The following is a 72089-nucleotide window of genomic DNA, read 5'->3' on the forward strand; positions in this document are numbered from 1 at the left end:
GTTGTTACACCGGCGACGCATGCAGTAATCTAGTTGGATTTTCAATTTGGGGAAAAACGATTTTACTTGGGATAGTAGTTAGATTTGTTCTTTGAGGAATATTAGTTGTGAAAGAGGAAGATTAATTGGTAAAAGGTTCTTGTGGGATGAGTTCAGAATCATAGATTCGAGCCAAAGATGAGAGATTTGAAGGTTATAATGAACAGTTTCAGAAGCAAGAAATGAAAGATTATCTTGTTGAACACTGCCCATAACTTCTTCAAGCTGTTCAACTTTCTGAGCAACTTCAGCCATGTCTGATGCCTTCACTTTGGAACCCAAAATAGCAAGCATCTCATCATCAACTCCTGCATCTTGCTCTGCTTCCTCCCACATCTTTCTTTCTAGGTGTCCACCCGCGACGGAGGTACAACCACCGGAAAATGAATTATCCAGTTGCTGATACGACATCGTTTGATTAATGTAAATGTCTGATGCCATAAAAAAGGCTGGGTTAATGTTAATATTTTGACCCAAGTAACAAACCCAAGATACATTAATGGGTTAGAAATAAGACTCGTGTTTGATTTTCTGCCGAAAATGCCATGTGTCCCAGTAAAAAAAATGCCACCTCGTTAAATGAAAGGCCCATATATTCTGCCGTTAGACACGAGGGTAATTTTATTAATAAAATTAACGTTGTGTATTTTTTTTTGGACTAATAAATGAACGGAGGGTATTTATAAATCATTTAGCAAATTACAAGGATAGTTTTGACCCTTTTCCGTTCTTAATTTACCACGGCTCAATGGCACTAAACTTTAGCGGATAAACTCTTATCTAGTACCCTCTTAATATGATATCTTACACGATGTTCAAAAGGAATTGAACAAACACATTTTACATCCTTTTGTTTTCCTGATGAACTAACCCTATAATAGGGGGACATTTGGCTAGCTGTATTTCAGATTGTACTTAGAACCGTATTACTAATCCTACGTCAGGGGCGTACGCAGAACTTTCAGTAAGCGGTGTCACAACTAATTGATGGCCGATAACCCAAAGGAGTTCAGGGAGATGACGAGATTAAGTAGCTGAGTACAGTAATAGCAAGCTAGCACAAATAAATATTACAAATTCATGAAGTAATTATTCTGAATTGAGCGTTTAAAATGTGTTAAATAAAATTATTATTGTTGTTCTACTTTGGTTTGTACTCCTTATTTGATCGGGGAGGTCAGACCGTCAGAGGTTTGCAACCCCAGCCCTTCTATTTTAGAGAGGCAAGCTCAGAAAAACAAAAGGTAACGTATGCAGGAATCGATTCCCGGACCTTTACTACCTTAACCAAAGGCTTAACCACACCTAAATGTTTGTCAAGTGGTGTCACTTTAGACAATATGTACAAATTTACTGTTCACATGCCATTTACAGCGACAGTTTTAATCAAAATTTCCGACGAAGCGGTGTCACGTGACACCGCTTCGATGTACGTACATCCGCCCCTGTCCTACATTTGATTATACTTTTAGATTTCCATACTGTTAAGTCATACGGAGTAAACTATACTATTGAATGTGGTATAGATAAATGCACACATAGTAATACAACAATTTAACCGCACTCAGCTTAAAATTTATCCACTGTTATAAATAGAATTTTATTTAAGGTGAATGTCTAAATTTTAGAGAGATTGTAGGTATTTTACTTGGTGGTTAAGTCACTCTTTCCCTATAAATATAAAGGAGTCTTATTCCATTGTAATTCATCCCAAAATCAATAAGAATTCTCTCTCCCTACTTTTCTCCGCAATACTCTTCTTCTTGATTTATAACACGCTATCAGCACGAGGCTCTAATCAATTGAGTAGAAGCTTTGAGATTGAGCATAATGATTGTTAATTATTCCATGAACTTCCTTTATGATTAAATTCTAGATTAAAGGTAAGTATTTTACTTTATTTTTCTCTTTTAAATTCTTGACATTCTATAATTTAATTTTAAATACAAGCAAAGACAATAAATTTTTATTGTAACTCTAATGGAGTTTGAAAGAAATTATAACCATCCAAAGTGGTAAAATTTTATGCCTTGCCATAACCAAATTCATGTATGATCGTGGGCAAAGAATTGAAAACTCGTCCTATTGAATTTGTTTTATTCTCATTCCCTTAAGAAAATGTGATAGCAGTATGTGATAAGTCTGAAAGAAAATAAAATTATTACTATGAATGTATCAATGGATGTGGACGTGGTAAATAGACGAAATTATAATCGTCATCATTGTGGTATTGAGAACAATAAGTATTCTCAAAATAATCTTTATTTTGTGAAAGTAATATATGTCATCGATTTGACATGGGATTTTGTAAATCACATATAGATGACTATGATCCATTCATGATGTGAATGAGACAATGTGTGATTTATGAATACATATTCATTCTTGAAAGAATATGAGCGTTCTAGTGGTATATACCACACTCACCTCTAGAAGGAGGTTTGAGAGGAAATAAGTAATGTCATTATTATGGCATAAAGGGTCATTGGTCACGTACTTATTGCACGCCAAAATATTTTGGCATTGTGATTATTAAAGGACAACATTAATGCAAGAAACATATCTTGCATATAATTTTGACCATAAACATAATAGTATAACTCTCTTTTTAAAAGAGATATTCACTATATGGATGTTGATGAATATGTGGTAGTATCAAATTAAGTGAGAGCTCTGGAAGAGCCAATTATTACTATTTTGGAGGAATAAAATTGATTAATAATAAGACATTGTGTTATAGTTGTGAACACCTAATTTTTGACAACATTTAATTTTTTATCACTTCTTTTATGTAAATATTTTAGGGGGTTTTAACCTACTATTATTTTAGCTTTATTACACTTTTTATTATAGGATAAAAATACCAAAAAAAATTAAAAGGTGAATTATCGCTATTAATATTTTTATATATATATATATATATTTTAATTTCGGGATTGATTTAAAAAATAAGAAAAATGGAAGTATTGAATAAAAAAATATAAAAGTAAAAATATGTGGAATTCTCTTTTAAAAAAGGGAAAAGAATGTAGAAAATTTAAAAAAATAAAAAGTTTTGTGGAAATTTTTAAAAAATTAAAAAGTAAAAGAAGGTTGGAATTAAAAAATAAATATAAAGGTATCTGAAGATTTAAAAAATTTAAAGTAATTGAAAGTAGCATTTTTAAAAGAAAAAGAAAAGATAGTGGTTTGTTTTTTTTAAAGAAAAGTTAAATAAAGTGAGATTCTCTTTTAAAAAAATAAAAAGTGAGATTTTAAATAAGATAAAAGTAATTAAAGTTGGAATTTTAAAAATAAAAGTAAATAAAGGTGGGATTTATTTTTCTAAAAAAATAAAAGCAATTTGTAAGTGGGGTTTCTTTTAATTAAAAAATAAAAAAATAATAAAAAAAACAAATCTGAAAATTTCGAAAATTTTGCTATAAATAGAAGAGAAAATTTAGGAAGAAGGGGGTTAAAAAAAAGAGTAAAAACTAGATAGAGAGAAGAAAAAAAGAGGGGGTAGTGAGAGCGGTATACACTCGATATACACTCTGGATACACTAGATGTACAGGGACAGAATTCATTTTGGAGAGAGTAAAAAAAATAGAACCAAATTTTCTGAAATATTGAGAGCGGAAGAACACCATAGAGAGTTCAAAGCTAGAAAGAAAAAATAAAGAGAGACTTCCGGGCTATTTTTCTTCTCCATTTTTACTGGTTTTCTCCGTGTTGCTGGAATTTCCGGATTGAGGTGTTGAAGCCACTGTATGGGACTTTCCGCTGCTGTATTTTTGTTGTTGCTGCTACTAACTTCCTCCTTCTTCATTGTTGTAACTTTCAGGTACATGTTCTAAAGCTTTTAAATCTATGGAAAGGAAGTAAAGAGTTGTTGGAATGGATTTCTGAATTTCCCCTGTTTCTTTGTGTTTAATTTAATGTATAAGTAGTAGTTCACTTGATATCTCATAGTATGAATTAGGATTATTTTGGAATGCATAAACCGGACTTGAACTGGAAGCCCAGACATATAATATTAATTGATTAGGATTTTTCTTTATTCTTAGAAACAAATAAATAGAAAATCATAGTCGATTTAGGATATCCTTAAATAAAAAATGGGATGAGCCTCACCCAATAAAACGCACAAGTTGCGGGGCCCTCAATAAATGGTTAATAATTGTATAGACTTCGGGATCGGTCGTTTAGCAAATTTCACGGCCTTACCCAAAATAATGATACGCTAGTCGCTTTAGGCGCGCCTTTAACAATTTATTTTCTTAAACTCGGGTGCACATTTATGTGACCCAAATCCAAATCTCAACAGAGTCGAAATATGTCGGTAACCACGGGTACATTGATGTGACGTGGTTCGAGATATATTTTCACGATGTTGCAATTCTCGATAAAAATGGTCTATGATAAAAGTGGTTAAAAGTTAAAATTCGCACATATGTTCAACATGTATTGTATCAGATAATCAAGCCGAATATGATAGTTGAGCGACCGTACTAAAACCACGGAACTCGGGAATGCCTAACACCTTCTCCCGGGTTAACAAAATTCCTTATCCGGATTTCTGGTGCGCAGACTGTTAAACAGAGTCAATATTTTCCTCGATTCGGGATTCAACCGGTGACTTGGGACACCATAAATCTTTCAAGTGGCGACTCTGAAATAAATAAATAAATCCCGTTTCGATTATCCTTTAATTGGAAAAAACTTCCTTCTGCGCCCCTTTTGGGCGGCGCGGGCGAAAAAGGAGGTGTGACAATAGTAAGTCTCAAAGAAACTTAATTGAGTTTCTAAAGTATTCGTGAAAGCGATTGGTTATATTGAGACTATAAATAAATGAAAGATTTAATATCTTCTATTACTACAACTTGTAGCATGGTAATATGTATGTGAAAAGTTACCCGCTTTTTTCTCCAGTTTGTACTACACAAATAAAAGAATACCACAATAAAGTGGATATTTATTGACATAAAAATCCATATCATAATAAACTTGGAGTTTATTGATAATTGCACACGTCATGGTGTAAATCTGAACTTTATCAATATTGATAATTCATCCAGTTGGCATAATCAGTTTAGCCATATCAATTTAAGCATAATGTGCAAAAATAAAAGAGAATTCATATGGGTAAATATTAAAGAACTAGAAAGTTCTTTACGAATTCTCTTATGTTGTTTGTTTTTATTAATTAAGAGACCAACTAAAATTGGGATTGAATCCCATGAGTGCTGGAAATATCAAAAGTGAATATGAGCTCATTCACCTGCCATATATACCACATAAGATCCATCTATGAGATGGTTATATGTGCAATTATTATTAACCCGCAACATGGTGTTTGCGAGGTAACTTTCTCAATAATTTGATTTAGAGCATAATTTTCACATTTTTTATTCAATATAGTTTATCTTGATAAGTTGGTTTACATCACAGTTGATTTACAAAAATAATTTATTGAGTGCCTACACTTAATAGCTAAACAATTGCTTATGAGAACAAAGTTATATATATTAGTTTGATATACGTTATAAACGAAAGTATATTATTTTCTCCCCTCACAAGTGGTTCAGGATCAGGAACCAAATGATTCCATCTTATTATTATTGATGTGCGGTGTATATTTTGATTAACACCATAACACACAAAGATGGGTTCTCAAAGTTAAGGAAACAAGTTAGTTTTTCTAACATAAGGGGAAGACATGATAAACAGTTGAGAAAAAGTTACGTGGAATGAATTATCATTTGTACATCTAGATCCTCGAATAAGATAATATGAACTTGAAGTTCATAAAAAGATAATTCATCTGCAATATATTGCAAAGCATGCTAGACGCATTTGCTGACACAAAGAAAATAACTATATTCTCATTGCAAATGCTCCCATTAGAACAAGTCCTAGAAGGACAAAGTCTATGGTACGCTTAAAGCGTATAGACAAATCGGTTTCAAATAAATTTCTTGATAAAGAAGATGGGAAAATGATCATAATAAAGGAAGCAAGAGATCTAGAAGATCACATGACATAGTACTTCATAAAATCTTAGAAGAGGTTCAGGTACCTGAAAATATGAATGAAGAGATCTCTATGTTATATATAGAGGATCTTATGTCTGGAGAAACAATTCAAGTAGAATTGATTCCATATGAAAGACATGTAGTTCAAAAACTTGAAAGTATAAAGTCAATAGTATGTGCAATCAGTTTTCGATATCTTATTTGTCTAGCATGACATGAAAACTTGATATACATCTAATTAAAGTCTATTATATGACTTAACTTATATGACAATACATGAAGGATTTAAATCGCTTGAAACATGTACAATTCTTGGTCCTGAAGTACCATATGATAAGTGTAATTTGTGCACATATGTATCTTGCTATAACTATAAGCATGATAATATGATAGCGATGATTTTCAAGGTGCAACATATTCATTGGAGTTAATATGGATATTTTATTCATCAAATCTCTGCCGACGTCAATCTTCAAGAAGCTAGTGCACAAGATTGGGATGAGAAGGCTCAAAGATGTGAATTGATGCTCTCATCAGGGGGAGTTAATACGCGTTGTACTCTTTTTTCCTTACAAGATCTTGTCCCATTGAGTTTTCCTTGCAAGGTTTTAACGAGGCAACCAGAAGGCGTATTATTAAGCATGTGTACTCTTTTTTCTTCTCTAAAATTTTTTCCCATTGAGTTTTATTTTAGTTAAGGTTTTAACGAGGCATATTATCTATTGAATAGACATTCAAGAGGAGTGTTATAAATAGAATTCTATTTAAGGTGTTATTTTAGAGAGATTGTAGGAATTTTACTTGATGACTAAGTCACTCTTTTCCTATAAATAGAGGGGTCCTATTCCATTGTTAATTCATCCCAAAATCAATAAGAATTCTTCTTTTATTATTTCATAACATCCTCATATATAATGTGGATACTAATAGTTTAAGGGTTTTAAAGTAAAAAAAAACACTAATATGGTTATTATTTATAAATAGTAAGCAAAGTTGTACTTGGTATTTATGAAAATCTTTGATTTTTAGTTTACTCCAATCCGCTAAAGCTCCAAATTGAGAGCATAGTCCATATGTTTGTACAATTATGACAAATTTCTTCTTTTCATGTCAGCCAATTCGCTAAGGACACTACTCAGGAAGCTTGAGCCCCTCTTCACCCTACCATTTGACTTGCCTACTTCTGCCACTGTCAACCAATCATTCCTCCCCTTCAGCTACCTTTTGAATTCATGTCATTCCCTCGCAGCCCTGAAACGGTTACACGTTCTTGCTTTGACAACTGGTTACCTCGCCAACCTCCAAGTATGTACCAAGTTTGTATCTTTGGCTTGCTCTTTATCGTCCACAATGGACTATGCTCGGAAGCTGTTCGACGAAATGCCTCAAAGAGATGTGTTTGCTTGGAACACCGTAATTCGGGGATATTCCAATCTGGGTCCTTGTCAAGAAGCTATAATCCTTTACAAAGATATGCATTTACAGGGTTTTGTACCTGATAACTATACATTCCCTTTTGTGCTTCGATCTTGCTCGGTGCAGTCGGCTTTGAGAGAAGGTAGAGAAGTACATTGTAATATTATTAAACATGGATTTGAATCTGATGTGTTTGTACAGAGTTGTTTGATTACTCTGTACGCGCAGAGTGGGGAGACTTTGGATTCAGAGTTGGTGTTTGATCAAATGAGAGTGAGGAATATAGTTTCTTGGACTGCTATGATTGCAGGGTACGTGCAAAATGGAATTCCGGAGAAGGGATTAGGACATTTTCTCAAAATGGTCAATTCGGGTACTTTGCCTAATGCTATTACTTTGGTGAGTGTACTTCCCGCCTGTGCACGGTTGGAGAGTTTGGATATGGGAATGTTGATTCATGGCTATAGTATTAAGTTAGGAGTGGAAAAAGATGTTTCACTAGTTAACGCTTTGATTGCATTCTATGGAAAGTGTGGACTTGTTGACGTCGCGAGGTCTTTGTTTGATCAAATGAAGGAGCATAGTCTGGTTTCATGGAATACAATAATTGCTGCTTATGAGCAAAATGATGCCGGTTCTGCTACAATTAATCTATTTCAGAGAATGCTAAACGAAGGGGTAGAGTTTGATTATATTACATTGGTTACTGTTATTTCGGCTTGTGCCAGGTTGGGGGCACTTGGTACTGGAAAATGGGTTCATGAGCTTGTCAAAAGCAAATGTTTGGAATGCAATGTTGCAATCACAAATGCACTTATTGACATGTATGCGAAATGTGGTAGTATAGAATTGGCTAGAGATGTTTTTGACAGGTTGCCTTATAGAAGCGTGGTTTCCTGGACATCAATTATAGGAGCTTGTGCTTCTCATGGTCATGGGAAAGATGCTCTTGAGTTCTTTTCAAGGATGAAAGAAGAAGGAATACAACCTAATAGCTTCACCTTCACTGCTGTATTGACAGCTTGTCGACATTCAGGTCTTGTAGAGGAAGGGAGGAATCACTTTGAGAGCATGACAACAGAATACTCGATAATGCCAGGTGTGGAGCAATGTGCTTGTATGGTGGATCTTCTTGGACGAGCAGGTCAACTTCTTGAGGCTTATGAATTTGTAGAGAACATGCCTATTGAGCCTGATGCAGATGTTTGGGGAGCTTTGCTTGGTGCTTGCAAAATTCATGGCAATCTTGAGCTGGCAGAATCTGTAGCAGATCGACTACTTGATTTAAATCCCCAGACAGTTCCTTTCTACATACTCATGAAAAATATCTATGCTGAAGCTGGGAGGTGGGAGGAAGTAGCAAGATTGAAGTTTTTGTTAGAAGAAGTGGAAGCGGAAAAGATTCCTGGCAAGAGTTCAGTTGAGATAAATCAACGGATTCACACATTTTTGTCTGGGTCAAGGATTTCAAACTTCTCGACAGTTCCACTGCGTGAACATGGTGTTCAACTGAAGCATAAGCAAGCAGCATTTTAAGTTTCTTGTTGTTCTTTAAGCATAGAGTGGTATTATTATCTGTTACAGTCCATTGAAGAATGCTTTTGCGGCTTGGCCATCCTGGACTTGAACCAGAGACCTCGCTGATGAAGTAAATCATCGCACCTATGTCCAACCAATTATGAGATAATATATAGATTCCCTTTCAGGAAATAGCCATCCTTCTGAACGCAGCATAATTGTACTATGCGCTCCAACTATGCTTCTGAAGATTGGGCAAATTTGATGGTTATCCATGGAATATTAACTCGGGTGGGAAGAATGGAAAAGATTGTACTTCTGCTATTTCCATTTCTTGTAAACATGTGTTGGTCCACTATTCGTTGTATCAGCACGTATTTATCAATATTCCATGTATAGCCAAGTGTACTATTTCATTCTTTAAAATCAATTTTTATACTTAACTGCACGGTATACAGAAAGTTTCTTTTATTATCACCTCTTTTCTCTACTTTCTAAAAGTAATGAGAATAGATAATTTCAGGTTCTTCCTAACCATTTTCTTTATTTTATGGTCTGTCTGTAAATCTTATGTATTGATCATGTGCAATAACATGGCTGGAAAGTCATTATAAGCATATTATTTGGGCTTCTCCCGTCCTCCTAGCATGCTCCACCAACGGCACCCGGTGCACTAAGCTCATCTATGCGCGGGGTCCGGGTAAGGGCCGGACCACAAGGGTCATGCAATCTTAACTGTATTTCTGTAAAAGGCTGTTTTCATGACTCGAATCCGTGGCATCTTAATCACATGACAACAACTTTATCGGTTACGCCAAAGCTCCACCAAATTCTAAAATTGAAAAATAGAAAGACACCCAAAACTTAAAGCATTTGAATGTATTAGAGACTGGAAGTTGGCTAGTACAAGTGACTGAATTAAATGGAACATTCTGCATCAAGATAAAGGAAGATGTAACAAGGCTTTTCATGACTCGAATCCGTGGCATCTTAATCACATGACAACAACTTTATCGGTTACGCCAAAGCTCCACCAAATTCTAAAATTGAAAAATAGAAAGACACCCAAAACTTAAAGCATTTGAATGTATTAGAGACTGGAAGTTGGCTAGTACAAGTGACTGAATTAAATGGAACATTCTGCATCAAGATAAAGGAAGATGTAACAAGGCTTTACACAAATAAAATCAATCTCCAAATCCCAAATAGCCACCCAGTAGTGACTCAATAACATCATCATAACAAGTACTACACCTCACAAATGCATACACAAATACCCTCTTAAAATCTTCTTAATTTGTCCCCTTTGAATTTAACCTTCAAAATCAGTTTTAACCCACTGTCCATACTTGTTCTTAATCTTCTCATCCAACTCCTTAGCTTTCATTTCAGAAATCTTGGTTGCATTTGCCATTGACTCTTCTTGAACTTTAGCTATTCTCTGATTCCTCTTCCTTGACCATGCCTCTCTTTCTGCCTCTAAACCTTCATAATCTCTCACCCAACAACTCTGCACTGCACAAGTCAAAACCAAAACTCCCAATTGCATTACAAACATAGCCATTAAAACCCCACATTCCAATCTCACCAAAACTTTTGCTTCTCTAGGGTCTCTTGGCGATTTCAGTATCGAAAGACTCGATTTTTCTTTAGTGAACAAGGCTAAAATGCCGAGTAATTGGCCAATGCACGACGCCAAGAGAAGGGAGATGTGTGTTATGAAGCAACAATGAGTTAGCTGAGAGTAAAAACCAATGAAACAAGAAAGAAGTGAAATGGAAGAAACCATGAGAAAAGCCCAACCAAGTGAAGTTGGTGGTGTTTTGAGTACAACTATTGGAGCTACAGAAGCTGCAGAGAGAATGAAGAGAATGAAATTTAGAAAAGAAAGAAGTAGAATTGGAAAGGAACAAGAATGCCTAAGCTTTGAAGAAGCCATTTCTGAAAATGAATGGAATATTTGTTTTTTCTACTTGGATTGTGATAATATTTGGTGATGCAGGTAGAAATGTTTTAAGTTTCTATATATAGAGAATATGGCCGTTGAGGAAATATGTGGCATAGTGGAATTATAACATTTAACGGCTAAATTTGGACAGACCCCACATTTTCGTCTCGATTGATGTTTCAGAGTTAGAGTTCCCTCCTTTTGGTTTTGAAAGAGTGAGCATTTTGAGGTTTTGTAAACGTTAAAAAAGCCTTTTGATTTCTGTGGATTTCGTCGCTTTTAATGGTAAAAATAGTACGGTCTAGCCGAATAACCAGCATTTATTAAGTCAATAAAAAATAGCCACTATTTTGCTGGAAGAGAGACCGGTCCAGCATAATATACTAGAGTTCGGTGCACCTGTATATGAACTTCCAGCATATTATGCTGGAACTCCAACACGCGGAAAGTTCCAACATAATATACTGGAGATTCGAGCACTTGTGTATGAACTTCCAGCATATTATACTGGACCGATATACTTTGCTGGAACTCCAATATATTATGCTGGAACTCCATCATATTATGCTGGAGCTCCAGCATACTTATCTTGGAACTCCAGTATAATATGCTGGAGTTCAAGTATACTTATGCTGGAACTCCAGCATAATATACTGGCGTATTTTCTTTTAAACAGTATTTTCGCTCAAATTTATCTTTACATGAAAAGTGACTAAATTTCGATTACTTTTGAAACTGGACTATTTTTGAGCAACCCCTTGTAATTTGGCTATTTTTAAATTTCTCCCCTGAAGTTGATTAAAGGGCCCACAAGATGATTCAACCCTCGGAATTCAGATTAATTTACTCCCTCCGTCTTAAATAGTTTCTAAAATAGTTGTTTCAAATTATTTGTCAGTTTAAAAGTTCGACAAAATTAATTATTCTCATTTTACCCTTAATAATAATTATTCTCAAAGATAAAGATCGCATATAAATAGAATAAATATACAATAAAGATAGATTATGTCTTAAGACATAAATACGGGTAAAATAGTTAAAAAGTTCTTCTAATTTATGTTTCTTACGGCCGTGTAAAAGAAAAATATAACTGGTAATTTGAGATGGATGGTGTATTAGATGACTTGCTACAATTACTAAGGTACTGATAAACATGTTTATCATGATTAGGATTATCCCCTCAAGGACACAATCATTCTGATTTTAGAGACAAAAAGACATGAATGAATTTCAAATTTTGAACACAAAAATTGAAACTGTCTTGTATTGCTCTATCAATTATCTGCTCTTTTTGGCTTCAAATGTGAAGCTCTACACTAGGGTAAGAACTTACCTGCATTTGGTGTTTTTATTTACTAATTTTCTGTAAACACTGCAAAGAGAGTCTAGGAATTTTATAGTAAATTTTTTAATCATTGATTCATGTCAAGAAAATCCTCCACGATCCAAAAAAGCCATCATTTCAATTGAGGTTACTTTGAGCATTTTCCACATTGACTGAAGGCATCGTGTACCAAAACTGAATAATGAAAAACAAAATTTACTGATCCTGCTTTGTACATCAAAAACTGCGTAGAAGTGAAATTAAAGAACGCAGAAAATAATAATCTGCACAACAGGATTTGAGATGAGCTGGTATTTTCAACATGATCATCACTTCTCAAAGATATCAGCTCTTGGAACGCACACACTATGAAGTATGCCGTTGGCTATACAACCCACCATGGTTGACCACATATCCATTTTACGCACTGCTATACAACCCACCATTACGCGCTGCTCACTCCTATTTGTTCTTGTGTATGCTTAGTTTACTGCAATTCAGTGAGATACAGTATTGCGTAAATCAAACTTGAATAGATTGGGACAACAAACTCGAATACTCATCATTTTAAGTGTATAAATTAAGCACCCAATTGCTTTTCACAAGCCCATAGAAACAGTTGATGACTGCTACTGCTTGCAACTATGCTAGGGCAGTTACTAAATAGGCCTAAGAGGTTAAGAAAAGAAGCAACTTGGCTTGTTCCTCCTCCAGTTTCCGTTGGATCTTACTAATTGTAAAAGGGATCAGTTTGAAAAAAAGAAGAAGTAATTAGGTGAGAAATGGGATCACTAATTAAAGCTGAAACAACTTGAAAACCTAAAGGATCACCACTGTCTTAAAGAAACAGCGAGGAGTGGTTTTAGCATTACAAATTCTGAACAGAACATCCTAACAGTTAACCAAAGTCCAAAAGTAATTTCATTTAGCACTACCTCCTCCAAAAAAGCACAAAGCAAAAAAGGAAATCTGAAAAAGATGTTTCTACGAGTAAAAGCACATAAATGCAGCACGCTATCTGTGGAAACGAAATTTTCAATTAGCTAGAAGAAATTTGGGTGATAGAACATGATAATTTAATCAAAGGAAATACTATCAAATATCAACTAAGTAAGGTCTATAACAGAAATGACAAGTATAAACAGGTAACCGGGAAAACAGAAAGAGATTGGGGTGTGCCACTCCAAGATAAAGTAGACAGCATAAACAAGTAAGATACCAAGTATTCTTATTGGCTAAAAATGGCCTCCACTCTATCCAGTGATGCTTCTAATCGTCCAGAATTCATATTGAACAATGGTTCACCGGTTCCTACAGCCCTACAAATGGAAAATTCATTACCAGATAATCAATCACTAGATCATAATCGCACCATCAAGTTTCCGTCACTTTTAATTTAAAAGTACACTATCGACAGGCAATGGCCGAGCCGAAATTTTCATGGAGGGGAGTCAAAATATAAGGAAATAATCCCACAAAGAAGCCAAGGGGAGTCAATATATAGTATATATACAGAAAAAAGAATTTTTTACGTAGCTACACAGTGTAATTTTCTGACGAAGGGGTGTGATTTGACACCCCTTAAATACCTCCGCCACTGTTGACAGGGGTACAAAGCACAGTGATCTCTTACAATGAAAAAGGCATATCAAGACAAACAAACTTACCCAGTAATTTCAGGAAGAACATAGTCTGCTCTCCACCCGAAACGAAAATCCACACCGGGACATAATCCAAGTGACGTCTTATTCCGGATCCTGGAGACACCATCTCCACCCAAACAAGTCGTGAGCTTCCATTTCCAGCCTGTTGCATGCATCTGAAAATTATGGCCTATTCCTACCTGCAAAAACTCGATGTTAGAATCAATAAATATAGACAGATAACGGTTGCAAGCAGTAATAGATTAGTATGGGGGGAAGAACAAATAGCTAAACCTGAAGATTCAGAAATTTTGTTACTGGGATCTTTTTCGATAGAAGGCGCACTTCATGATGCAAAGGCTCACATATGAACTTCCATCGCCGTTCAGGGGCTAAAGGCTTTAAAACCAGTTTTGCAAGATATTCATTGCTTGGATTGTTATAAAACTGGTCAAGATTGTCTTCAAGTGGTCAGAACTTGTAAAAAAACTGAAAACACTAATACAGACACAACTTTATAATACCTTGAAAACACTACAGTTAACCACAGTGCTGATGCAGAAAATTCACATCTAACATTTACATTTGACAATTGCTATTTCACTTTTAGCATCCATCCTGAGGAAATGACTGGCAATAATTAGCATATTTGTCACTCAGTGACTATATTGTATTCCGTCGTTCCCATCTTAAGACACTATTTCACAACTGAGCACTAATATAGATGGTTGAACCCTTCACCTTCAACAAAGAGGTGAAGTGTTCGAGTCATCAAGCGGAGCAGTGAGAAAAAACATTGTTGGCCCTCTATCAAATAAAAAGAAACATATGCTTACTATATCCATGAGCGGACCCACATGGTGTCAAGCGGGGTCAGTTGAACCCGCTTCGCTAAAAAATTACACTGCGTATATTAGTAAATTACATTTGAAACAGCAAAAATACGTATAGAAATATAAATTTGAACCCACTTTAACCAAGTGCACTGTCTCTTGAGGTGGTAAAGGGGGTTCAAAATGTATGGAAGGTATTGCGTTCGAATCACACTTGTGGCGCCAGTGTCCAAATAATAGGCCCAGTGTAATCTCACAAGTAGGGTTTGAGGAGGGTAGTACGTACGCAAACCTTATCCCTACCTTCAAGAAGGCAGAGGTTATTTCCCAAAAGACCCTCGGCTTAGTAAAGATAAAAGGAAGGGTAACACCAATCACACCAATTATAAAACCGAAGCAAAAATACAGAGATACAAAACTAAAACTGAGTATTGTAATCAGAACGTCGAAACAAAAGCAACGACAAGTAATCACATAAATCAACAACCCAGTAGAATCCCACTAGTGGGGTCTGGGGAGGGTAGAATGTACGCAGACCTTACCCCTACCCCGAAGGGATAGAGAGGCTGTCTCCGGGAGACCCTCGGCTCAGAGACAATAGATCTGTAATCACAACAGAAACCAGAAAAATAATATCAGCATCGTAAATTATAACAAATAAATGGAAAGGCCAAAATGTGAAAGACAGCAACAACAACAATAAAAGATAAAAAAATAAAAATTGTGAAACACAACAAAAACCGCTAACAGTCTTAGACAAAACACTATCAGACTAGCCGGTGCAATGAGGAGAATCGCTCGACTACCCTCTAACCTACAACCCTAATGCTCGACCTCCACACCTTCCTATCAAAGGTCATGTCCTCGGAAATTTGAAGTTGCGTCATTTCCTGCCTGATCACCTCGCCCCAGTACTTCTTAGGCCGTCCTCTACCTCTACTCGTAACTGCCAGAACCAAACGCTCACACCTCCTAACCGGAGCATCTAGGCTCCTCCGCGCGTGCCCGAACCACTTAAGCCTCGCTTCACCATCTTGTCATCCACGGGGGTCACGCCCACCCTCTCCCGTATATCCTCATTCCTAATGTTATCCATTCGAGTGTGCCCGCACATCCATCTCAACATCCTCATTTCTGCTACTTACATCTTCTGAATATGTGAAATCTTGACTGGCCAACACTCAGCCCCATACAACATGGCTGGTCTAACCACCACTTTGTACAACTTACCTTTAAGTTTCAGTAGTACATTCTTGTCACACAAGACTCCAGACGCTAACCTCCATTTCATCCACACCACCCCAATACGGTGTATGACATCCCCGTCGATCTCCCCATCTCACTGGATAATAGACCCTAGGTAATTGAAACTCTCTCTTTTAGGGATGACTTGTGAGTCAAGCCTCACTTCCACATCCGTTTCCCCCGACACGTCGCTAAACTTACCCTCCAAATATTCCGTCTTGGTCCTACTCAACTTGAAATCTTTAGACTCCAGGTCCTGCCTCCATTCCTACAGTCTCTCGCTAACGCTGCCTCGCGTCTCATCAATCAGAACTATATCATCTGCGAACAACATACACCAAGGCACCTCCCCTTGAATATGGTGTGTCAGTGCATCCATCGACAGGGCAAATAAGAACGGGCTGAGCACAGATCCTTGGTGTAATCTCATAACCACCGGAAAAGGCTCTGAGTCACCTCCCATTGTCCTAACCCGAGTCTTAGATCCATCATACATATCTTTTATCGCCCTAATATAAGCTAATATAAGCTATTGGTACACCTTTCACCTCCAGGCATCTCCAAAGGACGTCCCTAGGGACCTTGTCATACGTCTTCTCTAGGTCAATAAACACCATGTGCAAATCCCTCTTCCTATCTCTGTACTGTTCCACCAACCTCCTAAAGTAATCACATAAATCAAGGAATACGAAAATAAATAATAATGCTAACTCATGTACTAAAGCTATTGTTACATGCTAGGATACCGCTAGGCGACCTATTCTAACCCTTTACCTTTATTCTCAACCTCCACACCTTCCTATTTATAGTCATGTCCTCAGTGAGCTGGTGCAACGCCATATCTTGCCTAATCACCTCTCCCAAATACTTTTTCGGTCTATCTCTACCTCTCCTTAGACCCTCCAGGGCCAACTGCTCACACCTCACTGGTGCATCCGCGTCTCTCCTCTTCACATTTCTGAACCATCTAAGTCTCGCCTCTCGCATCTTGTCCTCCACAAGGGTCACACCCACATTATCCGGAATAACTTCATTTCTAATTCTATCCAGTCTGGTATGCCCGTACATCCATTTCAACATTCACATTTCAGCCACCTTCATCTTTTGGACATGAGAGTTCTTGACTGGCCAACACTCAGCCCCATATAACATAGTCAGTCTGACCACTGCTTTATAAAACTTACCTTTAAGTTTAGGTGGCACATTCTTATCACACAAAACACCTAAAGCGAGCCTCCATTTCATCCATCTCGCCCCAATACGATGTGTAACATCCTCGTCGATCTCTTCATCCAAAATCATGAAAATCAAACATAACATAAAGACATAGCTATAAATTCATTAAACAAATGTTTAAGGAGTAAGGAACCCCACTTTAAGGTGTAAAGAGATATTCACATTTGAAACTATATGCCAAAAGACATTCAAATACAACAAATAAGTGAACTTTCACTCCACCTAAATGCATCCATCTTTATTATTCATTTTCTTGAAAAAAGAAAAGCACATGATAATTAACTCTATCTCTTTTAACAGAAAACTAACAAAAGCATCAGCAAATAAACACTATTGCATACGGTCAAAATCAAGAAGTCCGATTTCGAAGCCTTAAATTGGGTTATGAGTCCAAGTCCGGGTGACTCGAGGTAGAGGTCGGACCCGGTCGGAGGACATGCACCTCGGAGAAGCAGATCGAAGACCTGGCGCATCGAGGGGAGTACATTCTCGGGGGCAATCAAGAAAGAGCGGGAATTTCTCAAGGACACGTGGATCAGGGCATAAATTAAAGGATACGATCTGTACGATATGGTACAAGTCCGTACTAGGTTGTTATACACTTGTACCAATAGAATTCTTTACCTCAATTAGGAATGTACTATATTGGGGTTTTCTCCTCCTATATAAAGGGGACCCCAATCATTTTTATCTCACATTATTCACTGCAACAGAATATTCTACTATGTTTCTCTTGTTTAACGTGGAAACAGCCTCTCTACCTGCATTAGGTAGGGGTAAGGTCTGCGTACAGACTACCCTCCCCAGACCCCGCATAATGGGATCAAACTGGGTTTGTTGTTGTTGTTTCTCTTGTTTAACGTGCTCAACAAGTGTTCTTCAGCTTTATTGCTTTTTACTTTATTGTTCATACTCCATTGTTCTTAGAGGTCCTCATTGTTATAGCAACACTGGTTTGGTTCATCAATTCTTCTTATTTAAACTTAATATTATTTGTATATTCACTAGTATTAGAATAAATCACATATCTTTAAAATCACAAATTACATTTAATTGTTACCCCCATTTTTCGAGGTAAACAGTTTGGCGCCCACCGTGGGGCTAAAGATAATAGTGATTGTTTTAGTGCTAGTTTTCTGATAACGCACGTTATTCTTTAAACTTTTTCTTGTCAAAGATTCTTTGATTTCAGGCTTAAACATGTGTAGCACACAGAATGCGCCTATTCACGAGGACGAAGGTCTTGGAGAAAACAGCGGTATAGGTTCAGTATACCACCCATAAACCCTGAGGGAGTGCCAAACGTGGAGCCAGTTGATATCAGTTCGCACAACGCTTTAAACACGGACGCAGGCACATACCCTGCAAGGAACCCACATAGGGAAACCTGAGCTGGAGGCCAGGAAACACGAGGGATGGAAGAAGGAGGAGTCAGCCTCCTAGTGATATTCGAGATGTTGCAGGCTCAGCAAGTCGCCATCGCTCAGCTTCAGAGTTAGAACAGAACTCCTAACACCGCCGAACCAGTAAATGCCCGGCACGAGCCAACGCTAGAAAGGCCCAACGAAAGCGGCTCGGGGACTAACCCCACAATCATAAAAATGCTCGAAGAACTGACTAAAAGAATCGAGTCGGGAGAAAAGAAGATAGAAGACAACGATAAAAAAGTGGAAACTTATAACTCCCGGGTAGACCAAATACCGGGAGCACCTCTAGTTTTGAAAGGTCTAGATGCTAAGAAATTCATACAAAAACCGTTCCCCCCAAGTGCGGCTCCGATGCCCATTCCCAAGAAATTTCGCATGCCCGATATACCAAAATACAACGGAACAACTAACCCTAACAAACATATTACTTCATACACTAATGACAATGAAATCGAGTCAGTATTATGGAAAAAGTTTGGGGAAACACTATCAAAAGGAGCTATGATATGGTATCACAACTTAGCTCCTAACTCAATAGATTCATTTGCTATGTTGGCGGACGCCTTCGTGAAAGCACATGCTTGGGCTATAAAGGTGGCCACAAGAAAATCGGACGTCTTCAAAATAAAGCAAAAGGATGACGAGATGCTACGGGAGTTCGTGTCCCGATTTCAGATGAAAAGAATGGAATTACCACCGGTCTCCGATGACTGGGTAGTTCAGGCCTTTATGCAAGGATTGAACGAAAGAAGCTCGATTGCATCTCGACAACTGAAGCGGAACTTGATTGAATATCCCACTGTGACATGGTCGGATGTGCACAATCGTTATCAGTCAAAAATTAGGGTCGAGGACGACCAGTTGGGAGCCCCCTCGGGCTCAGTTCATTCTAACAGATTTGCAGCCAAGCCCCCGAGGGACTCAGACCGGGGATCAAGATTCAACAAGGAAAGATATCAACTGTACGTCGAAGATAGAAGGAACATTTCAAGGCGTAATACACCTCGGAATGATCGAAGAATAGATCGAGGCCAAAATGCCCGAGGGCTCATAAGCAAAACCGGGTTCGACAGGCGCTCGGGATCGATGGAGGCACCCAAATTGTCAGAATACAACTTCAGTGTCGATGCCTCGGGTATCGTCTCAGCCATTGGCAAAGTTAAAGATACTAAATGGCCCAAGCCCATACAGATCGACCCTTCTCAGAGGAATCCAAACTTAATATGTAAGTATCATGGTACTCACGGGCATAGGACGGAGGATTACAGGCAGCTTAGGGAGGAGGTAGCCCGGTTGTTCAACGAAGGGCATCTTCGTGAATTTCTCAGTGACCGAGCTAAGAACCATTTCCAAGAGAGAGATGCAAACAGGAAGAATGAACCTGAAGAACCTCAACAGGTCATTCACATGATCATCGGTGGAGTCGACGTCTCGCAGGGACCCATATTCAAACGTGCCAAAGTATCCATCCCGAAAGAGAAATGGACTCGGAGCTATGTGCCAAAGGACGCCCTATTGTCATGTGACGAGGAAGCAGAGGACGTATCCCAGCCTCACAACGACGCCCTGATAATCTCTATCCTTTTAAATAAAGTTCAATTAAACGTGTTTTAGTGGATCCAGGTAGCTCAGTGAACATAATCAGATCGAGGGTCGTGAAATAACTCGGCCTGCAAAATCGGATTGTACCTGCATCCCGGGTGCTGAATAATTTCAACATGGCAAGTGAAACAACAAAGGGAGAAATTATTTTGCCAGTAAACGTAGCCGGGACCATACAAGACACCAGGTTCCATGTCATCGAAGACGACATGAGGTATAACGCACTCATCGGAAGGCCATGGATACACAACATGAGGACAGTGTCGTCGACCCTCCATCAGATGATGAAGTTCTCGACAAAGAAAGGAGTGAAAATAGTCCGCAGAGAACAGCATGCTGCAAAAGAGATGTTTGCAATCGAGGAAGCGGTGCTGATGCCGGAACCCCTGACCTCGGAGAAGTCGAGCCTCAAAGATAAAACAAGTGGCTAAGTAGCAATCACAGCTCCAAGTCTAGACGGAAGCAAGATAAACAGGTAACCGAAGGCGAAGAAAGGAACTCCTTAAGCTCCTCGAACCTCCGTTGTCCCCGAGAAGCCCGATGCTACCAAGTCAACCGCTCAAAAAAAAGGTATACCTAGGAACGGGATTAACCCCCGAACTTAGGAAAAAACTCATTTAGTTTATTATTGATGATATAGATTGCATTGCCTGGCCCCGTTTAGATATGACAGGGATTCAGCCTTAAATCACCACACATAGACTGAGCAACAGTCCCAGGTTCAAACCAGTAAAACAAAAAGGGAGGCCCCCAGTTAGAAAAAATTCGTATCGACATCTAGTCAACAAAATGTACGAAGAACAGATAGGTAAAATAACAAAAGCCTATATTGATGATATGACTGGTTAGGTCCCTGTGCGCAAAGGACCATTTTTTATTCATTTGCAGGAAATAGTCAACATTTCGGGGCGAAGCGGCACAAAGCTCAAACGTGCCTTCAGAGTTGGCAGTAGTGAATTTCTCGGCCTCATGGTGTCAAATCAAGGCATTAAGAATCATTCCCGACCGGGTCAAGGCTCTCGAAAATACCATGATCACGGATAGCAAGGTGTCGGAGTCATTGATAAATGGATCTTACAAGCTCAGCACGATAGGAGCTTTAAAAGGCTCGCGATCTCGAAGACACCCCTTTTTAGACGAAGGTCATAGGCTTTAAAGCATGCGTTGCACTCTTTTTTCCTTGGCTCGAATTTTGTCCCAAATGGGTTTTACCGGCAAGGTTTTTAACGAGGCAACACCTATATGCTACCTAAGGAACATTCAAGAAGTATTCGAGGCTTCTTTTCGATCAACCTCGAATACTGCGGGGCATCACCCTCGGAGGTCACATTTTTTAGAAAGATACTTCATGCCTAAGGAGGGCCTCGATAGGAGAACTTTGTAATGGGCCAAACGGTCGAATGAACCGTGTCCATATAGAATAGTCGAGCCCCGACGGCAAAACATGTACGCATGTATCAACTGTTTAACAAAGCATTCTAGTTATATCAAAACCACTTTGTATCTCATACGAGCTCTACACTTACAATCCTACGGGAAGCGGCTCAAGGGCCAAAGCACCCCGAAATACCAGGGGATTGTCATTAACGGTCAATACATCCGAGTCATCAAAAATTCGGACTCATAAGACCTCAAAGAGGCACCCCTTCGAAACAAAGGCCAAGGCCAATATCCTCGGGGACTAACTTTTTGAACAAGTTCGGAAAGTTATCGGGAAACAAGTCCAAGTGACGTACCCGAAGGCTACGGCCATATAAAAGACTACGGTCATATAAAGGCTACGGCCAAAATAACGCGGCTCGCAGACGTCTGACTTCCGCTATAAATTAAAGGCCTTCAACTATTAAAAAACCGGTTAAATCAGGCTACCCTCGACAAAAGCAGAATATGAAGGGCTTCGATAAATTCAGACCCCGAAAAATCTAAGGGCTCCGATAAATTAGCCCTCGAATGATCTAAAGGTTTTGATAACACCAGCCTTCGGAAAAACCTTTAGAGGTATTCGATTATGCTTACGCAAACGAAATGACTAATAAGATCCCGATACGTGGAGCCTTCGAGAAACCTAACGGGTACAAAAACACATGCTAAGGCATAAACTAAAATTTCACTAAGTCTTTTAGCCGAAATGAGGAAAAAATTACAAAGCCATTCTAGAGGCCGAAACGACCCAATATAAAGAGGCTAAGGGCCAATTTTAAAAGAGTTTAAGGGCCAGTTTAAAAGAGCCTAAGGGCCGATATATAAGAGCCCAAGGGCCAACATCGAAAGGCTTAAGAGCAAAAACTTATAGTTCGAGACTTCGCTCTTACTTCGATCCGAACTCAAGGTTCACAATATCCCGAGTTTACATCGGATTGATTTAAACTTAGCTCGAAAATTATTAAATCTATCGATAAAGATCTAAGGGTTTGGTAACACCCCGAACCCTAAACCAATCCTCGGATTAATTATTCAAACGAAGTCTTCCATAAATAAAGACAATGTTAAATCCAGCACAAACCAAAGACAAGATAAAAGTTCCCCTCGTATTTCCAAAAGATGATTACAGGAAATATTTATACAAGGAGGTCTTACAAGGAAACAAAATAAAGTGACCTAAAACTACTTCGGGGTCACATCCTTAGCAGCCACATCTTCAGGAGTCGCATCTTCAAAAGCCTCACCCTCGGGGACTTCATCCCCGTCTCCTTCACTCTCAGAGACACCGGTTGAATCATCCTCATCGAAAAGCAGAACGGTCGCCTTTTCTTCCAAAATCTTCTCTGCTTCAATATCGGCCGAAAGATCGAAGCCGCGGGCATGTATCTCCTCGAGGGTCATCCTCCGCGATTGTCGCTTAGCATGGTCAAGGGCACTTGATAACTTAACCTCCGCCGTAGAAGAGATCTCCCTTGCTCGAGCATTAGCTGCTTCGGTATCGACTCGATACGAAGCCATACTTGCCGCAACATCAGATTTAGCCTTGACCAGCGTAGCAACAGATTGGCTTTAAGCTCCTTGATCTCGAGGCCCCAAGCTTGGCTCTCCTCCTTCACCTCGAAGCTGGCGTTCGAGCGAAGCTAACTGCTCTCTTAGAGTTTCCTTCTCAGAGGCGAGATTGTCCATACCTTGCCTCAACCCCAAGGTCTTGTTTTCTATCATCTTAAGCTCCTCCCGAAGCTGCGCCTCCAAGTCGGCCTTTTGCTGAAACTGCGAAATTAAAAATGTCAGTCGCTAAAACAGGTAGGTACGTAATAGACCTTCGAGAGTTGTGTTACCTTCTCCACATACTCGGCTCGACCTTGGCATGCCCGCGACAACTCAACTCGAAGATCGTGGATCTCCATCTCTTTCTTAGCATAAAGGGCTTTGACGACGTCCCTCTCCTCCAAAGTCTTCTTAAGCTCAGCCTCGCATCGAGCAAGATCAGCTTAGGACTTGGAAAATGCCCTCTTATGGAGCACCACAGCCTTCACGAAAAAGGAGGGAAGATGGGTTCAGAACAGCTAAAACAAAGTCGCAGGCATAAAAAACAGAAAACTCACTTGTTTAAAGAGACTACGAGCCTCATCAAAAACAAAAGAGGCATCGGGGTCGAGACCATCGTCAAGCCCTGCGAGACATTCTCGAAAGATATCATGCCCTTCGTGGCTTGCTTCCACTTCAGAAGACCTCATATTGTGGGCATCTCGGATTTGTCCCTCGGAGAACTCGGGACCAGGAGGCGAATCATCCACATTGATCACACCAAGTGATCCAATCAGAGAATTTTCTCTTATCTGAAGAGGCTCGGGGTCAGGTCGTTCGCCCTCGCCCTCCAAATGATCTCCGAGGCGAGGTGCTTTCTTTCTAGATGATGGTTCGGGGACTTTGTTCGAACTCCCCTCGGAATTTTTTTCGGCTCTGGATTGAGCCACATCAACCACCACCGGCTCGATGGGCGTCGGAGCATCGACATTTTTTCTTTTTTCATGGGTTACCAGCAGGCAGTCATCATCTTCTTCTTCCTCCTGCTCTCGAAGACGTTGGGTCGTTTCTGGAGATAAGGTCGTTGTATCGGCCTTAGGCCTTTGAGCCACGCTCTTCTTTGGCTTCGGAACCTCCACTTCATTAGCCGGGGCCGGCCGCAACTCAACGGCGTCTCCAAGACCTACATGAAACCAAGGTCAGTATTCCGTGGCAGAAGCACAAGAATACAAACAAGCAAGCTCACCATGGTTTTTGGCCTCCCATTGACCCTTGGCCAGATCTCGCCAGCAACGCTCCGAGTAAAAGGAGGCGGAGGCCAGCTTTCGGACCCAGCCCTCGAGGTCCGGGACCCCACCAGGAAACCAAGCAGCAGCTGCACCATCGTAAAGGGGTTAGATCGATGAAAAATATAAAGCCAGGGGAAAGAAAAGTATAAACGTGTTGCGTACTCACATTTCATATTCCACTCCTCGGGGAACGACATCCAATCGGCAGGAATTAGATCGGAGGTCCTGACTCGGACAAACCGGCTCATACACCCACGACTTTTGTCCTCATCGATACTAGCAAACAGGGATTTTAAGGATCGGAGTTACAATTTTATCAAACCCCCACGATAAAGTCGGGGACTGTACAGTCTGATCAGATGATCGAGGGTAAAGGACATCCCCTCGATTTGGCTCGAAAAAAACCTGATTAAGTAAACAATTCGTCAGAATGAGGGGTAGATCAGGCCGAGCGTCACTCGGTATCGTTAGCAAAAGTCAAGAATAACTGCATCTATCGGACCCTGAGCCGGAATTGCAGGGCCCAACGTAAATGGGTAGGTGTATACGCTCAGCTCAGGTACCCCGCTTTATACGTGGTGATGTCCTCCTCGGAGGAAGGAATCACTATTCCTTTATTGTCCCATTTACAATCTTCCTTTACTTGCTTGAGCTCGGCCTTGGTCACCAGACAAACATATCGAGACATGGGCTCGCATCGGCCTGGTGTCGAAATAGGTTTCTCGATTTTAAAATCGGATGTTATTTCACATGGCGGAGGAATACATTCCTCGATACTAGGGGCAACTACTGGTTTACCCTTGGCCGATTGAGAAGATGATGAAGCTTTTTCCTTTTAGGAAACCGGTTTGGAGGTTTTAGCCATCGCAATACAGAAGATCTAAGAAAGTAAAGAGTGTTGATAGTGAAGAGAAGGGAGAGCTCAAGAAGATTGAAAAAAGGATAATGAGACTTTGAAAACAATACGGGAATAAAGTTTGTAAGGTTGTGGAATTTGTCTATTTATAAAGGTCACTTAAGCGTGCCGAGGAAGCCAAAAGGCCGACCGTCAGCCGCCTCCAATTAATGACTTTGGGAATCGCACAAAAAATAACTTTTCAATCGCTTCAACCGCTGACATTGCGATATTGGCGTCAGGACTAGGACATCAAGGATTAATTCGTCAAAAATCATAAGGGCCGCTCGAGTTCAAGAAAATTCTCACTCGAGGCCTATCTATGAAGCCTAAGGGCTAACTTTATTTCGAGTTCGAGCAAGTACTCACTCGACTGCTAAGCCCAAAGGCTGCCCGAGTTCGAGAAAATTCTCACTCGGGGACTACCTATGAAGCCTAAGGGCTAACTTTATTTCGAGTTTGAGCAAGTACTCACTCAACTACTAAGCCCAAGGGCTACCCGAGTTCGAAAAAATTCTCACTCGGGGACTATCTACGAAGCCTAAAGAGCTAACTTTATTTCAAATTCGAGACCTTGCTCTCACTAAAATCGGACTCAGGAGTCTCGGTATCCCGAGCTTGCATCAAATCAATTTAAGCTTAGCTCAAGGATTAACAAAGAACCTTAAGAGGTATTATATCGGTCGATCAAAAACCTAAGGGTTTATTATGTTTCGGGTCCAGTATTCGGACTAATCATTAGAGTCATACACTCGGATTTTTCACAAACGAAGGCAGAATGGAATTCAACACGAATGGAAGATGAAATAGAGTAATTCCTTATATTGACAAAAGATATTTACAAAGCCCACGAGGGGCCCTTACACAGAAACAAAGAAGCAAAAACAAAAAGCCAAGAACCTAATCTACTTTTGGGGGCATATCCTTGAGAGCGGCATCTTCGAGAACCTCTTCCTCGGGGACTCCATCTCGATCTTTAGAGAAAATTGCGGCCTGGTGAAAAACTTGGCGAGTGTGGGTCTTATCAGCACAACTATTTTGAAACCACTTCTTGAGACATTGTACTGGTATGGGATGCAAAAGTTAGTAGATGATAGTGCCACCTCACTCCATGGAAAGCAAAAGGAATGGAGCGCCACACTAGATTGAAGTTAAGAGAGATGAGCAGCAGTGTAAAGTTCGCATATCTTCCGGTGCGAGAAGAATTCGGTGCCCTTCTCCCGTTGTCTCGAGCCAACAACAACAACAACAACCCAGTATAATCCCATTTAGTAGGGTAAAGCTTTAAAAAAGGAAGTCTTGGCGTAATTGGTAAAATTGTTGCCATGAGACCTTGTGGTCACAAATTTAAACCATAAAAATAGGTGATTATTAGAAGAGATGGAGAAGGGAAATGGCTAAAAGTTGATGAAGAAGGAATGAGTGTAGTCTTTGTTCATCCAAGTAACACCCCTATTTATAGAAAGCCAGTGACGTTTCGGCGGCACCAGTGGCCGACCAATGCTTTTGGGGAAATGGACCGGCGGGATGTTCAATGCTTTTGGGGATATGGACCGGTGGGACGTTTCAATCACTTCAAGTGCCTACGTCACGAGCATGACATCATCGCGAGAGGCTCGGGAAAATCGAGGTTCAAATCGTTTCTTATCATTTCATTCTAAGAAACGCGAGGACTATCTGTATACGGTCAAAATCAAGAAGTCCGATTTCAAAGCCTTAAATTGGACTATGAGTCCAAGTCCGGGTGACTCGAGGTAGAGGTCGGACCTGGTCGGAGGACACGCACCTCGGAGAAGTAGAGCATCGAGGGCAGTACATTCTCGAGGGCAATCAAGAAAGAGCCGGAATTTCTCAAGAACACGTGGATCAGGGCATAAATTAAAGGAATTAGGAATGATTAAAAAAAATGGTATGGAAAAGAAATGAGCACCTCCAAGTTAACGCCAACCCGAAAACCCTCAATTTCTTTTCTAAATTTGAGAAAAAGCTCTGAAGGCACCAAATTTACTTTGTAAAGGTCTTCCCATGATGTCGGTTCTTCTCTACTTGGGCCACTCTCCTCCATTTTCACACCCAAAACATCAAATTCAAGCTGCAATATGCCAAAAACATAGTCAAAATCAAAACTTTACAAATTTAAATTCATAATTTTTGTGCAGATTTCAGTGTTAGGAGAAAATGAATATACGAGAAAACCCAGCAACTTCATACCTTTAACTGGATTGGAATTTTGAAGTTGTAATTTTTAAGGGATGAAGATAATTGCTTCAAAGAGAGAAGTGACACTAGCAGCTTCGTGTTTTGGCTCCGGTAACACGATACTGTAAATTTTGCACAAAAGACCAAAATAATAAAAAGGGGACATATTAGCAAAAAGGTGTGCTTTTCCTAAAACGCCAAATATATGTACATCCCATTCAACTCAGCCCTATTTTTATTTTGGTACTTTATCTCAACATTATCCAATTTATTCCTTCAACTCTATTTTTTATATTTTACTTTAACACAAAAGTTAAAACCAGTACAAAAAATATACCGCATGTGTATACACAAATCTGAGGTATAATAAATATCCAATTAAATATTGCCACCTAATTTTTTCATCCATATAAGACGAGTCAATACTAAAATACCCGAACCCGACCGTATTTTTTTCATCCACTGTTACCCCATCTTCATTTTCAAAGTTCCAAAGCTTTCATCTGCCGATTTCATACCTGGCTCATCCAGAAAATTTCAAACTTTTGCAATTTATTGTTCATTTATTAATTCTGTTTTTTTTTGTGGGTTTATTTCATCCAAGCTTGAAGTTTGAAGTGAATTCATGTCTCAAAGAAAATTATTTTCATAATGGAATGGATATTTGTTCTTGTAGATTTCAAATTGAACTGAAAGTATCACGGACACCAAGAAATCTAGGTCGTCGCTTTTATGGGTATAAATTTGACAAAGTATGTGAACCATTTTTAGATTTCATTTTTAGTGTTGTCATTTTTTGTGTAAATAAGAAGCGAACTTAATTTTACCCAAATACGATCGGGTTCGGGTATTTTAGTATCGACCCTCTTGGCATGGATGAAAAAACTAGGTGACAATATTTAATTGGATATTTATTACACATCAGATTTGTGTATACACATACGCTAGATTTTTTGCACTAATTTTAACTTTTGTGTTAAAGTGAAACATAAGAGTTAATGTTGGAGGGCCAAAATGGAACAAGAGTGAGATAGAGTGTCAAAATGAAAAATAAGACCAAGTTGAATGGGCTATATATGTATTTGGCCTTTCCAAAAAGATTACTTTAGAATCGGGGTTGTTACATAAACTAGTACTCGTGCCCACGTGATTGGGGGGGGGAGGGTAATTTTAAAAAATATTAATTAAATTAAATTGTGATCAAGCTTATTTGAAAAAACTAGATGTTATTGCTTTAATAAATTTCAATTGTCATCTTATTTGTCAATGTAATAGAAGATATATATTGTATTACTCTTAAAATATATATTTTTTATTTTAAATCTTATCCTATTGTTCTCAACAATATTATCTGAAATTTAATGAATAAAATCTCTATCAAATTAATGAGACTTATATAGGCATCTAATTATTAATTAAATAATTAATTATTAATTGCTTATGCCATGTGGCTTTTTCTAGGCTGCCACTTGGCTTAAGGAGAAGGTTTTTTCCTCTCATTTTAATAATATATAGATATAGATATTATCCAATATTTAATATTATTGCATTGTTAATAGAAACTTTTATTAGCATCTCATTTTAATTTTTGTATGCTACTTTCTTTTTATAATATAATAGATGATACATAATTTTTTATTTTTTATTCTATTATTCTCAATAAGTTTTTTTGAATAAATAAAATTTTTAGTTTTAAAAAGGAAAACATTTTATTTTTAAATTGGCGGTTTTTTATTTTATTTTAGTTTATATTTTAAAATAATTTAAAACTCCAACTTGAAACTACTCTTCAATTTGATTGGACAGTTTTTTCAATAATTTTTGTTTTATTATTATAAAATATTTTATTTTATAGATATTTAAATTCAAAAACAATAACCAATAACTAATTATTAACTACTTATGCTATGTGTTTTTTTTCTAGGCTGTCATTTGGCTTAAGCAGAGGATTTTTTCCTTTCCTTTTATAATATATAGAAGATAGATAGCCAGCCACATACAATACTTACTTTTTTATTGATTATGCACAATTATACATATATTATATATCTGTCGGGTATTTCTAGTTTAATAGATTAAGCATACGACTATTTGAATTAATTCTTTCAAGGAGAAATTTTGGGGTTAGGAAGCACCGGCATTTGGGTTAATTCTTTCAACAAAAATACTTATCAACATTTTGTATATGTACCCAAAAGGATAAGTGCACGGCTTGTGTTTTTTACCTAAGTTTATTAGTAGTATTTAAATTATGATTAATTATATGTATTATTTTTCAATTATTATTTAATCATATTAGATTTAATATGGTTTGGTGCATATATCACGAATTCATACGCACTTATTTCATTCCTAAAAAACAATAAAATGGAAAAAAAATTATAAGGTTCAAGTAAAAGTTACATAGAATTGAAAAGGATGAATTTTTATAAGGAAGAAAACTTTAAATGAAATTACAAAAGTGGAATATGTGAAATGAAATTATTCAGATATAATATTATTTGTTGCGTAATAAGACTGAAAGACGGCAAATTTAATCTGAAGTTGTTGGAATCTTTTAAAAGGAGTTGTCTTACTTTGAGAAGTCGTCTTTTTAACTTCGTTTACTACATATGAAACTTTATTACCCCTAATCAAGTTTTAGCTTAATTACATGGGCATATATAATTTACCAATTATATACAATTCGTATTAATGAGTATCCTTTTATATTAGGAATTGAATAGGGAATTATTTATTTCTCATCCCTACTCTCTCTCTCTCTCCGTCTCTCTCTTTCTATCCTTCTCTGTTCTTTCTCCAATTTTCTTCCTTCGTTTCTCTTCTTTTTATCCTCTTTTTTTTCCAGCAATTTTCTTTCATGTTGCATGTAAGCACGTGATTTTTGCTTCACGGATAATCGCTCCAAAAGAAAATAAAAATAGTGACAAATGACTTCGCTGTACAAATTTTTCGATTTTTCCGTGACATGTGTTGTTAGTCATTTGTGGGTCTGTCCATTTTACATCTAATCATTGTCAAACAAAATACAAAAAATATGTGTCATTAAAAGAAATTTCAAAAAATATATATATGTGCATCGTTCGTTCTGGGTTGTGATTTAAATTACTTAAACAAGTTAATTTGGTGTGATAATTATGTTAAAATGCTACATTGTTGTTTGTTTTAATTCCATTTGTTTTATTACCTATTTGTTATTTTTCATTTGTTTAAAAAAAAAATTTAGAAAACAAAAAGAAAAGAGTTGAAAATCGGTTTGGGCCCAAAAGAAATAAAACAAAATAGGCCCAAACAGGCACTCAAGTCCAGTCCAAATCCGGCCTGCCCAAGCACCAATTCAAACGACGCCGTTTCAGGCAGGTCGATCTGAGCCGTCTAAGCCTCTTGATCCAACGGTCCACATACTCACCCGTGACCCGACCTGTTTAGCCGGTCCAACCCAATCCATCACTTAAACCTAAACGACACCGTTTTAATACCAAACGACTTCGTCTCACCCCTCACCAACAGATCCAAGCCGTTGAGATCATCTGATCCAACGGCTCAGATCTAAACCCCTAGACCATATATAAGCTTTCCCTCACACCCCACGCCCCCTATCCGAGCCCCACCTTCACTCGTCTCCTTCCCCAAGCCCTGAAACCCCCAAACCCTAACGCCGCCCTAGTTTCCTTTTCACTAGAACCCGGCGGCATGAATGCCGGTGACCACCCCCTTCACACCCTTGAAACATCCAACCACCCTGAACACGAATCCACTAGCCATGTACCTCGAATCACCTCCTATCGTCTCGAATCTGGATTTGAAGATTCGAGACAAAACTCGATCTATACCAAACCTCCCCATCTTCATACCAAACACTCCCCGGACCCTCCTCTGACCAAACCAAACTTGGTTTGGTCCGAATCTACCCACAACTCCTAAAAAATCAGATCTGAAAATTTGAACCTTAGAACACAAGAGCCTGAGGAGCCCGACCTGCTTCATAGAGGGTTTGAGGTCTAATAGACCTTAACCAAGGTGTTCTCGGTTTGAGAACACCCTGGTTAGAGTTTGTTTGGCCTCAAATGGTCAAATTTAATTCGGACTGGGGTCGGCCTGCTTTGAACATTTTTTAGTAAGTTTTCCTTTTCTGTTTTTGTGTGGATGAGTATGTTAGCATGTTCTGTTGTGTTTGTTCGGTGTTTTCTGATACTTTTCTTAATTTCTTCCGTCTTTGTAAAGACCTTTTATTTGGTCAATTGTTTTCTGTGTATGATTTGAATGTATTCTGTGATATACATGTTCGATTAGATTAGTCGTCAAACGAGTTAATTCATATAGGTTCCCAGTGATTGAACAAAGTTGTCTGAAGTCATTCGGGACTCTGTACGTGTTGTTTATATGAACGATTGATTGTTATGTGTTACGATTAATATAGTCGAGTCGATATATGTCGTCAATTAGTTTCAGTCATTAATGGTAACAACTTGATTCATGTTGTTTATTTTTGCTGTGATCGTATTTGAATCCCATTAGGAACTGAATTGTATTGCCTATTGATTTTGTTCAAATTGAATTAAAGAACATCTAGGGGAAGGTTATAATGGCAGTTCAGACTTTGATTTTAAATATGATGCCATGTTTATTTGGTTTAGACCGTGGGCAGCCTGTGTATGGTTAGCTTTAAGGAATTAAAATAATGGGACAGCATGTGCTGTCAGATTATATTCCTGCTGCCCATACTTTGGTTAAATAAACAAGAGATTAGGACACTTTAACAACAAAAAGAGAGAGGGGCTGTCAGGGATTTCATGGGAGTTTTGTTATTTAAAATAAGTGAGTGGAAAAACAACAGGGAGGGGGAATTTTGAGTTGTCAAACAGACTGTAAAGTGTTAAGGTTAGGCTATAAAAGAGGCAGACCTTCCATTAGAAAAGGAGTTCATTTTTTGGAGTCTTGAGAGATTCTGTGAGTAAGAAAACTGAAAAAGGAAAAACAGAAATAAATTTCAGAACACTGTGAATGAGTATTGTCTAAAAGAAACTGTGTAAAAGTCCAGTTTGATCAGGTTGTCTTTGTGGTTTTGCTTTTCTGTCGTTTGCCAAGCTTTCTTGTGGTCATTGGATTTCTGTTGCTGTTACATTCAACATTCTGGGCTGTTGTTTCCTACTCTGTTTTTCTGGGATTGTTTATTTGTTGCTCGACTCCTTGCTGAGCTTCATCATTGTTGGCTGGTTGTTGTTGCTGTGTTGTTGCTGTGAATCTGCTGTTGCTGTTGTTTGCTGTGTACTACTCAGCTGATCCTTTTCCTTCTTCTTTTGTTCCTCTATACCAGGTACACAACTAATACTGTCCATGTAATTTGAAAGTCGAGCATGAATACAAAAGGGAAGATTTGAAGACATCTATGTCCACATGTAGTTGCTATATAGATGACCATGTAGTGTGTAATGGTTTACAATCTTGTTTGGGTATTGGAGTTGGTCCTTTCATATAGTGAATACAAAAAATGTAGTATGGTTTAATATCATATGTTGGTTAGGTTGACAGACAAAAGGATTGGCAGTATACTAGGCTATGTCTTGGAAATTAGTTGTGTTTTGTAATTAGCATTCTCTTTTAATGCATGTCAAAGAATAAAACTATCCGCCTCAGTTAGTTTTCATTCTCTTTTGATAAACTGCCTCGTTATAATTATCAAGCCACACCCTTATAACAATTAGCACAAGTCCGCGCCCCTCAACCTTATGAAGGTCGAGCCCAGGTCAAAACAGACCAAACAGACCCGCCTCGGATAAACAGTGGCCCAGGTCTGGCCCATTCCGCATGAGCTGGATTTGGGCCCATAATGTTCGATCAGCTGTCCGTATGCATGGTCACGTTTCCTTATTCTGTAAAAGCATTTCGGATCCTGCTATAAATAATCTGCAAGCATGTAAATAATTAAGAGATTTTCTTTTATTTTAGAGACGAACTTAATAGGAAATATAGTCATTATAGGTTTATCCTTTAAAATAAAAATGAGACGAGCCTCGACAAACAAAAATGTAGAAGCTGCGGGGCCCTCTAAATGTATATATTAAATACTTAGATTCCGGGACGGGCCGTTTAGCAAATTTCACGGCCCTTCCCAAAATAATAACACGATAGTCTCTTTAGGTGCGTGTTTAATAATCTACTTTCTTAAAACTTGGGGTGTGCATTTCATGCGACCCAGATCCAAATCCCAAAACATCAAATAAAATATGTTCCAGATTGTGGGTGCATTTCATGTGACGCAGTCCAAAGACATGTTTTAAGCGATGTTCACATCCTTTTGAAATAATAACAATAAAGCGGTAAAAAGTTAAAATTGGCACATTGGTTCATAATGGTATTTAAAATCAGATAAATAAGCCGAATATGACAGTTGAGCGACCGTGCTAGAACCACGGAACTCGGGAATGCCTAACACCTTCTCCCGGGTTAACAGAATTCCTTATCCGGATTTCTGGTGCGCAGACTGTAATATGGAGTCATTCTTTTCCTCGATTCGGGATTAAAATTGGTGACTTGGGACACCCTAAATCTCCCAAGTGGCGACTCTGAAATTAATAAACCAATCCCGTTTCGATTATCCTTTAATTGGAAAAACTCCCTCGTACTCTCTCGGGTATGTAAAAAGGAGGTGTGACAGCTCTGGCGACTCTGCTGGGGAGATTTATGCCCAGAACCACTGGTTCAGGGTTAAGAATTCGAGCTTAGAGTAATTGTTATTATTTGGCTTTATTTATTATCTGATTTTTACATGATGTATGCCTAATGTGCTAAATGATGCTTTTACCGCTTTAATATTATTTGAATTGTGAATATATACAACTGTTACGAAACCCCCTTCTTTCTGAGTCTTCTGAATTTATGGTGTACACGTGCGCGTGACCCACCTTTCTGTTAAAGTCATACCAAATAAGACGGAGTTGGGACAAGTAACTAGGCCGGGCAGACTTTCGTGCTCCCGGTACGTTGCCCCCGCTTCGGCTCAAACTGTCCGTTTGGGTAAGCCAGGTTTAGAACAATCAACCTAAGGTTTTACACTTAGAATAACTCAGCCAGTTATCCGCCTCAGTTAGTTTTCATTCTCTTTTGATAAACTGCCTCGTTATAATTATCAAGCCACACCCTTATAACAATTAGCACAAGTCCGCGCCCCTCAACCTTATGAAGGTCGAGCCCAGGTCAAAACAGACCAAACAGACCCGCCTCGGATAAACAGTGGCCCAGGTCTGGCCCATTCCGCATGAGCTGGATTTGGGCCCATAATGTTCGATCAGCTGTCCGTATGCATGGTCACGTTTCCTTATTCTGTAAAAGCATTTCGGATCCTGCTATAAATAATCTGCAAGCATGTAAATAATTAAGAGATTTTCTTTTATTTTAGAGACGAACTTAATAGGAAATATAGTCATTATAGGTTTATCCTTTAAAATAAAAATGAGACGAGCCTCGACAAACAAAAATGTAGAAGCTGCGGGGCCCTCTAAATGTATATATTAAATACTTAGATTCCGGGACGGGCCGTTTAGCAAATTTCACGGCCCTTCCCAAAATAATAACACGATAGTCTCTTTAGGTGCGTGTTTAATAATCTACTTTCTTAAAACTTGGGGTGTGCATTTCATGCGACCCAGATCCAAATCCCAAAACATCAAATAAAATATGTTCCAGATTGTGGGTGCATTTCATGTGACGCAGTCCAAAGACATGTTTTAAGCGATGTTCACATCCTTTTGAAATAATAACAATAAAGCGGTAAAAAGTTAAAATTGGCACATTGGTTCATAATGGTATTTAAAATCAGATAAATAAGCCGAATATGACAGTTGAGCGACCGTGCTAGAACCACGGAACTCGGGAATGCCTAACACCTTCTCCCGGGTTAACAGAATTCCTTATCCGGATTTCTGGTGCGCAGACTGTAATATGGAGTCATTCTTTTCCTCGATTCGGGATTAAAATTGGTGACTTGGGACACCCTAAATCTCCCAAGTGGCGACTCTGAAATTAATAAACCAATCCCATTTCGATTGTCCTTTAATTGGAAAAACTCCCTCGTACTCTCTCGGGTATGTAAAAAGGAGGTGTGACAGCTCTGGCGACTCTGCTGGGGAGATTTATGCCCAGAACCACTGGTTCAGGGTTAAGAATTCGAGCTTAGAGTAATTGTTATTATTTGGCTTTATTTATTATCTGATTTTTACATGATGTATGCCTAATGTGCTAAATGATGCTTTTACCGCTTTAATATTATTTGAATTGTGAATATATACAACTGTTACGAAACCCCCTTCTTTCTGAGTCTTCTGAATTTATGGTGTACACGTGCGCGTGACCCACCTTTCTGTTAAAGTCATACCAAATAAGACGGAGTTGGGACAAGTAACTAGGCCGGGCAGACTTTCGTGCTCCCGGTACGTTGCCCCCGCTTCGGCTCAAACTGTCCGTTTGGGTAAGCCAGGTTTAGAACAATCAACCTAAGGTTTTACACTTAGAATAACTCAGCCAGTTATCCGCCTCAGTTAGTTTTCATTCTCTTTTGATAAACTGCCTCGTTATAATTATCAAGCCACACCCTTATAACAATTAGCACAAGTCCGCGCCCCTCAACCTTATGAAGGTCGAGCCCAGGTCAAAACAGACCAAACAGACCCGCCTCGGATAAACAGTGGCCCAGGTCTGGCCCATTCCGCATGAGCTGGATTTGGGCCCATAATGTTCGATCAGCTGTCCGTATGCATGGTCACGTTTCCTTATTCTGTAAAAGCATTTCGGATCCTGCTATAAATAATCTGCAAGCATGTAAATAATTAAGAGATTTTCTTTTATTTTAGAGACGAACTTAATAGGAAATATAGTCATTATAGGTTTATCCTTTAAAATAAAAATGAGACGAGCCTCGACAAACAAAAATGTAGAAGCTGCGGGGCCCTCTAAATGTATATATTAAATACTTAGATTCCGGGACGGGCCGTTTAGCAAATTTCACGGCCCTTCCCAAAATAATAACACGATAGTCTCTTTAGGTGCGTGTTTAATAATCTACTTTCTTAAAACTTGGGGTGTGCATTTCATGCGACCCAGATCCAAATCCCAAAACATCAAATAAAATATGTTCCAGATTGTGGGTGCATTTCATGTGACGCAGTCCAAAGACATGTTTTAAGCGATGTTCACATCCTTTTGAAATAATAACAATAAAGCGGTAAAAAGTTAAAATTGGCACATTGGTTCATAATGGTATTTAAAATCAGATAAATAAGCCGAATATGACAGTTGAGCGACCGTGCTAGAACCACGGAACTCGGGAATGCCTAACACCTTCTCCCGGGTTAACAGAATTCCTTATCCGGATTTCTGGTGCGCCGACTGTAATATGGAGTCATTCTTTTCCTCGATTCGGGATTAAAATTGGTGACTTGGGACACCCTAAATCTCCCAAGTGGCGACTCTGAAATTAATAAACCAATCCCGTTTCGATTGTCCTTTAATTGGAAAAACTCCCTCGTACCCTCTCGGGTATGTAAAAAGGAGGTGTGACATTGCACAATTGGTGTTCAAATTGAAATTGTCAATCAATAAATTTTGAAGGTGTTTGATTCTCCACCATTGACAACCATTAAAAAGCTTCAAAGCTTTGAATTTGAATTTGGGTTTTCAAAAATTATTGTTTGTTTGGATTGGGTGTTGTTGCAAATAATTGGGAATATTCTTTGGAGTTTATATCTCAATTTTGAGGGTGCTTGATGAAGACTAGACTTGATTTTGGTTGAATTTCAGATTGGAACTCGAAAAAGTAGAAGAAGAATACATGACATGCAATACACTTACAAAATCGTATTAAAGTTGTATGTGAATTGTATTTAAATTGTATTCTATTGTAATTATATTTTTTTTATTTGAATGTTGTATGAAAGTTGAAAAATAGTTATATAATGTATGAATCGTTGTATGAAATTTATATTTAAGTTATAAATGCTATCTTTCTACATAAAGTTGTTGATATGTATCAAAATTGTTTTAACGGAGGAGGTTTTGATTGGAATTTCAAAGAGGAAGAAGAATACACCACTTACAAAATATATACAATGCATATACAAAATACAGGAAAAAGACATATTGTATAAAATTTGTATAAAAATTATATTTAAGTTGTATGATGTCGTAGTTGTATTTATGTATATGGTCGAAGTCGAGCTCGACTACAACTTGAGAGATTTGGCTTAGAACGTGACGACCACGAACTGGAGATTGACCTCGAGTCTCACCGAGCTAGAACCTGAGGTCGGAAGACCTGCCTTCGAGGAACGTTGAGTCCGGTATCGACCTTAGCCTCGAGCGAGCTTGGAAATAACAAATGGAAGACCAAAATATCTGCGACTGGACAAATATTACGGCAGAAATCTCAGTGCTTATCGGCAAGGAACCGACAATTAGCAAATCAAGAGTTTGTTACCTTTTATAGAAATTTACCTAGAGTAGGACTCCTCTACTATATAAAAGGGGGTCTGATAATTCATTGGAGACATTATAACACGCATCCCAAAGCAATATACTATTATTACTAGTTCTTATTATCCCATCATTCCGTTTCGATATCGATTAAGGCATTTTTGACTCAAGGGTGACCAACCTTCAAGGCCAAGATTGTTCAACTTGTGTGGTTTGCATTTACTTTTCTATCAGTAATTTCAATATTGATATGATTTCTCAATTTGTATCAAGTTAGATCATGTATCCTTGAAATCGCGTATAAATTCAATTGTTATCCGATTTCGAGGGTAAACAGTTTGGCGCCCACCGTGGGACAAAGGATAATAGTGGTTATTTGATACAAATTTCCATAACAAACACTATTTTACACTTGTTCTTTGGAGTGTCTCTGATTTCAGGATAAAAATGTCGAACTCTCAATCAACACCCCTACACATTGACGATGATTTCAGCCACCACGACGAAAACGGTAACATAGCACTCCGGAACGATGTGCCCTTGGTCGATCTAGATGGAGTCCTGACTGCAGATCCAATCGACGTCAGCTCACATATGGTTACCGACACAAATTTTCCCACCGATCATGAGGAATCAACTTGCGGGTGATCTTCAAAATGTTATAGGCTCAACAGACGGCGATAGCCCAACTCCATAACTAGAGTCGCCCACCAAGTAGGATTGAGCCTGAGCCATCCCGGGAAGTTGTTCACAGAGTTGAATCGGCCTCAAGGAGATCGAATGAGAAGGATTAAGGGACCAACTCGGTAATCATGAAGATGCTCGAGGAACTAACAAAACGGATTGAGTCGGGAGAGAAGAAGATCGAGGCAAACGACAAGAAGGTGGAAACCTACAATTCCAGGATCGATCAAATCCCAAGAGTGTCACCGATATTGAAAGGCATGGACTCCAAAAAGTTTGTGCAGAAACATTTTCCCCCAAGTGCCGCTCCCAAGCCAATCCCTATATAAACAAGGAAAAAGCACTATTCAATGACGATGTGGGAGGAGTCTCCCATTTACATTATAATATTAGTGTAATGTTGCATTATTTTAAATAGCTGGTGTACTGAGAAATACATTTTCTCAACTAATTAAATGCTACAAGACAATCTTGTAAATACTTCAAGTAATACTAATTATCATTAGAGAGAAGTTAATGATTTACCTGGTATATTCCTAAATACAATGGAACGACCGACCCAAACGAGCATGTTACCTCTTACACATGTGCCATCAAAGGGAACGATTTGGAGAATGATGAGATCGAATGTCTTGCTGAAGAAATTCGGAGAACCCCTGTCGAAGGGATCTATGATATGGTATCATAATTTACCACCTAATTCAATTGACTCATATGCCATGCTTGTAGACTCTTTCGTGAAGGCACACGCTGGTGTCACGACCCCAAACCGGACCGGTCATGATGGCGCCTCTCGTGAAGACAAGGCCAGCCGACACAATTCCCAAATTCATTTTTAACAATTTCAATAAGTCAATTTAAATCATTTATAAGAAATAAATCCCAAAATTTAGCGAAATAGAACATGTGCGGAAATAGATACAGCCCGACATCGGGGTGTCACAAGTCACGAGCATCTACTAAGGTCTAAATACAATAGAAACTCTGAAAATGTACTAAATACAGTCTAATGAAATCAAATGGGAGAAAAAAGCAGTGTTGCGAATGTTAGACAACTACCTTGCTAAACTCTAATGACTCTGCCTTTGAGCAACCAATACCCGCTACCGGGTTCAGAAATACCTGTATCTACACACAAGGTGCAAGGAGTAATGTGAGTACTCCGACTCAGTGAGTAATAATAATAAATGAAGACTGAGCAATAAGAAATCACGTAAAGCACGTCAACATGCTATAAATAAGCAGTATAAAACCAGTAAAACAATGAAACCATGAAAACATGTAACGTCATCTTAGTTCAATTTAAGCTTCTTTAAAATGCCTTTTTAACAGTTAAGCAAGTAAATGACAGGCAACTAGAAAAGATAAACACATAAAGAACCGCCCCCTCGGGCACACTATCTACAGAATCAACCCCTCGGCCATAATACCAACAGAGTCATCCCCTCAAGCAAACACATAGAACAATACCAGCCCCTCGGGCTATATCTCATATCACAATAGGTACCCACGCTCACTGGGGGTGTGCAGACTCCTGAAGGGGCCCCTTACTGCCCAAGCGCAGTATCAAGCCATCTCGTGGCATAATCACATAGGCTCTCGGTCTCATATCAACAAGCCACCTCGTGGTGTATAAATCTCAGGACCTCGGCCTCATAATCATAATCAGGTGTTCCCTCACAACATAGGCCCTCGACCTTACTCAGTAAAAATCTCACAAGCCACCCAAGCAACAATAAAACATGATGCTCATCCCAAAATATCATTTAAAATATTAGTTTAAGTGTTAAAGCAAAGTAAACATGGCTGAGTTATGAAAACAGTAGAATATAGCATGACTGCGTTCAAGTATAAAGTCAAAACAGTGAGGAAATATTAGTAAAAGTCCCCTAAGAGTCCAAATAGTTGGCATGAGGCCCAAATATGGCATTCAGACCAAAACATGCTGATAGCAATTAGTTTTCAATCAAATACGCGATAAAACAGTCATTCGGGATGGACTAAGTCACAATCCCCAACAGTGCACGACCCCACGCTCGTCATCTAGCGTGTGCGTCACCTCAATATAGCACCACGATGTGCAATCCGGGGTTTCATACCCTCAGGAAAATATTTAAAATCATTACTTACCTCGATCCTGTCCAAACTCTAGCCCTTGATGCTTTTGCTCCTCGAATCAACCTCAACTCGAGTCGAATCTATCCAAATCAGAATCATGACGTCAAAATATGCTAAGGGAACGAAGCCCATGCAAAAATAATCAATTTACAACATCAATCCCGAAATTTCTCAAACCCGGCCTCCGGGCCCATGCCTCAGGACCCGACAAAAATCACATCAATAGAATCCTCATCCTCCCACGAGTCTATACATATCAAGAACATCAAAATCGGACCTCAAATGGCCCCTCAAATCCCCACTTAAAAGTCTCTTAATCTCAAGCCCTAATTATCCATTTTTGCACTGATTTTTCCCAAAATTTTACCACTAATTAGGCCTTTAATCACATATAAATGAGTTATGAAGTCAAATATCTTACCTCCACGAGATTATCCTTTGGTTTCCTTTTCAATTAGCTCTCCAAAGCCTTCTCCCGAATGAAATATGGTGAAAACCCACTAAAAATCATGAAGGGAACCTTTATGCTCTCTGACCCAGACATTTTTGCACCTGCGGTCTCTTTACCGATTCTGCAGTCCCGCTTCTATGGCTAATCCACCACGATTTTCATTTAAATGACCATTTTCGCATCTGCGGTTAAAACATCGCACTTGCGCTACCGCAGGTGCGCCCACTTCACTACTTCTACGGTTCCTGAAGAACTCCTTCTTATCCGCATATGCGGCTGCCTTCCGCTTCTGCGAGAATTGCACCTGCGGCCTCCCAACCGCAGGTGCGGTTATGACAGCAACAATATGCTTCAGCTGTGCCAACTCAACTTCAAACTTTCTGCCAACCATCCGAAATCACCCCGAGGCCCCCGCGACCTCAACCAAAAGCACAAACCAGTCCTATACCACTACCCAAACTTATACCAATCTTCGAAACACCTCAAACAACATCGAATCCATCAAATCCCATCTAATTCAAGCCTAAGGTTACAAAATCTTCCGAATTCCGCTTTTGATAAAAAAGTCTACCAAACCACGTTCGAATGACCTGAAATTTTACATACACATCCCAAATGACACAACGAACCTACTGCATCTTCCAGAATTCCATTCTGACCACTATGTCAAAATCTCACCTATCAACCGGAAAATGCCAAAATCCCAATTTCGCCAAGTCAAGACTAAACCTTCCACGGACCTCCAAAACACATTCCGATCACGTTCCTAAGTCTCAAATCACCTAACAAAGCTAACCAAATCATAAAAATTCTGAGCCGAGATCATATACCAACAAGTCAAATCTTGGTCAAACCTTTCAAATTTTAAACTTTAAACTGAGGATTGTTCTTCCAAATTCATCCCGATTACCCTGAAAAACCGATGATTCACATAAGTTGTAATACATCATACGGGGCTAGTCATGCCCGAGAGCTAGAGAGCGAAGTGCAAAAGCTCAAAATGACCGGTCGGGTCGTTACATCCTCTCTCACTTAAACATACGTTTGTCCTCGAACGTGCCCATAGTTTGTTCCAAAAGTCAACAAATTGCTGATTAACCTTACCATGCAGATACCCTGGGTGATCCCACATCACCCTATATCATATCGGTCTGATACCACAATATAACTAAACTTTCACAATCCAACCTAGCCCATAAACTTTAGAACCACATTTCCACTTCTGAAATCATCCACAAGATCAGAATCTCACATCTATACTCTGAATAAGCCCGAACAAGCTGTAATAACCCATACCTGCAACCTCAGGTGCAATTACATGGTATACCACATAACTCAAACATTTGTAACGATAACTTCTAATCACAACAACTGCACACAACAACCGAATATCGATAATAAACCTCTTATCAACTGAAGTCTCATCCCAACACTTTCATATACTGCCAATGATAGATGAACCATGTTGAAAGTCATGACTATTCCTCAGATCAACCATTCATGAAGCCACTTTTCCTTTGGAAAGGACCATGGCAAATTTTGGAGCCGAACCTCGATATTATCCTCCCAACATGCTGAAATCGAATCCATTGTATTCATTATTGATCCCAACGATCTCATCTAATCCAACATGACTACCCTGGTGACATGACACATCAATACAATCCAAAGCCGCATCTTGTGCAATCCGCACCAACCAGCAACAATCCGAACATACTCAAATCATGAGAAATGACTCAAATGAGAGAGTTGTACCGCAAGCTCACCAGTACCACCACACACCATGCTGAGAACCCGTCACACATCATAGAAATAGAACAAATGAATCTAGCCCGAAGGATCATGCCTCCATATAACTTCGCTACAATGTGCGACCCTATCCAAACATTGGTCCACATGAAACACCTCAAGTCATTCTGCTCAAAAATCAAAAATCACACGCAATTTGATGTCTAGAACCAAGGCAAATCTTCATAACCACGGTGAAGCCAATAACATAACACCACACAAACTCGAAAGGACATAACTGATATGCCATTCACCGAGCAATACCCAAATACTCTTTCCGCTCGATTTCTACTATGAAACCCCAACAGAACCGCACCATATATGCCTATAACAAACAAATCACAATGCCTCGCAACACAGGAAAGTAACTCATAGATCACCTCAGAACACTATTAGCTCAATAACAACCGAATCAACATATCCCTCACCAATAGCAACTTGAAGTCAACAAAGCCGTCCCGATGCAGAACACACATCTATATAGGCCTACCGATGAACCTCTTGCAAAGGAGTTCCTGAAGCTGCCCCTTCAACTCCTCTCACTCTGCTGGTGCCTTACGATACGATGCCTAGCACCAAATCAATACCAAAATCAACAACCATGTCCGGCGATATGCACGGCAACAGGAAGCATATCCGGAAATCCCTCACCACTGGAACTAAATCCATAGAAGAAGTCTCTGCCCTAAAACCCATCACGAAGGTCAAATAAGAAGGACAACCCTTCCGAACATATCCACTAAGTCTTCAAAATGAAATCACCTTGCTGGGAACATAATCCATTGAACCTCGCCACTCAATCTTTGGCATTCCCGACATAGCCAACATTACCGCCTTAGCGCAATAGTCCAGAATAATACGACACGGAGACAACCAGTCTGTACCCAATATTACATAAAAATCTAACATACCAAGCCGCAAAAGATCCACTCGAGTCTCCAAACCTATTAGTCACTATGCAGTGCAGATACACGCGACCCACAACCACAACATAACCTGTATGTAAGAACCCCCAGTCTCCAACTCCATATAGCACATGAATCACCATATCTGATCCTAATTCCGCTATTCGAACACATGCCACACCTTTAATACCTAATATTTCCACGAGATATACTCCGAGAATTCTTCCGTGCCACCAAGCAAACTCAAATATTAGCAATCGATACAACAAGGGAGTGTCCTAATACTAATGAAGTACCATCAACTCAAACACTTGCCCTTTTTCTAAAATGTATACCCCCATCAAGCCACGCCAATTAGTAATATCATTTACCTAATCATCCGAAGATCCTTTCCCTAATCATTTGAAGCTGCTCGTGCTGCCTAAGGACTTTATGACCTTCCTTTAAGAACTGAACCATGACCTTACACATGCAAATCTCAATCCTACACAACATCCCGCATAAACCATACCATCCTAGAATAACCATGAGAACTTCCTATCCCTTTCGAGCCACAAGCAACTATGTACTCAACCAGCCAAGAACTTTGCATTGATCCCGTCTAAAAGAAAATCACTATACATCTCATGCTCCTCACGCTCGTAGAAAATATACATCTCAAACTGAGGTAGAAACCATCAAGAACTCCCCAAATTCCATATGCACAAAACTAAACCGTCAGGACTGCATCCTTCTAACTAAACCAAGATACGTAGGCCACTAAAACCCAAGAGCATTACCGCAAAACACCTGTATAGGCTCATTACCTCATAAGCATCCAAAGAGCTAATCATATCCTTACCATACCGATCCGGCCTACTACCAAGATACCCTATGTATCTAAGTTTCCTTCTGATTTACCTTCAACTTGATACTCCTTATTGTTGTAACACCATAATTCCTCAACCCAGATTCACCAAACGAGACCCAAGCATAAACCACACCATCTAAGGCTCATAAGCCGCTGAATACTCTCTTAAACGTCCCCAAAAGCACCACATTCGAAATATTTTACTCTGAAGAGACTTCCTGCGAATCTAAATCTGTTACCTTCACCTTCCCGATGCTGATAAATAGAATCCATAGTTGATATAGAAATGCCACAAGTCTTGACACCCTCCAATGCAAACCTCAGTTTCTAGCCAAAAATACAACTTGAAAATCTCCAGTTATTACATGTAAAATCTTGAACACATTAGAACCATTCTCAAGAGTCATCTACTCTACTCAACTGCAATTAGCCTGACAAAAATGAACCGAGCAACATGTGCCTCATTAGCACTCCAACACTGCAGAACGCAACCTCACCTTAATGCAACCAAGTAACTTCCTACCCTATGCACCGAGCATCCTTTACCAATAACAACTCAAGTCATTCTGTGACTCTCATACCCCCATAAAGCATAGCATAACCTTTGTTGAAATTTCCTTTACTCGATCCATCCTCAGTCTCAATCTCCATAAGCCATAACTGATTCACCCGCACGACTCAAACTGGAACCAATATAGCACATAACCGTGCAACCAACTAATCAGTAGCAGGCTCCCCCACTTGGCTCGAAGCCATAGATTAAAGCACACACAATAACTCATAATGCATATACGCTATTACTACCATAATACCATAGTGATATTAAACTCAATCCTTCATAAGATCGTGAAACACAGACCATCTAATACTTTAAATCTTCTGCAAATCTCGCATTCGCTCTCGAAATAGTTAAACTCACTCTCTTAGGCGACCCAAATTCAAGTTGCAGCACATACATTTCACTGGTGGAAGAGATCTTCCATCAGACCACATAAGGATCACATAACTTTAGAACACTCCGCAGGAGATAACCCACTTATTTCGCCTCAACTAGCATTTTTTTATACCTTCCATCGTCATAAACATTATGCAGTCGCTTAATCTTTCTGAGTCTGAACTCATAACACAACGTGAAATCTTCTTCACTCCCCAACTAGAAAACATGAAAAGATTATTCACACACCCATAACTCGGGGGCTATACCTCAAATCAAGATGGAAATCAAGCACCTAATAGTTCTTCTATCCTCCAGCAGACCCTTCTCGTCGCATCCAAATCATATGAATACATCTCATAGTCACGTCATACTCATCACACAACTATCCAGTCATCACTCCCACTAATAGGGACACTATCGGCAATACAAATCCAAAAGCACGTGCCCATACAATCAACGCCTTAGTGCTCCAACTATAGGCAAAGACCCGGCCTCAAGTCCTCCAGACTGGCCCATCATGAACACACAGAGATCACATCTCGTCCCTCGATCGGGGAATCACAAGCCATTGATGCACATTTGATACCGAGCGCTCATGCGCGCATACGAACGCGTGGAAGGAAGTCAAAGAGTTACATTTCAAGCTGAATCAAGGACGCACGATAAGAATTCAAGAATGCGAAGTTTTTCCTAAAGGTTTTGCAGCCTCTCGAGGATAAGTACAGACGTCTCTGTACCGATCTGCGAGACTCTACTAAAATTGCTTATGACTCGTGAGGCCTATGTAACCTAGGCTCTGATACCAACTTGTCACGACCCCAAACCGGACCAGGTCGTGATGGCGCCTCTCATGAAGACAAGGCCAGCCGACACAATTCCCAAATTCATTTTTTAACAATTTCAATAAGTCAATTTAAATCATTTATAAGAAATAAATCCCAAAATTTAGTGAAATAGAACATGTGCGGAAATAGATACAGTCTGATATCGGGGTGTCACAAGTCACGAGCATCTACTAAGGTCTAAATACAACATAAATTCTGAAAATGTACTAAATACCGTCTAATGAAATCAAGTGGGAGAAAAAAGCAGTGTTGCGAACATTAGACAGCTACCTTGCTAAACTCCAATGACTCTGCCTTTGAGCAACCAATACCCGCTACCGGGTTCAGAAATACCTGTATCTACACACAAGGTGCAAGGAGTAATGTGAGTACTCCGACTCAGTGAGTAATAATAATAAATAAAGACTGAGCAATAAGAAGTCACGTAAGGCATGTCAATAGGCTATAAAGAAGTAGTATAAATCCAGTAAAACAATGAAAACGTGAAAACATGTAACATCATCTTAGTTCAATTTAAGCTTCTTTAAAATGCCTTTTTAACAGTTAAACAAGTAAATGACAGACAACTAGAAAAGATAAACACATAAAGAACCGCCCCCTCGGGCACACTATCTACAGAATCAGCCCATCGGGCACAATACCAACAGAATCATCCCCTCAAGCAAACACATAGAACAATACCAGCACCTCGGGCTATATCTCATATCATAATAGGTACCCGCGCTCACTGGGGGTGTGCAGACTCCTGGAGGGGCCCCTTACGGCCCAAGCGCAGTATCAAGCCATCTCATGGCATAATCACATAGGCTCTCGGTCTCATATCAACAAGCCACCTCGTGGCGTACAAATCTCAGGTCCTCAGCCTCATAATCATAATCAGGTGTTCCCTCACAATATAGGCCCTTGGCCTTACTCAGTCAGAATCTCACAAGCCACTCGGGCAACAGTAAAACATGATACTCAGCCAAAAATATCATTTAAGTGTTAAAGTAGAGTAAACATGGCTAAGTTATGAAAGCAGTAGAATATAGCATGACTGAGTTCAAGTATAAAGTCAAAACAGTGAGGAAATATCAGTAAAAGCCCCTAAGGGTCCAAATAGTTGGCACGAGGCCCAAATATGGCATGCAACCCAAAACATGCTGATATCAATTAATTTTCAATCAAATACGCGATAAAACAGTCATTTAGGATGGACTAAGTCACAATCTCCAACAGTGCACGACCCCATGCTCGTCATCTAGCATGTGCGTCACCTCAATATAGCACCACGATGTGCAATCCAGGGTTTCATATCCTCAGGACAATATTTAAAATCATTACTCACCTCGATCCGATCCAAACTCTAGCCCGCGATGCCTTTGCTTCTCGAATCGGCCTCAATTCGGGTCGAATCTAACCAAATCAGAATCACGGCGTCAAAATATGCTAAGGGAACGAAGCCCATGCGAAAATAATCAATTTACAACATCAATCCCGAAATTGCTCAAACCCGGCCCCCGGGACCACACCTCGGATCCCCACAAAAATCACATCGATAGAATCCTCATTCTCCCACGAGTCTATACATATCAATAACATCAAAATCAAATCTCAAATGACCCCTCAAATCCTCACTCAAAGGTCTCTTAATCTCAAGCCCTAATTACCCATTTTGCACTAATTTTTCCCAAATATTCACCATTAATTAGGCCTTTAATCACATTTAAACGAGTTATGGAGTCAAATATCTTACCTCAACGAGATTATCCTTTGGTTTTCTCTTCAATTAGCTCTCCAAAGCCTTTTCCCAAATGAAATATGGTGAAAACCCACTAAAAATGCGAAGGGAACCTTTTATACTCTCTGACCCAGGCATTTTTGCACTTGCGGTCCTTTTACCGCTTCTACGATCCCGCTTCTATGGCTAATCCACCGCATCTGCGGATTTTCATTTAAATGACCATTTCCGCATCTGCGGTTAAAACATCGCACCTGCGCTACCGCAGTTGTGCCCACTTCACCGCTTCTGCAGTTCCTGAAGAACTCCTTCTTGGCAGCATTTGTGGCTGCCTTCCGCTTCTGCAAGCATCGCACATGCGACCTCCCAACCGCAGGTGTGGTTATGACATCAACAATATGCTTCAGTTGTGCCAACTCAACTTCAAACCTTCCGCCAACCATTCGAAATCACCCTGTGGCCCCCGGGACCCAACCAAAAGTACAAACCAGTCATATACCACTACCCAAACTTACACCAATCTTCGAAACACCTCAAACAACATCGAATCCATCAAATCACATCGAATTCAAGCCTAAGATTCCAAAATCTTCCGAATTCTGCTTTTGATCAAAAAGTCTACCAAACCTTGTCCGAATGACTTGAAATTTTGCACACACATCCCAAATGACACAACGGACCTACTGCAACTTTCGAAATTCCATTCCGACCACTATGTCAAAATCTCACCTATCAACCGGAAAATGCCAAAATCCCAATTTCGCCAATTCAAGCCTAAACCTTCCACGGACCTCCAAAACACATTCTGATCACGCTCCTAAGTCCCAAATCAACTAATGTAGCTAACCAAATCATAAAAATTCTGATCCGAGATCATATATCAACAAGTCAAATCTTGGTCAAACCTTTCAAATTTTAAACTTCAAACTGAGGACTGTTCTTCCAAATTCGTCCCGATTACCTTGAAAAACCAAAACTGTTGATTCACATAAGTCATAATACATCACACGGGGCTAGTCATGCCCGAGAATTAGCAAGCGAAGTGCAAAAGCTCAAAACGACCGGTCGGGTCGTTATAGCCGGGGCTATCAAGGTCGAGACCAAGAAGTCAGACATTTTCAAAGTAAGGCAAAAGGACAATGAAATGCTTAGAGAGTTCGTGTCCTGATTACAAATGGAACAAATGGACCTACCGTCGGTCATTGATGATTGGGCCATCCAAGCCTTCACCTAAGGACTCAATGTTCGAAGCTCGGTGGTATCACAACAGTTGAAACAGAATCTGATAGAGTACCCGACTATTATTTGGGTTGATGTGCATAACCAGTATCAATCAAAGATCATGGTCGAAGACGATCAACTTGGGGCTCCTTCTGGGTCCATTTATCTTGTTAGATCCGTTAATAGAATCAAAAGAGATATTCACCATGAACCGAGGTCAAATAAAGATCGGTACCAACCATATAATTGAGATTGTAGAAGTAGTGGGTCGGGAAAAAGTTCTATGCAAAATGAAAGGAGAATTGATCGATGCTAGAGCTCTCGAGGACTCATGATCAAGAACGGCTTAGACAGGCCTATCAGACCTAAATAAGCACCACAATTATCGGAATATAACTTTAAGGTTGATGCGGCTGCCATCATATCAGCTATCAGATGCATCAAAGATACCAAATGGCCTCAACCTTTACAATCCAACCCGGCCCAAAAAGCTCCCAACCAGATGTGCAAATATCATGGCACTCATGGCCACATAATGGAGGATTGCCGACAATTGAGAGAGGAAATAGCCCGGTTGTTCACTAGCAGTCACCTTCAAGAATTTCTGAGCGACCGAGCCAAGAATCATTTCAAAAATAGGGATTCTACCAAACAGACCGAACCAGAAGAACCTCAACATGTTATCAACATGATCATCGATGGGGTCAAAGTCCCTCAAGGACCAATGTTGAAATGAACCAAAGTGACCATCACAAGGGAAAAACTTACTCGAGATTACATAACAAAAGGAACCTTGTCTTTTAGCGATGAGGACGCAGATGGGATTGTGCAACCTCACAATGATGCTCTGGTAATATCTATACTCATAAATAAATCTCGAGTTAAGCGCGTGTTAATTGATCCAGGTAGCTCGGTCAACATCATCCGACCGAGAGTCGTAAAACAGCTTGATCTACAAGATCTAATCGTGCCCGCAGTCCGAGTTCTAAAAGGATTCAACATGGCCTGTGAAACCACTAAGGGGGAATTAACATTACCAATCAATGCCACCGGGATCATCCAGGAGGCCATGTTTTATGTGATCGAAGGTGACATGAGGTACAACGTCCTATTCGGGAGGCTATGGATCCACAACATGAGGGTAGTGCCCTCGACCCTTCACCAAGTGTTAAAATTCCTAATGCGGGAGGGATTAAGGCGATCTACAGAGAACAACTAGCTGTGAGAGAGATGTTTGCAGTCGATGAAGTAGTACCGATATCAACACTCGCAATGTCAAAGGAACCAAGTTCGGGAGCAATGCAAGAGGCCAAATAGCAGTCACCAATAACAAACACGACCCAACCAAGACAAGTAGGGGACTGATGAAGACGATGATTATGGGGTACCCCGATCCTTTATAGTCCCCGATGACTCCGACGTGACTAAATCAACGGTTGAAGAACTAGAACAGTCATATTGATCGAAAATCTACCCGATCGAAAGGTATACCTGGGCACGGGGTTAACTCTCGAGCTTAGGAAAAAATTCATTCAATTTCTTATAGCTAACAAGGATTGTTTCGCTTGGTCCCATCTTGACATGACAACTATCCCATAGGAAATAACAACCCACAAGCTAAGCCTGGACCCGAAATTTCTTCTGGTCAAGCAGAAAAGGAGACCCTAGTCCAAGGTCAAGCATGTTTTTATCAAGGACGAGGTATCTAAACTCCTTAAAATAGGTTTTAGTCAGGAGGTTAAATACCCGAATTGGTTAGCGAATGTAGTGGTAGTCCCCAAAAAGGGGAACAAAGTAAGAATGTATGTAGACTATAAGGACTTGAACAAAGCATGTCCGAAGGACTCCTTCCCTCTGCCCACCATCGATCACATGATCGATGCCACGGCCGTCCACGAGGTCCTCAACTTTCTCGATGCCTAATCCGGGTACAACCAATTACGGATGGACCTGGATGATCAGGAAAAAACCTCATTCATTACTAAGTATGGCATGTACTGCTTTAACGTGATGTCATTCGTACTAAAAAATATTGGTGCCACTTATCAACGCCTAGTAAACCGGATGTTTGAGGAACAAATAGGAAAATAGATGGAGGTTTATATTGACGACAAGTTAGTTAAGTCCTTGCGAGCAGAGGACCATTTGAAATATTTGTTGTGCCCCCCCTTTTATCCGCGGAATAGGATTCATGACATTTTGGTAGGGACAACTCTTTCCTTTTGGGAAGGGTTTCTTGCAATTTTGGAGAATCGCCACCTAACGATTTTTAAGATGCATTAGGACACCTATAGGGTTCATTTGCAGCTACGTTTTGGTAACCAGAGATAGGGTAAGGGCTAAATATTATCCTAAGGGGAGGTGTTAGGCACACCTCAGGATCCACTAGTGTGGTTTCCGGCCAGACAGTTTTTGTGAATTTGTGCAATTAGCAAGTAGACAAGTAAGGCCCACATAGTAGGGGGTTTAGGTTTAAATACACAAGTATTTGAAAACGATTAATGAAAAAATAAGATTTTGAAAAGAGTTACAATCTAAGCATACTTATGAACGTAAATGGGAGTCCTAAGTTTGTTTATAATATGGATCACATCAATGCAATACCCAGTATGACACTCCTCGAAGAGGGGCTACATGTTGTATTAACGCACTGGTCATCATATCTATATCTACCCTTTCCTGCACTGTGGAGGTAATTAAAGCGAGGATTGGTCTCGACCCTTATTGCATGCTGTTACATGTCCCTTCCTATCAGTCCCGGAGGAGTTTAGGAATTCTATCCTATTAGGGAAGTTCTAGGCAGACCCTTAGGTTTAAAGGCAAAATACTAAGCGACAAGCAAGAACATATAGGATTGCATTTCAGGGAAAAGACAGAAGCAAGTAGAAGGCTCAAGTATACCTCCACAGGTAACACATATAGACAGCATGACTCATACACAGATAAGGTCTGAATGCAAAATTCTAAGCAAGGTATCTAAATGATTACAACAGAATTAGATCTATCACATGACTTAGAAAAGAAGTCCGAATCAGGCTTGCCTACTAATTTTAATAGTTGATAATTAAACACTGATCGAAGAGACGGTTTTGGTTTTATTTAAAGCGATTACCTAAGGCTTGCCTAGGCGTAAGTAATGTGCAACAGTTATTCCGAGTTATTAAAATAGTGTGGAGATTATTTTACCCTAAGAGCCTGCTGTTCTAGTCAAATGTAGAGATTATTACCAGTTATTTTAGATAGGATAATCAAGTGTGAAACTATTTTTATCTCTTTTATAATCAGCAGTTTATACTAAGTGTGAATGCAGATACGAATAAGATCCAAAAACATGATATCTAATATGCATGTATAAAACTTATGATGCAGAATTCCTAAAGCAGGATTTCTAAATGCATATGGCAGGATTGCAGAATTCCTAAGAGAAGGATTTCTAAGTGCATATGACAGGATTGCAGATAATAGTAAAGTACTAATTATTAGCAGATTTTAACACATGATTTTGTAAGGATACGCATGCTGAAATAATAAACATGAGATCTAAAGACATGATTTCTAATGCATGCATGAGTCCTAAGCGTGGTTTCTTTATGCAATTATGAACATAAACCTAATAACATGTTTTTTACCCTTAACAACTATAACATACATACTTACCCCATCCCTTTTCACTAGCCAGCCCCAATACTTGTTTACAGACCATGTGAGTGAATTACCTAAGTAACAATGAAAATAAGAAGTTACACTATAGGAAGCCTGATTTGGACTTCCTCTCTAAGTTATATAATCAATCACTTCAAGTGGCAATATTGTTCACAACTTTCCCTCATATCTAGGTGTGTCAGAGTTCCCTAAGGACCTCAAGGAATCTCGGACAGTGCTCACACCCAGATTTTATAGCCAAGACAGAGTAAGTGCAGTATGGAAAGGCCAGCTTTCATGTGTCCAAGTTTAGAGAGAGCTCAAAGGTCCCAAGGCAAGGCTCACATAAAAGGGGCAGAACCTAGTATTCTAAGAGTATAGTGAAAGTGCAGAACACATGCTTGAAAGGAGTTTTGTTTAAAAATTGGACTGACAAGTCCATTTTGAAAGCAATCAGTAACAGAGATGATGGAAAGCAGTTGTAATGGTAAACAAAACTCAAACACCTTAAGATGAGATCACACACGAAATCAGTATTCACACAGGGGGTCAAGGGATTTGGGGATACACAGACATTGACTGCAAACGCATAACCCTAGCAAGGGTTTGGTTTGGACATGCACATCAATAGCTGATATTGACATAATCCCAAACCAGTCAGAAAGAACATAAACACATGAAGGGACAAGGATTTGGGATTCATAAGATGGTAAGTACATAGTAAGTGATTGACAAAGCATGCTTTGAAACACACATAAGGGAATGCATTAATTTAAAGGAAAGGAGAGACATAATAGCATGCTAGTAATGTAACTCAACTGCAGGTTTCACAACAGAACCACAAGTAGAAGTAAATAATAAGAGAATCATGTTGTTGTTGAGGCTTTAAAATTAAACTAGGACATACCAGTTAAGGAAGCAAAGTGCAGAAAAAGTAAGGCAAGTAGAATTCCACAATCTAGTCTTGGCTTTAAGCCGGCTAGACAAGCAGTAGCACAAGTAGTAGAGAAAGAAGAGAGAGTTTGAATGTGTATGTGTGTGTTTTGAACTAATTTGTTCGTGTCTTTATAGAAGAGAGGGTAGATTATTTATAGCTTTGAAAAATAGGTAGAAAATAAGGTAACAAGTAAAGGATTAGCACAAATATGGAAGTAATCACAATTAGAATCCCATTAATACAAGTACTCCCCTTTAATCAAGGAATTATAGCTCAAACGGCTACTAACAGGGATAATTAAGGAAAGAAAATCAGTTTGAGAAAGATTGATTTTGTACCATGTAAGGGGTAGTAAAAGTATAGAGTATATAACTGAGTCTAAGTACATACTATACTTAATTTCAGGAAAGGATTCAACAAGAATGAAGCACCACAGTAAATAAGGGAATGGAATCAATCAACTAAAACAAATGAGTAAAATTTAGGGGTTTATAAGAAAACCTTGCAATCAAACTGTAATTTAAGGAAATCAGGATCAATCAAGAGAGAGTCACGATTCTGCATTTCGACATATAAATAAAGAAGAATGAACAGGCCTATCAGACATGCAAGGCCAGCCATATCGACAAAAGGAAGCAAACTAGATGGACACAAACATACAGAAGTGACATGAGTAGGCTAAAGACTTAGTGGTAAAAGAACCCACTTGAAGCATGGTAATGAACAAGTCAAGTAGTCATGGCTAACACATAGAACCAGAGTGAAAAACCAAACTAACCGGTAAAGAAGGTCAGAAACAAGTAAAGAAAGTCTTTAAACTCACAGTCATAAGTGAAGAAAATCTTTAAGAAATTAGGGTTTTAACAGAGCTGAGTTAGCAAGCGGTAAGAATTCAAAATCAGTCAGGATAGACAAAGAAAAGGATCTAACCATAAAGAACTCAATCGAAATAAGTATACATACAAATAAACAAAGACAGTTCTAGAACCCCAGATAGAACAAAAAATACCTAGGGTTTTCAACACGATGAACCAGGTAGAGGAAAACATAACCAAACCGTTTAAACATAGTAAAATCATATGACAATACTGAAAATCAGATGAGAAGTCTTTTTTAAAAAGAGGTTAAGAAAACCCAAATTTTGAAGACGGAGAGTCACTTTGAAAAAGCAAAAAAACCTTTGAGGAAAAACATCAAAAGGTTCATAATATTCACAGATCTAAGACAGATCTGAAAGAAAATCGAAAAATCTTTAAAGCTAGGGTTTCAGAGAACCCAGAGATAGTAAGAAAAACCTTGAAAAGTTACTCGTTTAGTCGGAAAAGTCACAGATCTTACTCGAGCGGCCATGAATGGCCGGAAATGGCATGAGAAATCATGGGAGGCGAGTGAACCTCCTCTGGTTCACTTGAAGGCCTCAAAACGGTGACACACGTTCAAGAGGGAGCTATAAGGCTGATAGGTGGTGAGACCACCATGGATTCAGGCAAGGAAATGGCCAGAGAAGGTGGGTGAAGTTCATTGGAGAGGAGGGGAGGGGGGAAGGTTCTAGAGAGAACTAGAGATAGAGAGAGAGAGATAAGAGTCGGTTGAGTGAGGAAATGAGAGGGTTTGGGGGGGGGGTCGTTTGGGTTTAATTTAGGAAGGGGAAATGGGCCCGTTGATCTGAATGATCAACGGTGCAGATGAATGGGGGAGGTGGGTTGGGTATAAAATTGGGTTTGGCCTGGGTCCGGTGGGTTTTAATTACGTTGGGTATTGGGGTCTTGATTTGGCTATAATTAAAAGCCAAATTTGGCTATAAGTTAAATAACCATTTTTCCCTATTTAAATTATAAAAATAGTAAATAGTTTTAAAATTAATTTAAAGGGGCTAAAATGATTTATAATATATAATTAATAATTAAAAATACAAGATACAATTATATCCGTATAAACCATAATTAAATTTAAAAGGGCTATATTGTAATTATGTACAATTTAGCTTTAAAAATACTAAATAAAATTGTAAAAATTACTCTAGCCATATTTTGGCTTAAATATTGAAATTAAATAGAAGAATTATCAAAAATAATAATCTTAAAAATAATTATTGGGGATTTTATGGATTAAAAGGGAGCAAATTAATCAATTTAAACAGTTAAAATTATGGAAAAAATAATAAAAACTTGGATATGCTTATATATGTATATATATGCTATTTTGAAGGTAATTTGCATATTGAAAACATACAAAGAAAAAATGGGTATCAACAGCTGCACCTCTTTACCCGGGAAGGATGAAAGAGTTGTCAGGTAAAGATATGATGACCAATTTTGACCGAGCGAAATGGTTTTGAAGAGGTTAGGCTGAATCCTGGCTTCTGAGCTGTCTACATATCCCTGATTTCATAAGAATCAGGCCGTATGTAGTTCCGGATCCATCGGTGGAGTCTACCGATGAAGATCTTTCAAGAACGGACGCAATATCTAGGGCTGGGTGAGTGAAAGGTTTACGGGAATGGTTAGGTTTGATATGGCTGAAGGAACTTGGGTGGGATCGCTCCTGCTGGGACAACCATTGCTCGCCGGCTTACCTGCAAATAAGCAATACAAGCATATATTGTGCGTAAATTTAAACATGATGCAAATTCCCGTTGGACCATGAATGTTGTGTTCGGATAGTTAGGAATGGCGTCCTCAAACCATGATGTCCTTGGCCATGAAGCATATGATAAAGGGTGAGCAGGCCATGAAATGATGCTCTCGGGCTATGAGGATGGTGCCTCCAAACCATGACGCCTTTGAATAATGATATGCAAAAGATTGAAAGAGATCCTCAGGCCATGACATGGTGTTCTTGGGATATGAAGATGGTGCCTTCGAACGATGACGTCTTTGGATGAGTTAGCGATATTTCAGCCCATGAAGGATGCATTAGTATGGAAAAGACAGAGCTTAGTCTTGCGAATTGAAGGGCAGAGCTTAGCCCGTAAGAAAAGAGAGATAAATAGTGCTTGAGATAGTGCTTAGTTTCGAAGAAAATTGGAGGCAGGCTTAGCCTCGAAAGGCAGAAAGTAGCCTTATGCAAAGATGCGAATGCAAATGCAGATGGAGGTAGAGCTTAACCTCGGAAGGCAGAATAGTAGCCTTATGCAGATTGGAAGGCAGAATAGTAACCTTATGCAATATAGATGCAGATGGAGGTAGAGCTTAACCTTGAAAGGCATAGTGGTAGCCTTATGCAGATTGGAAGGCAGAATAGTAGCCTTATGCAATGCAGATGCAGATGGAAGTAGAGCTTAACCTTGGAAGGCAGAATGGTAGCCTTATACAAGTTGGAAGGCTGAATGATAGCCTGATGCAATGCAGATGCAGAGGGAGACAGTGTTTAGTCTCGGAAGGCAAAATAGTAGCCTTATGCAAGAAATAAGATAATAAATGACAGTAGAGTTTTCTTAGCTGATAGCGGATTGCGGCATTGTGATTACTAGGAGCATTGTGACATATAGAACGTCACCGGTGTGTGCGGATAGCAAATGTTTGGAGAGTGCTACGGTTTAGAGAGTCGTATCCTTTATCAATGTTTGTTCCATGGGCGTATAGTATGTTTGATGATTTCGCAATCCTAATGTCTGCATCCAAAGAAAATCGTGAGTTTTGTAAGAGAGGAGGTTAGTTCATATCCCCGCTGGATCTGTTTGATTCTTTCAACTTTGATCTGGTGATACTGTTTGTATCATTGGGGTAGCGTTGCTAAGCAAAGTAGTTTCAATAATAAACATGTATGATTTTGTAAAAGTATGACATAAGTGTATAATAAAAAAAACTTTTAGATGAACCGACGACTGTGACGTCGTTTGGGACATTGCAACCTCTCTTGCTATGGAATTTTGAAGGTCCTCCTCAAAGTCTGCCCCAGTTTGATGGGTTGACGTTCTGACTGTTGCTCGTGCGACGATCGGCTAAAGTTACTTCGAAATTTTGAGGGTCCTCCTTAAAATTCTGCCCTAGTTTCCAATTGCGGGGGGAAATGAAATTTTTATTGAATTGTGACCAAACCCATAGGGCTACCTACGTATCCCCTCTTAAACGGGAATCAGGTCGGGCGTAGTTCAATTTACATCGTATAAGGAAAGCATAAAGATTACACATAGTAGCGTTTAACCGCATCTGAATTGATTGGCTTTGGCCAGACTTCTCTGTCCATCTCTGCAAGTATGAGGGCTCCTCCTGTCAAAACCCGATGAACCATGTATGGACCATGCTAGTTGGGAGATAACTTCCCTTTGGCTTCATCTTGATGCGGAAAAAGTTTCTTTAACACCAGCTGCCCCGGTGTGAATTGTCTTGGCTTGACTCTTTTGTTGAAGGCTCTGGACATTCTGTTCTGGTAGAGTTGACCATGACAGACTGCATTCATTCTCTTTCCGTCTATAAGGGCTAGTTTCTCATAACGGCTTTTCACCCACTCTGCGTCGTCGAGCTCAGTTTCTTGTATGATCCTTAGGGAAGGAATTTCTACCTCAGCGGGAATGAAAACCTTTGTACCGTAAACCAGCATATAGGGGGTTGCCCTGGTAGATGTGCGAACTGTGGTGCGATACCTCAGTAGAGCAAATGATAACTTCTCGTGCCACTGCTTATGCTTCTCTATCATTTTCTTCAATATCTTCTTGATATTCTTGTTGGTGGCTTCTACACCTCCATTCATCTAAGGCCTGTAGGCTGTGGAATTCTTATGTCTGATCTTGAAAGTTTCACACATCGCTTCCATCAAGTCGCTATTGAGGTTGGAGCCATTATCAGTAATGATTGACTCTGGAATTCCGAATCGACAAACAATATGGTCATGGACAAAGTCTACCACGACTTTCTTAGTCACTGCTTTGTAAGATGCTGCTTTGACCCATTTGGTGAAATAGTCGATGGCTACTAGGATAAACCTATTGGAAGCAGCAGGCTCGATTGGTCCAATAACGTCCATTCCCCAGGCGGCGAACGACCACGGTGAGCTTGTTGTGTTAGCTCGCTTGGAGGTACCTTTATCATGTTTGCATGAATCTGACAACGATGGCATTTTCGGACATACTGGTGCAGTCTATTTCCATAGTCATCCAAAAGTAACCAGCCCAGAGTATCTTCTTTGCTAAGACAAAACCATTCATATGTGGACTTCAGGTCCCAGCATGAATTTTTTCTAGTAGCCTGGATGCTTCCTTTACGTCAACACATCTTAATAGTCCCAAATTAGGAGTCCTCCTATACAGGATTCCTCCGCTATGAAAGAAGTTGTTGGACAATTTCTGAAGTGTGCGTTTATGAGTAGGATTAGCAAGCTCTGGATACTCTCCTTTTGCCAAATATTCCTTGATATCATGAAACCAAGGTTTCGCGTCTGCTTCCTCTTCGACATGGGCACAGTAAGCTATTTGATTATGGATTTTCACCGGAATGGGATCAATGAAATTCTTGTCTAGATGCTGTATCATAGATTATAGGGTAGCCAATACATCGACGAACTCATTCTGGACTTTGGGAACATGCTGGAATTCCATCTTCGTGAACCTCATTCTCAATTCATGTACATGATGAAGATCTGTGAGCATCTTGGACTTCTTGGTTGCCCATTCTTCTCGTACCTGATGTATAAGCAAGTCTGAATCTCCAATCACTAGCAACTCTTGAACGTTCATGTCAATAGCCATTTTGAGTCCTAAGATGTAGGCTTCATACTCGGCCATATTGTTGGTGCAGGGGAACCTGAGTTTGGTAGACACCAGATAATGCTGACCGGTTTCTGATACTAGGACCGCTCCTATGCCAACTCCTTTGAAGCTTGCTTCTCCATCGAAGAACATTCTCCAATCGTCATAGGATTCTGCAATGTCTTCTCCTATGAATGATACCTCTTTATCAGGAAAATACGTTTTCAGGGGTTCGTATCCTCCATCTACGGGGTTTTCAGCAAGATAGTCCGCCAGTGCCCGTCCCTTGACCGCTTTCTGACTTACGTAAATAATGTTGAACTCACTCAACAGGATTTTCATTTGGCTATCTTTCCAGTGGGCATGGGCTTCTGAAAGATGTACTTCAAGGGATCCATTCTCGATATGAGATATGTAGTATAGGCACAGAAGTAATGTCTTAGCTTTTGAGCTACCCAAGTCAAAGCACAACAGGTGTATTCCAATAGAGAATACTGGGCCTCGTACGGGGTGAACTTCTTACTGAGATAATAAATGGCTTGCTCCTTCCTCCCTGTTTCATCATGCTACCCCGGAACGCAGCCGAATCTCCATCTAACACTGCAAGGTAGAGTAATAAGGGTCTACCTGACTCGGGCGGGACTAAGACTAGTGGTGTTGACATGTACTCCTTGATTTTGTCGAAGGCCTTTTGGCAGTCATCGGTCCATTTAGTAGCGGCGTCCTTCTTCAACATCTTAAAGATTGGCTCACAGATAACTGTAGATTGTGCTATGAATCGGCTGATGTAGTTAAACCTCCCCAAGAAACTCATCACATTCTTCTTGTTCTTTGGTGGTGGTAGTTCTTGAATGGCTTTGACTTTTGATGGATCCAGTTCTATTCCTCGGCGGCTGACAATAAATCCAAGCAATTTCCTAGCAGGAACCCAAAATGCGCACTTTGCTAGGTTTAGTTTCAAGTTTTATCTCCGTAGTTTATTGAAGAACTTCCTCAGATCTTCTATATGGTCAGTGGCTTTCTTGGATTTGATAATAACATCATCTACATATACCTCTATCTCCTTGTGTATTATATCATGGAAAATGGTAGTCATGACTCTTATGTAAGTATCCCCTCCATTCTTCAGGCCGAATGGCATCATCTTGTAATAGTACACTCCCCATGGCATAATGAAAGCCGTTTTCTCAGCATCTTCCTCATCCATCTAGATCTGATGATAACTAGTGAAGCAATTTACGAATGATTGTAGCTCATGCTTGGCGCAATTGTCAATCAGGATGTGTATATTTGGCAAAGGGAAGTCATCTTTCGGACTGGCCTGGTTGAGATCCCGGTAGTCGACACAGACTCTGACTTTCCCATCCTTTTTTGGCACTGGCACAATGTTGGCTAACCATGTCGGGTATTCTACTACCCTGAGAACCTTAGCTTTGATCTGCTTGTTGACTTCTTCCTTGATTTTCAAACTCATATCAGGCTTGAACTTTCTGAGCTTTTGCTTTAACGGTGGGCACATTGGATCGGTTAGCAGTTTGTAAGCCACAATAGATGTACTCAGACTAGTCATGTATCATACGACCAGGCGAATATGTCCTCATACTCCTTTAGAAATTCTATGTATTCTTTCTTCTCTGATGGCGATAGGTTGATGCTGATTCGCGTTTCCTTGATGTTTTCTACATCTCCCAGGTTGACAATTTTGGTCTCGTCCAGGTTGGACTTAGGTCTATTCTCAAAGTTCTCAACTTCTTTGACAATCTCGTCAGGTATGTCATCTTCCTCTGAATCAATGTCCGTTTATTGCGTTGTCTCATTGCATGTCATAGTCATTGGTTCATCAAGATAAGTAATAGTAGTGCTGTATTGGTAAAGTGAAGAGAGAAAACGATAGCAATAAATATTAATTCATAAGAGAAATCAAAATGTTTTTGATAAGTTGAATAACTGTATTGAACATTGAAGATCTTATTGCGGGAATTGAAAAATGTGAAAAGAAAATTATTTAGTAAACAAACAGTGAATATTGCTTGTTTTAGCCTTGCTACCCCGAGGCTCGTCGGGCTTTGGTTGTCCTGATGGTCCAATTATTGAGACGTACCCCTCTGCTCACAGCCTATATGGAAGGGCTTTCCTCCCCCTCCTCCTCGAGAATAACACAACAATCCATATCACTGTCATCTAAAAATAGGTTCTTCACTGCTGCAAGTGCTTCTTCTTCATCTGACCCATAAATAATGTCGGCCTGTTGGAAGATCTACTCCAAATGCGGTATTGGCTGCTCCAGTGGATAGTAAGGACCACTCCATGGTGGCGACCAGTTATTGAATTCTTCCCAGGTGTATTCATATCCCAGACCGAAGGTAGTGCCATGTTTCTTGAGTTTTATGGGTTTAGAGATTCATTGGAGGTGCTTCCCGAGCCCTTTGCCAGGTTCGTACCCACTCTAACTTAGTATACTCTCGATTTTGCTATCCCACCATTTGTATTTGTCGATAGCATTGACCTATTCAATGTGGTGGTAAGTTTCTCCACCTAGCTTCCTTCTTCCCTCGATCGCCGGAATGGTCTGACGACTGTATATAAGGTTGCTACCATTGCCATGAATGATCACTTCCTGGTGATTCCATTCGAACTTTACTGCCTGATGCAGCGTTGATGCTACGGCCCCAGCAGCATGAATTCATGGTCGTCCCAGCAGCAAGTTGTAAGATGCTGGTACATCTATCACCTGTAAATCGACCTCGAACCAGGTTGGTCCCATTTGCAGGCATAGACTAATCTCACCAATGGTGGACCTCTAAGAACCATCGAAGGCTTTCACATTGATTGCTCCATCTTTTATCTTATGCACCCCTTTACCCAACTTCTTGAGTGTTACCAGCGGACAAATGTTAAGACTAAAATCTCCATCGATCAGGATTCTGGTGATAAAATGAGGCGCGAGACAATTCGATTGTTTCGGGATATTTTGAGGAGGTGTAGGGTTTTGAGCATTGGGGAAGTTGATATTTGGGGTGTTGATGGAAAATGATAGGTTTGCCAGATTTTGGACCTGATCGAGCTCTTCTTGGAATTTCAACAGTTTTTGTCCAAGTTGTGACACATTCTCGTTAGGAACCCGAATATACTGGCCATTAGTGGCCTCTACCCATTTAGCTGTATTCTCCTTCCTGATGTTGTTTAAATCTTCCAATTTGCCTTTGTTCTTACCTTTAATAGGACTAAGAGGAGGAGTAGGTAGAGGGCCCCTGGATCTTGTGAAATAAGATGATGATGTCATAGTGCACGAACTAACCTTTGGGGAGGGGAATAATAAAAACAAAGACAAAAACAAAAGTTAATCAAGTCAGTGAGGGGTATAAAAAGTATTGCAATTATTTAAACACATAGTGCAGGAATGTAAAACGTGTCCTAATTTGGGAACCCTTTGTGCTCGAGGTAGGCCTAGAGATAAATAGATTTGGAGAACTTCAAATGCTAAATGCCTCATTTTATTGATAAAGATAGGCGAATCCCAAAACGACACTAAATAAGCAATGAATAAAAGTCACTAATGGCCATTGGCCTTATTACATTTATAAAGCGAAAAAGTAAATTCCTATATATTTGGTCCCAGAAGGACCTTCCTCAGGTTGAATGCTCTCGTTGATCAGATCCTCCAGTTCACGTAGGTTCACCAGTAAAAATGCCTTTGCCAGATGTTCTTCTTCGTTTCTCTCAGCGTTCTGGTAGTCAGTGACTCTCTTCCTCACTTTTCCTTCCAATTCCAGCAAACTATATTCCAGATATTCCAACTTTTCGCTAGCTTTGGCGACCCTCTCTTTCCAGATTGATTTGGTCATTTGATGGAAGACTCCTCCATCAGTCTAGCAAGAGTTGGGGTGTGCTAATCATACCGAAACTGGGGACCTCGTGCCTCATTTTTTGCAAAACAAAAGGGGTAGACCCTACCCCCACCAAACTCGACTATTTATCATCAACAATTAGCATGAAGCATTTAGTTCTCCAAATAAATGCACAGAACGTGATGATGTCCGTTTGGGTTTAGGGAAACCTAGTGGACTTTTGGACAAGGCTATGTTAAAGGATCATTACATGGACAACATAACTGATCCGACTAGGTTTGACTATAATGCATGCACAATTTTAAATAGATTAAGGTTTCTATAGGGTTTTAGACTGGTACCATTGAGCGGACAACTCAAGGGGGAAGGCACAGAACTGTCGACTGTCCCGCTAATCGACTAGTTTTACCCAAATATACCTTTCCGAATTTAGGGGTAATAATAGAGGAAGGGCGCAACCACTCATCAAGTGTTGCTATAGTATTTGTTTGGCCCGAGTGGAGTATGATGTTGAGAATGATTATGCAATAATTAAAAGCATTTTGACATGTATTTGCACGTTAAGAAAGTGATAAATACAACAGTTTCATAAATTTAAAGTAGTTATAAAGGAAGGAAACAAGAAAAGATATGTCAGTTTTGCTTTTGAAGAAGAAATTAAATGCTTAAAGAAATTAAACAAGTAATTGCACATAGGGAGGTACAAATTCACAAGAACAATCTGAATGGTAAAAGCCTAAAAAAAATCCCCAGCAGAGTCGCCATGCTGTCGCGCCCCCCTTTTTCCTTTCCGTAGAATCGGGTTCATGACATTTTGGTTGGGACAACTCTTTCCTTTTGGGAAGGGGTTCTTGCAATTTTGGAGAGTCACCACCTAAAGATTTTTAAGGTGCGTTAGGGCACCTATAAAGTTCATTTGCAGCTACTTTTTGGTAGCCAGAGATGGGGTAAATGCTTGAAATTATCCCAAGGGGAAGGTGTTAGGCACCCCTCAGGATCCACTAGTGTGGTTCCCGGCCAGACAATTTTTGTGTATTTGTGCAATTAGCAAGTATACAAGTACAGCTCACATAGTAGGGGTTTAGGTTTAAATACACAAGTATTTGAAAACGATTAATGAAAAAACAAGATTATGAAAAGAGTTACAATCTAAGCATGCTTATGAATGTAAAAGGGAGTCCTAAGTTTTTTTGTAATATGGATAACATCAATGCAATACTCGGTATGACACTCCTCGAAGAGGGGCTACACGTGGTATTAGTGCACTTGTCATCATATCCATATCTACCCTTTCCCGCCCTATGGAGGTAATTAAAGCGAGGATTGGTCTCGACCCTTATTGCATGCTGTCACCTGTCCCTTCCTATCAGTCCCGGAGGAGTTTAGGATTTCTATCCTATTAAGAAAGTTCTAAGCAGACCCTCAGGTTTAAAGGCAAAGCACTAAGCGACAAGCAAGAACATATATGACTGCATTTTAGGGAAAAGACAGAAGCAAGTAGAAGGCTCAAGTATACCTCCACAAGTAACACATATAGACAGCATGACTCATACACAGATATGGTCTGAATGCAGAATTCTAAGCATGGTATCTAAATGATTACAACATAATTAGATCTATCACATGACTCAGAAAAGAAGTCTGAATCAGGCTTGCCTACAGATTTTAACAGTTGATAATTAAACACTGATTGCAGAGACGGTTCTGGTTTTATTTAAAGCGATTACCTAAGGGTTGCCTAGGCGTAAGTAATGTGCAGCAGTTATTCCGAGTTATTAAAACAGTGCGGAGCTTATTTTACCCTAAGAGCATGTTGTTCTAGTCAAATGTAGAGATTATTACCAGTTATTTTACACAGGATAATCAAGTGTGAAACTATTTTTATCTCTTTTATAATCAGCAGTTTATACTAAGTGTGAATGCAAATACGAATAAGATCTAAAAACATGGTATCTAATATGCATGTATAAAACTTATGATGCAGAATTCCTAAAATAGGATTTCTAAATGCATATGGCAGGATTGCAGAATTTCTTAAGAGCGGGATTCTAAGTGCATATGGCAGGATTGCAGATAATAGTAAAGTACTAATTATTAGCAGATTTTAACACGTGATTTTATAAGGATACACATGCTGAAATAATAAACATGAGACCGTAAGGCATGATTTCTAATGCATGCATGGGCCCTAAGCATGGTTTCTATTGCCCAATTAGGAACATAAACCTAATAACATATTTTCTACCCTTAACAACTATAGCATACATATTTACCCCATCCCTTTTCACTAGCCAGCCCCAATACTTGTTTACAGACCATGTGAGTGAATTACATAAGTAACAATGAAAATAAGAAGTTACACTATAGGAAGCCTGATTAGGACTTCCTCTCCGAGTTATATAATCAATCACTTCAAGTGCCAATATTGTTCACAACTTTCCCTCATATCTAGGTGTGTAAGAGTTTCCTAAGGACCTCAAGGGATCCCGGGCAGTGCTCACACCCAGATTTCATAGCCAAGATAGAATAAGTGCAGTGTGGAAAGGCAAGCTTTCATGTATCCAAGTTTATAGGGAGATCAAGGGTCCCAAGTAAAGGCTCATACAAAAGGGGCAAAACCTAGTATTCTAAGAGTATAGTGAAAGTGCAGAACACATGCTTGAAAGGAGTCTGTTTAAAAACTGGACCGACAAGTCCATTTTGAAAGCAATCAGTAACAGAGATGATGGAAAGCAGTTGTAGTGGTAAACATAACTCAAACACCTTAAGATGTGATCACACACAGAATCAGTATTCACACAGGGGGTCAAGGGATTTGGGGATACATAGATATTGAATGTAAACGCATAACCCAGCATTTGTCTGGTTTGGACATGCACATCAATAGCTGATACTAGCATAATCCTAAACCAGTCAGAAAGAACAAAAACACATGGAAGGGATAGGGATTTGGGATTCATAAGATGGTAAGTACACAGTAAGTGATTGACAAAGCATGCTTTGAAACACACATAAGGGAATACATTTAATTTAAAGGGAAGGGGAGACATAATAGCTTGCTAGTAATGTAACTCAACTACAAGTTTCACAACAGAACCACAAGTAGAAGTAGACAATAAGAGAAGCATGTTGTTGTTGAGGCTTTAAAATTATACTAGGACATACCAGTTAAGGAAGCAAAATGCAGAAAAAGTAAGGCAAGTAGAATTCCACAATCTAGCCTTGGCTCTCAGCCGGCTAGACAAGCAGTAGTACAAGTAGTAGAGAAAGAAGAGAGAGTTTGAATGTGTATGTGTGTGTTTTGAACTAATTTGTTCGTGTCTTTAGAGAAGAGAGGGTAGAGTATTTATAGCTTTGAAAAATAGGTAGAAAATAAGGTAACAAGTAAAGGTTTAGCATAAATATGGAAGTAATCACAATTAGAATCCCATTAATATAAGTACTCCCCTTTAATCAAGGAATTATAGCTCAAACGGATACTAACAGGGATAAGTAAGGAAAGAAAATCAGTTTGAAAAAGATTAATTTTGTACCATATAAGGGGTAGTAAAAGTATAGAGTATATAACTGAGTCTAAGTGCATAATATACTTAACTTGAGGAAAGGAGTCAGCAAGAATGAAGCACCACAGTAAATAAGAAAATGGAATCAATCAACTAAAACAAACGAGTATAATTTAGGGGTTTATAAGAAAACCTTACAATCAAACCGTAATATAAGAAATCAGGATCAATCAAGAGGGGGTCACGATTCTGCATTTCGACATATAAATATAGAAGAATGAACAGGCGTATCAGACATGCAATGCCAACCATATCGACAAAAGGAAGCAAACTAGATGGACAAAAACATACAAAAGTGACATGAGTAGGCTAAAGACTTAGTGGTAAAAGAACCCACTCGAAGTATGGTAATCAACAAGTCAAGTAGTCATGGCTAACACATAGAACCAAAGTGAAAAACCAAACTAACAGGTAAAGAAGGTCAGAAACAAGTAAAGAAAGTCTTTAAACTCACAGTCATAAGTGAAGAAAATCTTTAAGAAATTAGGGTTTTAACAGAGCTGAGTTAAAAAACGGTAAGAACTCAGAATCAGTCAGGATAGACAAAGAAAAAGATCTAACCATAAAGAACTCAATCGAAACAAGTATACATACAAAATAAACAAAGACAGTTCCAGAACCCTAGATAGAACCAAAAATACCTAAAGTTTTCAGTACGATGAACTAGGTAGAGGAAAATACAACCAAACTGTTTAAACATAGTAAAATCATATGACAATACTAAAAATTAGAGGAGAAGTTTTTTTTAAAAAGAGGTTAAGAAAACCCTAATCTTGAAGACGAAGAGTCACTTTGAAAAATAGGAAAAACCTTTGAGGAAAAACATCAAAAGGTTCATAATATTCACAGATCTAAGACAGATCTAAAAGAAAATCGGAAAATCTTTAAAGTTAGGGCTTCGGAGAACCCAGAGAAAGTAAGAAAACCTTGAAAAGTTACCGGTTTAGCTGGAAACGTCACAGATCTTATTCGAGCGGCCATGGATGGCAGGAAAATGGCATGAGAAATCATGGGAGGCGAGTGAACCGCCTATGGTTCACTTGAAGGCCTCAAAACGGTGACACACGTTCAAGAGGGAGCCATAAGGCTGGTAGGTGGTGAGACCACCATGGATTCAGGCAAGGAGATGGCCGGAGAAGGTGGGTGAAGTTCATCGGAGAGGAGGGGAGGGGGGAGGTTCTAGAGAAAACTAGAGATAGAGAGAGAGATGAGAGTCGGTTGAGTGAGGAAATGAGAGGGTTTAGGGGGTCGTTTGGGTTTAATTTAGAAAGGGAAAATGGGGAACGTTAATCTGAATGATCAACGGTCCAGATGAATGGGGTAGGTGGGTCGGGTATAAAACTGGGTTTGGGCCTGGGTTCGGTGGGTCTTAATTGTGTTGGGGATTGGGGTCTTGATTTGGCTATAATTAAAAGCCAAATTTGGCTATAAGTTAAATAGTCATTTTTCCCTATTTAAATTATAAAAATAGTAAATAGTTTTCTGAAAACTAATTTAAAGGGGCTAAAATGATTTATAATATATAATTAATAATTTGAAAATTCAGGATCCCATTACATGCATATAAAACATAATTAAATTTAAAAGGGCTAGTATTGGAATTATATGCAATTTATCTTTAAAAATACTAAATAAAATTGTAAAAATTACTTTATCCATATTTTGGCATAAATATAGAAAATTAAATAGAAGAATTATCGAAAATAATAATCTTGAAAATAATTATTGGTGATTTTATGGATAAAAAGTGATCAAATAAATCAATTTAAACCTTTAAAATTATGAAAAAAATAATAAAAACCTTGGATATGCTTATGTATGCATATATATGCTATTTTGAAGGTAATTTGCATATTGAAAACATACAGGGAAAAATTGGGTATCCACAATATTTGCAGGAAACTTTCAGCATTTTGAAGAAGTACAATATGAAACTAAACCCAGAGAACTGTGCGTTCGGAGTCGGATCAGGTAAATTCATCGGGTTCATGGTATCCAACCGAGGAATCAAGATCAACCCTGGCAAAATCAAAGCCACCGAAGATATCACGGTCGTGGACAATGTGAATGTCGTGCAAAGATTAACCGAACGCATATCCGCCCTAGGGCAATTCATCTCGAGGTCCTCGGATAAGAGTCATCGATTCTTCTTGCTACTCAAAAAGAGGAGAAACTTTTCGTGGACCCCGGAGTTTCAACGGGCACTGGAGGAACTCAAACGGTATTTATCGAGCCCACCGCTGCTTCATACACCGAAAGTAGATGAACAGTTGTACTTGTACTTGGTAATATCATAAATAACGGTAAGTGGAGTCCTGGTTCGAGAAGAACAAGGTACGCAATTTCCAATTTATTATGTTAGCAGGACCCTAGGTGAGACATAGACTAGGTACCCTTACTTGGAAAAACTGGCGCTCGCTTTGTTAAGCGCCTCTAGGAATCTAAAATTGTATTTTCAGTGCCACCCCATATGTGTTGTGACAACTTACCCGTTGTGAAATATTATGCATAAACATGAACTCTCGGGACGATTGGCCAAATGGGTGGTGGAAATTAGTGGGTACGATATTGAGTAACGACCCCGGACAACCATCAAATCTCAAATTTTGGCAGATTTTGTGGTCGACTTTATGCCAGCCCTAATACCCCAGGCCGAACAAGAGTTGTTGGTAAACTCGGGGACGTCCTAGGGAATCTGGACCCTCTTTACGGATGATGCCTCGAATGTAAAAAGGTCTGGACTTGGCATCATATTGAAGCCACCAACAGGTAATGTAGTTTGACAATCTATTAGGACTGTAAAATTTTGACTAAAAATAGCCGAATATGAGGCCATGATTGCAGGTTTCGAACTAGCCAAAAGCTTGGGGGCGGAGGTGGTCGAGGCTAAGTGCGAATCCCTCCTCGTGGTAAACCAAGTTAATGAAACATTCGAGGTCAAAGAAGAACGAATGCAAAGATACTTGGATAAGTTGCAGGTAGAATTACATTGGTTCAAGGAGTGGACCTTATGACATGTACCCCGGGACCAAAACAGTAAGGCTGATACCCTTGATAACTTAGGGTCATTGATCGAAGACAATGAGCTTCAATCGGAGGCAGCCCATGAGATCGGTAGTGGAAGAAGGTCATGACGAGATAAACTATACGAGCCTGACTTGGGATTGGAGAAACAAATACATAAAATATCTGAAGAATGGAAAATTGCCCTCGGATCCAAAAGAATCGAGGTCCCAGTGTGCAAAGGCAGCCCGATTTTGTTTGCCCGATGATGGAACCTTGTTCAGGAGAATGCTCGATGGCCCACTGGAAATATATCTAGGACCAGTAGATACCGAGTATGTTCTGAGGGAAATTCATGAGGGCATATGTGGAAATCATTCGGGCTCCAAATCATTGATTCGAAAGGTGATCAGAGCAGGCTATTACTGGATCGATATGGAAAAGGATGTGAAGGAGTTCATACGAAAATGTGATGGGTGCCAACGACATACTCCAATGATACACCAACCCGGGAATCTACTACATTCGATTTTATCACCATGGACGTTTATGAAATTGGGAATGGACATCGTCGATCCCCTTCCGTGGGCACCTGGTAAGGCTCAATTTATATTGTTTATGACTGACTATTTTTCTAAGTGGGTGGAAGCCCAAGCCTACGAGAAGGTCAGGGAGAAGGATGTCGTCGATTTCATTTGGGACCACATCATATGCCGATTTGGAATGCCCCCCGAGATCATATACGATAATTGGAAACAATTCTTCGGAAGCAAAGTAACCAAATTCCTTAAAGACCACAAGATCAAAAGGATCCTATCGACATCCTATCACCCTAGTGGGAATGGACAAGCTGAATCTACCAACAAAACCATACTCCAAAACCTTAAAAAGAGGTTAACTGATGCCAAAGGAAGATGGAAGGAAATACTACCCGAAGCCCTATGGGCATACCGTACAACCTCAAAGTCCAGTACCTGGGCTACTATGTTTCCTTTGGTTTATGGTGCCGAAGCTTTGATCCGGTCAATGTCGGGGAACCAAGTATCAGATTCTGATATGTGTCGCGCCCCCTTTTTCATTCACGGAGTCCAGGTTTCGACATTCATGGGGGAACAACTTGTTTCCTTTTGGGAATTGGGTATTTGAAGAGTCGCCACCTAACAGATTAAGGTATGTTAGGGCACCTACAGAAATTAACTCATGTAACCAGTTTGCATTACCAGAGATTAGGGTAAGGGCTCGAAATAACCGTGAGGGGAAGGTGTTAGGCACCCCTCGCGGTCCACAACGGTGGGTCCCACCGAACTTAGTTATGTGAATTAGTCATATAACAAGTAAGTGGTCTAAGCATACACTTGCAAATAAAGGTAGTTTACACAGTCTAAACATGTATACAATCAAGAAAGTTTAGATGGTATAAGCATACATAAATTAAGGAGGTTTGGACAGTCCAAGCATACATACATAAACTAAGGAAGTTCAGGCAGTCTAAGTACACATATATGAATTGGGAAAGGGAAGTCCTAAGTTTATTAGCCTATAGGATCAATTTGTGCAATGTTCGATAATCCTCCTCAACTAGAGGGGCTACATGTGACATTAGCGCGTAGGTTATCATATCCTTTTACTACCCATTACCCTCCCCTTAGTGGTTATATAAGCGAATTTAACTAAAAAACTCTAAGCGTGCTTTACCCATCCCTTCCTTGTGGTCCCGGAGGCATTTAGGACCTCTATACTTAGGCAGTCCTAGACACTCCTAAGGTATTTAAAAGGTAAAATCTAAGCGACAACAAAAAACACGTAGGATTATCAAATAGGAAAGCAATTAAGGGCTCATGTTTGC

At 39.4% G+C, this 72089-nt stretch overlaps 3 protein-coding genes across 3 annotated transcripts; 1 reads left to right on the top strand and 2 right to left on the bottom strand.

The window, feature by feature from the left end:
- The first annotated feature begins 7093 nt into the window (after positions 1-7093).
- On the top strand, positions 7094-9438 carry LOC104228448 (pentatricopeptide repeat-containing protein At1g11290, chloroplastic-like). Its single transcript, XM_009780912.2, has one exon. It carries the CDS (start codon positions 7162-7164, stop codon positions 9004-9006), a length of 1845 nt encoding a protein of 614 aa, XP_009779214.1. The 5' UTR covers positions 7094-7161; the 3' UTR covers positions 9007-9438.
- Positions 9439-9852: 414 nt separating this feature from the next.
- LOC104228446 (uncharacterized) lies at positions 9853-10997 on the bottom strand. Its single transcript, XM_009780910.2, has one exon. It carries the CDS (start codon positions 10925-10927, stop codon positions 10301-10303), a length of 627 nt encoding a protein of 208 aa, XP_009779212.1. The 5' UTR covers positions 10928-10997; the 3' UTR covers positions 9853-10300.
- A 1383-nt stretch (positions 10998-12380) lies between these two features.
- On the bottom strand, positions 12381-27752 carry LOC104228447 (uncharacterized). The gene is made up of 6 exons (XM_009780911.2): positions 27591-27752; positions 27310-27471; positions 14198-14350; positions 13928-14103; positions 13480-13579; positions 12381-12750 (listed from the first exon to the last, which is right to left on the bottom strand). Exons 2-5 carry the CDS (start codon positions 27442-27444, stop codon positions 13489-13491), a joined length of 555 nt encoding a protein of 184 aa, XP_009779213.1. The 5' UTR covers positions 27445-27471; positions 27591-27752; the 3' UTR covers positions 12381-12750; positions 13480-13488.
- Positions 27753-72089: the final 44337 nt, after the last annotated feature.

This window comes from Nicotiana sylvestris, chromosome 7 (genome assembly GCF_000393655.2).
Source record: "Nicotiana sylvestris chromosome 7, ASM39365v2, whole genome shotgun sequence".
Lineage (NCBI taxonomy): Eukaryota > Viridiplantae > Streptophyta > Magnoliopsida > Solanales > Solanaceae > Nicotiana > Nicotiana sylvestris.

Bases quoted from the DNA above. Each gene is read 5' to 3' on its own strand.
- LOC104228446 (XM_009780910.2), bottom strand. From the start codon at position 10,927: ATGGCTTCTTCAAAGCTTAGGCATTCTTGTTCCTTTCCAATTCTACTT.
- LOC104228448 (XM_009780912.2), top strand. From the start codon at position 7,162: ATGTCAGCCAATTCGCTAAGGACACTACTCAGGAAGCTTGAGCCCCTC.
- LOC104228447 (XM_009780911.2), bottom strand. From the start codon at position 27,444: ATGGAGGAGAGTGGCCCAAGTAGAGAAGAACCGACATCATGGGAAGAC. The intron at 14,104-14,197 runs GTTTAGCTATTT...GAGTTTTTGCAG, and splicing joins CAAAATTTCTGAATCTTCAG to GTAGGAATAGGCCATAATTT. The intron at 13,580-13,927 runs GTAAGTTTGTTT...TTCCATTTGTAG, and splicing joins GTTCTTCCTGAAATTACTGG to GGCTGTAGGAACCGGTGAAC.